The sequence below is a fragment of the Erpetoichthys calabaricus genome, chromosome 10 (assembly GCF_900747795.2).
Source record: "Erpetoichthys calabaricus chromosome 10, fErpCal1.3, whole genome shotgun sequence".
NCBI lineage: Eukaryota > Metazoa > Chordata > Cladistia > Polypteriformes > Polypteridae > Erpetoichthys > Erpetoichthys calabaricus.
The window spans coordinates 44,512,508-44,584,596 of NC_041403.2; positions in this window are offsets into that span (position 1 = coordinate 44,512,508).

Sequence of the window (72,089 nt, forward strand, 5' to 3'; positions counted from 1 at the left end):
TCGGTCCTGGAGAGCCGCAGTATGTGCAGGTTTTTGTTCCAACCCAGTTCCTTAACGAGAACTCAATTATTGCTGATGAAGCACATATTGCTTAAGTGATATTTTGATGCTTCATTTTAGTGGTCTCGCTTGTTAAGGTTCTCCACCCTTAATTGCTTACTTCAATCTTAAACTGCTGCATTCAGTGTTTTAATTGCTCCTTATTAGCAATAAGATGTAAAAGATAAAGCAGCCAGCAGTTCTCCAGCTAGCTTTTTTCCAATTACATCTGTGTGTGTTCATCATGCACTGTTTGATTTAATAAAACACTTAATAGAAAAATGTGACAGACTGAAAATGATCTGTTTTAGGCTTCAAATCATTTGGATGATATCCTTGGAAAGGAAAAAAATCTACGATATAAGAGCCTTACATTGCACCGACTAACAAGCCATAAAATTAAGTAAGGTCTGAGATTGGCAATGATTGGTTTCTAATTAAGCAATTGGGTTGGAATGAAAACCTGTAGCCACTGCGGCTCACCAGGACCGACATTGCCTACCCCTGACCTAGTCTTTCACATGCCCGTGTGTTCGCAAACCACCAGTTCATAAAAGGATCATCCCCTTTTATGAAGTTTAAGCGATCATCTAAGTGGGGTAGTCCCCCTCGGTGAATCAAGCGTGATGATCAAAATGTATTCCCACTCAATCACCAGATTATTAGATGAATCAAACAAAATTGTCAGTGTTTTCCTCCTTGGTGAAACAAGCATGATTGTCAGAGCGAGGATTAAGGAGTCGTCCAGGATTGGCTACGATTCACCTGGGATGCTACCATTGTGAATCAATCATCAGAGCAGTGTTTCTTCGTCCAGCCATAGCCCATCTACAATGCTGAAACGGCACAGTTTGGGAAATGCTGCCTTAGTCAATTGTATAAAATTAAAAATATAATCTGGTACACCAGAAATGGCATTTGTGTGATCGAATTTTATTTAGATCGAAGTGGTACAGATTTAATACATTTAATTTGATCTCTGTTGTCATTTTGAGTAAGAATAATCAATAGTGAACTCAAATTTCTCTAAATAGTCAGGCCAGAAACTCAAGTGAACACACTAAAGTGGGAAGATGAACAAGTCGGACTTCTGAATAGTCCAATATAACATGATTACAATATAATACTAGTTATGTGATGTGTTTGTTGTTGTTTGTACTTCTTGTCCTACCTACTTTCTTAAAAAACAAACAATATAGTTTCATTTACCCTAAATAGGGCCTTTGGAATGTCATTTACTAACCAAGGAATTGTGATCCATCACCAGGACCTTTTTGCCTCACTCTGTCCAGTCCTAACTCAGCCCTGTATCACTTTTTCTCTATGTCCAATACCAACATGCTGAGAACATACAAATACCGCATAGACAGTGAACAACCTGGAAACTGAATCCAGCATTAATGCCCACATAATACACAGAAAACACATAAACAACAAAACAGAGAAAAGACCATCCAAGGAGCCTGAGGCGGCAGCTAGGGGTAAGAGAAATCTGATCATACAACCTGCCAACATAACCCTCATCAGGAAAAAAGAACTGAAGATGTCACTGTTTAACTGTTATATAGGATACAACATACTATATTTAACAATAGAAAGCCAATATTCATTCTGTGATGGGCTGGCGCTCTGTCCAGGGATTGTCCCTGCCTTGTGCCCAAAGCTTGCTGGGATGGGTTCCAGCTTTCTCAAGACCCTGGTCCAGATAAGCAGGTTCAAAAAATGAATGTATGCAAACAGTTTTAATTGTTAATAGGTTTAGAAAATCATGAGACAAAAAATCTTATTATGATTCAAGGATCAATAATTTGGTTGACCTTTGCATCCCATATTTACAAATAGATCTGACTTGCTGCCATTTATTCATTAATGTCTTCAGGACAAAATATTACATAATTGATTCATTAACAAAGCAAGCTTAAACTTCACAAGGATACTGAGCAATGTCATCGCATTACTGATTGAAAAGCATGCATTATTATAACACTGTGATTCAGCTATAATTCAGGTGATTAATCGTATTAAAGGCAAATGACAAATGGATGTTCAATACATTTAAGAGTGAAGGTCTAACAACACTGCCCGAGTCTCCATCACATTTTGGTGAATGTTTAGTGTGTGCCTTTGCATTTTTATAACATGATGATCAGGGTCCTTCAGTATTTGTAAACTACTTGATTATAAATTGTCCTAATGGTAGGAAATTTTCTAATGCTGACAAGGTTTTGTTTTGCTTTTATCTTCTGTCAGCTAAATATGATAATGAAAATTCCATTAAATTTTACTCTTAACATATTATCAGTCTGATTTTCTTGATTGCATATCAAGTATAAAAACCTCTTTTATCCTTCTGGTTTTCTTTAAATTACTTCCAGATATGAAAAAACAATTGCTGTAAAATGTATATTTTTTAGATTTATTTACAATTACCAGTTCAAATAAAAGTAAGATAATAATGCTTGTTTCTTTCTGTTTTATTCTATTCTATATGTATTTTGTGTTACTTTGAATGTGAGTGATATCGGCAACTAGCATAACTGATAAAAATGTGCTGCGCTCAAGCTTTGTCAGACTTCGCAATGAGTGTCGTAGAAAGTTGCTACTTAGGGACATGAAAACATCAGAAAAGGTCTCTTGACTTCTTACAGATTAACTCTTGCGAAAATATCGTCAGGTTGAAATTTCAAGGGGCCAAAACACCATTACGAGTTTGTTATACCTGGTAACATAATTTGTGTATTTACTGTTCTTTATGTGAATAAATACCCCTTAATATTAGTGAGAAATTTAACCTTAACCAGCTTTCGTTTCCACCTCTAACTCAAGGACTCATTTTACAGTGCGTCACAGCCCTTATCCTTCTTGCTAATGCTCTTCATGATCTAAAACACGTCTGTCATGTTACCTTGTACTCTTAGCATAAACTGAATCAGTTTTACTTCTTTGATATTTCCTTATAGCTTATGCACTGTAGTCTTAAAGTCTGTCTAATAGCTCCTCTCTGTCTTTTTTGTAAAATAAGAACCAAAAGTACCTACGATATGTCAGGTGAAGCCTGTATAGCGGAAGAACTACCTCCACCTGACTTATGCACAGTGTGCTATGGAACCCAATTAGCCTTCACCATTACTTCTGTACACCATTAGTATGAGGACAGTGACAAATTGTAGCAAATACACAAAGCTTCACGTGTAATTTTTATATTTTTGGTTTTAATATGAAAAATATGATTCTGAGGTTTGTTTTACATTTCATTTTCTCTATTTGCGCATTTGCTTAGCATTAATCACGTGACCACTATTGCTGTGCCAGTGACATCACAATAAGTTTTCCTAAAAATGTCATGGTAATGATTGAAGAATTCTGATTTTTCCATAAATTAGTACTGGATAAAGTATATATTAAATAACTCAGATGTTGCTCTTTACTGGCCTTTTGATTATAAGCTGCTTAGCCAGCTTGGTTTAAGATGTTTTCAGATTTATAAAAAATACACAGAAGGAATACAAATTCCACGCTGATTTTTAAATTAATCCAGCACAGGCTATTTAAGTCAACCATAGTTTTGAAATCTTGTTATACTGTATGATACAGTTATATACAAAATTAATTAACAGTCAGTTTAAATCCTTCAAGCTCCATTATCTTCCAGAAAGGAATGATTTCATAAAAGCCACATTAAACAAATTCCATTAAGATTAAGAGTTAATACAGCCCCATGAAACTAGTAAAGGTACACCTGCACTGACACTAATATTCTACACTAGTATGACTCATTTAGCTGTAGAAAATCAGAGGCTTTAACTTATCTCTTTTTATAACAAGATGCCTTTCTAAAAAAGAGGTAAAACATTCAAGGTAGCAAGCATTTCAGAATTACTGCATGGTGTCTTAGTGTTTTTAAACAATACCATTCTGGTTGAGGAAAACGTCCACAGACTTGTAAAGTTTCTCATCTTTATAGCAGTGTCACTAGCAAGAAATAACTTAGGATGATGATTCCACTCTCTTTTTTTCTTTTAAGCTGTCCTCCCCAAGACAGCAGAGATTAGATGGGAAAACGGGCTGTTGTAATCAAAACTGCATCCTGGTACGTGATGAGGACGGGCATCTGGATTTCTCCATTCTCTTTTTAGTGGTCTCCCCTGTGTGAGAAGAGGATAGACTTCATTGTGACTGGTGTGTGTACACACGCGCACACACATATATATATATATATATATATTGTGACGTGTCTTGCCACTGCATGGGCTGAAGGGAGTGGAAGCAGTGTTGGGGTGGAGTCTTGGAGGAACACTTTTTGTAAGGGCTTGGGGCACCTCCCTAGAGAGAGAGCTGAGTGACAGGGATGAGGGTTAATTAATAGTGTGTGGAGAAAAAGGGGAAGGGGAACAGTTAAAGAGCAGGCAAGAGGTAGATAGGACGAAAGCAGGTTATTTTTGTTATTTTGGAGGTAGGACATATCATGGCATATCCAATAAAAAGCCAGTCGGCACTTGTAAGACTTTCCTGGACAAGCGTGTGTTTTATTCGTCAGGATGTCACAATATATATATATATATATATATATATATATATATACAGTGCATCCGGAAAGTATTCACAGTGCATCACTTTTTCCACATTTTCTTATGTTACGGCCTTATTCCAAAATGGATTCAATTCATTTTTTCCTCAGAATTTTACACACAACACCCCATAATGACAATGTGAAAAAAGTTTACTTGAGGTTTTTGCAAATTTATTAAAAATAAAAAAACTGACAAATCACATGTACATAAGTATTCACGGCCTTTACTCAATACTTTGTCGATGCACATTTGGCAGCAATTACAGCCTCAAGTCTTTTTGAATATGATGCCACAAGCTTGGCACACCTATCCTTGGCCAGTTTCGCCCATTCCTCTTTGCAGCACCTCTCAAGCTCCTTCAGGTTGGATGGGAAGCGTCGGTGCACAGCCATTTTAAGATCTCTCCAGAGATGTTAAATCGGATTCAAGTGTGGGCTCTGGCTGGGCCCCTCAAGGACATTCACAGAGTTGTCCTGAAGCCACTCCTTTGATATCTTGGCTGTGTGCTTAAGGTCGTTGTCCTGCTGAAAGATGAACCATCGCTCCAGTCTGAGGTCAAGAGTGCTCTGGAGCAGGTTTTCATCCAGGATGTCTCTGTACATTGCTGCAGTCATCTTTCCCTTTATCCTGACTAGTCTCCCAGTCCCTGCCGCTGAAAAAAATCCCCACAGCATAATGCTGCCACCACCATGCTTCACTGTAGGGATGGTATTGGCCTGGTGATGAGCTGTGCCTGGTTTCCTCCAAACGTGACGCCTGGCATTCACACCAAAGAGTTTAAACTTTGTCTCATCAGACCAGAGAATTTTCTTTCTCATGGTCTGAGAGTCCTTCAGGTGCCTTTTGGCAAACTCCAGGCAGGCTGCCATGTGCCTTTTACTAAGGAGTGGCTTCCGTCTGGCCACTCTACCATACAGGCCTGATTGGTGGATTGCTGCAGAGATGATTGTCCTTCTGGAAGGTTCTCCTCTCTCCACAGAGGACCTCTGGAGCTCTGACAGAGTGACCATCGGTTTCTTGGTCACCTCCCTGACTAAGGCCGTTCTCCTCCGATCGCTCAGTTTAGATGGCCGGCCAGCTCTAGGAAGAGTCCTGGTGGTTTTCGAACTTCTTCCACTTACGAATGATGGAGGCCACTGTGCTCATTGGGACCTTCAAAGCAGCAGAATTTTTTCTGTAACCTTCCCCAGATTTGTGCCTCGAGACAATCCTGTCTTGGAGGTCTACAGACAATTCCTTTGACTTCATGCTTGGTTTGTGCTCTGACATGAACTGTCAACTGTGGGACCTTATATAGACAGGTGTGTGCCTTTCCAAATCATGTCCAATCAACTGAATTTACCACAGGTGGACTCCAATTAAGCTGCAGAAACATCTCAAGCATGATCAGGGAAAACAGGATGCACCTGAGCTCAATTTTGAGCTTCATGGCAAAGGCTGTGAATACTTATGTATATGTGCTTTCTCAATTTTTTTGTTTTTAATAAATTTGCAAAAATCTCAAGTAAACGTTTTTCACGTTGTCATTATGGGGTGTTGTGTGTAGAATTCTGAGGAAAAAAATGAAGTTAATCCATTTTGGAATAAGGCTGTAACATAACAAAATGTGGAAAAAGTGATGCGCTGTGAATACTTTCCAGATGCACTGTATATATATATATATATATATATATATATATATATATATATATATATATATATATATATATATATATATAATTATAATATATTATATATGTATAGTCACACGTGCACATTGGAGGCAGTTAAAGGACTTGAAAGAAGGTAATTCCATGCCAGGCCGGAGGGTGGCAGAATGCATTAATCCTCTCTCTGTTATCTTTGCCGACCCAGCATGGGAAATCCCGCCTGGGTCTGATGATGTCACTTCCAGTTCTTGCCTCAATGACGTCCCTTCCCCTGACCGACCTTAAAACCCTGCCAACTACTGTCAGTTAATCAGTTCTGTTTTGGACTGAATCTGTACACAACTGTGCATCTTATTTTGCCAAACTATTTTTGTATGTCAAGGATGATTACTTCACAATATATATATATTTTTATATATAGATATATAGATATTTATAGATATAGATATATTTAAATACACACACATTGGGGTGTGCTTTCAATTTGACCCTAAATTCCTAATTAATGTCAACCGAGGCAAAAATTATTAAAAAAGGTTAATTGACAATACAATGGAGTGATAAACTAACACTAAAATGAAATTATAAAAGAAACAAAAGGGAAACAATAGACATCTTCTCCTTCTGATTTAATCTCCACAAGATACTGATACTTTGACTAACATTTGGGGTGCCTATTTCTCTTGCTCCCTGTATCTTTTTCAAAACATCTGTCCTCTCTTCCTTCTACCACTTGAGTACTCATTTGTCATCCATTCTCCTCATTCCTTCAAAATGAAACTGCATGGCGTTTAAGCGTGAGCTATATAGCACTTGTGGATATCTTCCAGTATGCACAGTATACTGTATGACTGGTGTCTAATGGGAAATGAACCTGCCTCAGAAGGAAGTTTGTGCAGCACAATGCTGTTTTAGGATTTTTCATTGTAGTCTTCTCCAAACAGTGTTTCAACATCTGGATGCTCTCAGAAAACAGTTCTTCCAGTGTTTCCACTGACATGTGAGCTCTGTGGGGTGAAGCATTATCATTATGAAACAGAACTCCAAGGGACAACTTTTTCGGCAGGTGAAACAATTGTCGTGTTGAAAGTTTGAGGGAATTACAACAAGGTCTGGTCTACTTAAATCAAAAAAATAAAAAAAATTCACATACGTGATGTTACTCCTTCACAGATAGGCTCACTTCCCATCAGACACCCCTCGTATATATACCATGTATATGAAGAAGCTCTTGGGTTCCTACAACTAGAACTGCCCCTGGTAGGTAGGTAGGTAGGAGCTTTGGATCCCCATTGCACTATTGAAATAATCATTAAGAATTGCCAATTAATGGTCCAGGAACCAAGTCACCTGCCCTTTCAAAGGTGCAGCAGAAAACACAATGTTCATGCTGCTGCCACCAGGGTGAACATGCCAACCTCTAGGTGCTGTTGTACACAATTATGGAGCATAATGTCCACTTCCAACAGTTATGTATTTTCATTATTCTAATTTAAGGAAGCTCCAGTCCCAATTACTTCCCCCTAAATAAAAATAAGATAATGTAATTTTAATAAGAGAGTACATATTGTAAACTTTCACAGCATCTGAAAAAATTAGTTGCAACAAAATCTTCGAAAGGGTGGGGAGCTAAAGGACACCCTGTTTAATGACATAATGTTTCATTTTTGTTGTTTTAATTGAGCTTTTAAGCTCAGAATTAAACCTCAGAAACTCTGGAAGTGTTGTGTCTTTTCCTTTGCTTGTCTCGATTGACCTGGATAGTTGTAGTTGGCATTCCAATACAGTGATGTGACCAGAAGAGGTTTGGCTTGGATGATGGCAGTGTGGGTTTGCCTGGTGCATTAAGGTCTTGGCGATAGGTGGAAACAAAGAGGAGTTGAGTTGCTGTTATGAGTTGAAATCCTTCCTTGACTTATTCTTTAACACAGACCCAGAACAAACAGAATGTTCCCTTCTGTATTAAAAAATAAACTGTATGTGTACATTTTTTAATATATGAATGTGGCATTATGTTCCTTTTAGTTTTTTTTCAGTCCAGTTTAGGTATCCCTTAACTGGTTAAAAAACTCAAATTCCTGATTCTTAGTGTTAGCCGCTTTTCAAGTAGGCCCTAATGGTAGGATCCCTTTCTGGTTGTAACTTTCTTTCTTCACTGACTATGAGTCCATGTCTTGCCCTTCGACTCAGTTGGTCTGGTTTAGTTTGACTTCTCAGTTTTATCTGTTGTTACCTGTTCAAGATTACCCTCTGCTTAGTGCTTATCTCTCCTGGTCATCTTATCTCACGATTAATCCTCCAATATCTCAAAGTGTCCTTAACGGAGAGGTTCTCCCATCGCTCAATTCTTACGTAGCATTGTTAAAATACAGTATCTAAGTATCAATAACAAAATTGCTATCAATTATTGTAAGGCTGTAATATCAAGAACTTAATCCACTGGCACACTATTTTAGTCTTTAGTCTTTTTTGAGGTGTCCCATAGTTTGCTAGTATCCATAAATGATGCCTCCTATGTGTGGTTATATTTCCATTGGCTTTTCCATTATAGAATCTTGATTTTTATGCAGTCTGGTTCTCCCAGCGGCCAATTATGGTTGTTTTTTTCTTAGTTTACAATAATGCATGTTCAGTTAACACATCAAATTCCATTATCCTGTGTGTAATACCCTTTGATTTCTGAAAAGAACTTTGCAGTATGCAAATGGGGCACACACATCTGTGAGTAGAGGTGTATATTACAGAGCGAGAACATGGAGATGTTTGAGAGAGAAAGATGAGAGAAAAGGAACAGGGAAAGGAAGGCAATCAGTGAGGAGAGAAAAATGATAATTGGGAACTGCAGTGTAGAAAGGCAGGCACATCAAAAATGTCCTTTTTAATCCGGGACAGCAAACAAAGGGAGGGATATCTGTAAACTCCAATGGCTTCTTCTGCACATGTAAGTTAAGTTGCAGGGTTTCTTTCATTAACCGCTACAATGCTGCCAGATCACTAAACTTTTTCTTAACGTGTTTGTGTTTAGTTAAATGAAACCATCTCTGCAAGTTGAAACTGGCCATTAATAAAGAGATCAGAGGATAATGTGTTTAGAATAAAAGTTCTCGTTGTCTGAACAGTGGCATTTTGATCGTGTACTGTATGTTTTTAAATAGTGATTTGTTTTATTTACTTCTTAGGTCAAAGATGCTCTATAAAGTGCTGAGGCCCCTAAATATACTTATATGAACCCTAACATTCCCTTGAAAGGTCAAGAATTTGGGATTATTCCTGGACTCTATACCATTTGCTAACAGAGCTTGGGCTTCATTGTTTTGTTTTCTTTTGCTGGGCTCATCTAACGGTCTGGGGGCTGTAGCACTGAGTTCAGCCTTCAGTTTTAAATGGCTTAGAACTCTTCTGTTCCACAATGCTGCTATGCAACGTTTAGCATTGATGTGTTTATAAAACAAAGCAAGATACAGATTGAATTTTTAGTGCTGGCGCCATAATGTAGCAAATTTGACCAAAATTACACAAAAGCAAGTTTGTTTAAGAAGTCCGATGTACAAGCTGGTGATTATTACAGTGATATAGCTCAACGTAGTATTGAAGTATGGGAGATTATTCATGGCATTATAAAATATAATCCTTTGCGTTAACTACATTGCACTGCACAGCATATGCATATTGTGCATTTAATTTTGTTCTACCATGTCCTACAGCTACAGCTAATTTTCATGTCTGTTTAAAATGCAATAGGAAAGCATGCTGCATTTTAATTCATGTCCATAGCTACAAACAAAGCATTTCATTTAGCCGCTGCTCGGAGTATATTGCATTTTGATTCAAAACCACATCATAATCAGCCTAAAATTGAAGGTATTCCAATGTTCAGTCAGAGTGAAAAGATGAGGCAAGGGGTGTCAACAGTTGGGGTCAATTATAACAAAAAACTGGGCCAAAATGAAATGCGCCATGTGCTTATGCATTCATTGCAATGCACTTAACAGGTTAGGTTGCATTATATTTTGTAAATAATCTTCCATATTCAAGTGTTATCGTGTAGTAATTTTTTTAGTAAAGTAAATTTGTAAGATGTTCTTTTCTGAAAAAAAAATGAAACTAACAGAATTTTACACAGAAGTAACACATTTTTAAAGGAAACTGAAAATTAGAATGAAGGGTACCTTGGTTGGTTTTTAGGTCCTGCCATTGGAAACTCCCTCTGTAATTGTGAATTTCCCCTTGGGATTAATAAAGTATCTATCTATCTATCTATCTATCTATCTATCTATCTATCTATCTATCTATCTATCTATCTATCTATCTATCTATCTATCTATCTATCTATCTATCTATCTATCTATCTATCTATCTATCTATCTATCTAATTGTTTACAGGATGCCAGGGCTGCCACAATAAATAATGTTGTGGCTTTCTTTAGTTCTTTATATGAAATCCATCTGCTTTTGTGAATTCTTGGATGAATTTGTTTTTTTTTTTAATTCCCTAGTACAGGAGTCCTTAACCTGAGGTCCATGGACCCCTAGGGGATCCATGGATGGGTTTCATGGGGTCTGTGAGGGTCAGATAAAAATTAACATTTATATTCACTATATAGCCCGATACTGTTGATTTAGAGTAGATGTAGTAGTAGTAGTAGTAGTAGTAGTAGTAGTAGTAGTAGTAGTAATGGTAGTAGAAAGCGTAGTAGTGGTAGATCTGCTTTAATTTGCACAAGAGGATTGTATTTCATAATTATAATGAGTGGCCATTACTTTTTGCATAAAAAAGGATTGTTTTTTTAAGATTGTTTACTTTAAAGCTTAATAATACTTTGTGTATGTCATATATATATGAGACAATTAAATCTCAATAAATAAAGGACATTATATTCATTGCATGCAAAGTTGTGTTTATGTGAATATTTCTGAGTAAGGGGGTCCATAGCTTTCATCAGGTTCTTAAAGGGGTCCGTGACTCAAAAAAGGTTAAGAATCCCTGCCCTAGAAGGTGATTTTACTGTTCATTTGGGTATTAGTACCTTAGTTTCAATTCCGTTAATTTATCTGAGCCAGTTTTGTTGTTTTACGATCATCACCATTTGTGCTCCCATCATTAGGAAGCTTCATGCGTTCTTCGAGGAGTGGCCTCAGAGGTCATAACTTTTGACAATGATGAGTTTAAAAGGTCATTGAAAGGTTTATTTCATCTCTGAGCCGACGGATTTCAGATGCGTTTATGTCAATTGTTCTTTTGTTCAAATCAGATCCTTTTTCTGAAAGTTTAATCTGATCCCAACTCATGCTAGTATTTTTGATTTTGGTTTTGGTAACGGTGCATTCTCTGATGTCCCGATTTTTTGACTAGTTTTGGCTCTTGACTATGTCATTTCTCCTGGTTACTTTTCAAAAAAACTCTTGCTAGTTTTCAAATGGAACAGCCTTACATGTCACATTTTTGCAAACCCTTACTAGGCATGAGTCAGCACACTTAATCCACATACAATTAATATTGAGATACGTGGTTCATAGTAAAATACTATGAACAGCAGGCAAATTAATATTATTTTTGGAAAGAAAATGTGAAAAAATCCAAAGGATTACCTTAATCTCAATAAAATACACAAAATAGGAATTAACAATAAAAATGTATACATTATTCATTGGTTCTGTTTGACAAAAATACTAGTATACTGTATATATTTGTATTGAATTTTGTGGTTGAGAAATTGAATGCAAAAAGAAACTTGGCTGTCTCTCTCATCTCACACACTTCTCTAAACACCTTGACAATTTCAAACTTTCCTCCCCTTTCTTATTAAATACATGCGCTGCACACTTAAAGGACATTAAAACCATTACACCTTAATATCTTTACAGAAATCAACCAAATTTTACAAAATGACAGTCAGTATAAACACGATATGATATGAGAAAATCAGGAAAATGAAAGCCAGTATCACGTATTGCCATGTAACTTCCAAATGTGAAAGCGTGTTTTGATGCTTGGAAGCTCACAGCTGCAGCAAAGTGGTATGAATAGCAATTCTGAGAGAGTCGAAACTTAGGGGAAATAATTCTTTCAGTTTTAAAGGGTAGTATATAAATTAGGCACTTGTTATGTACAGTATGTAACTGTTACAGTTCATGATTTACTTTTATTTTTGTGCTACTTTGTAAGAAAAAAAAATACTCTCAAATGAAAATGCCACCACGAGTACACTATTCAAATTGAGGCTTGAAATGTTTTTCAAAGATTTCTCAGTTTCATATTTCATTTTTCTGTCAGCTATATGTCAAGCCTCTACGGTTCTCTACTGTCTGTCTTGTTTCTACTCATAGCTTAATGTTTTGTTCAGGAGTTTTAGTCAGATTCTGTATTGCAGTCTTGTTTTCTTTGTGTAGCACCTTGTGTTGGAATATGCTTATCATGGACAGACATATATTCTTGTCATGGTTTGTAAGAACACAGCTTTAGATAGAAAGAAACGCAATACTACAGAGACAGATAGGAATGGTGATATATAGCAAACACTGTTCACAGAGTGTAAAAATGGTGGAATATTAGATAGATAGATAGATAGATAGATAGATAGATAGATAGATAGATAGATAGATAGATAGATAGATAGATAGATAGATAGATACCTCTTGGTAGGTGAAAACATGCAAGGGCCAGGAAACAGCTGAATTTGTGAGACCCATTTTACTTCACTTTCCACAAAACATAACTCTGAGGACTGTTTATTGCCAAGACACAAGAAGCTGTCAAAATAAAAGGAAGAAGAAGAATGCTTGTCATTCTGGTGTACACATAAGCTGGCTTTGAATGACACCTTGATGTCTGTTCTTTGGGTATTTAAGACTGGGGGATTGGAATGGGGTTGAGACAGAAGCAGGTTGGAGGCTGACTTACTGGTCAAAATCTTCCTGGCTGCAAAAAGCAAAAGGAGAAAGTAGGTATAAAGTCTCGGTATAACTTACAAATCCTTCCATTGTGTCCCCTGTAAATCCATAAGATCACTTCTGCACATTGCAAGGCTTAATTTTAAAAGAAAACCAGTGTACTAATCAAAACTGTATCCCTTTTAAATAACCACGGCTTTGTATGAAAAAAAAAGTGTCAGTATCCTGTAGAGGTAACAATAGAGAATTATAATATACTAGCTGTGCTAACTGATTAAGGCAGGTTAAAATCTCAGTAATCAATGTAGACCCCAGTGTTAAAGTTTGCAGTGCACCATGCAATGCATATGTTTAAGTTATATGCCATTTAGTATGGGATTGGTAAAAGCAATGTTAATGTTGTAATGTTCTATCTATTGTAATGACAATGCTTTTTATTACTAAAAATGTTTGTGATATGCCATCTTTGGGAGACATAGTAAATAGTTGGACACACTGACAGACACACAGATTGCTTATCCTTTAATTATGATAGATAGATAGATAGATAGATAGATAGATAGATAGATAGATAGATAGATAGATAGATAGATAGATAGATAGATAGATAGATAGATAGATAGATAGATAGATAGATAGATAGATAGATAGATGACAAGGCTGGTCCAAACTGTTTTAAAGCTCATCTGCTGCAGTTCTTCTGAGTAAAGGTTTACTTGCTGCTGTATGTTACTTACTGCCCAATAAAAAGTAGAGCAGAATTTTTGTAAACAAGCTGAGATTTAAAAAGAAAAAGGTCATTTTAGAATATCCTTATTGGGGAACTGGAAAGTTAAATGCTTTGTTAGTCTGGAACATAAAATAGTTGACTTACATGTGGGGAATGTAAACATTTTATCTATTATGATAGATAATGAAATGCTCAAAATTCAATTGGATTTGATAAAAGTTCAGAGATCCGATGATTTTAGACAAATGAAAAAATAATGCAGAAAGGAATGAGATTCCATTATCAGACTTTAGAAAGCTGGTTCTTGGTAGGTAGCCCTTGGGAGAGTAATTGGTGGCCCGAAGCACTGCTACAATATTGAATTAATACTATTGTAATTACATTTCTTTACACTGCCATTTTTGCACATGTGACATGGGGGTTGGGTGGGGAGCGAAAGAGCTAGAGGGGGCTTGATGAAAAGCAGTGCAAAAATAAGTAAGCCTATAAAAGCCTTTCACACTATTATAATTGCTAGACTTGAATCATGGTTTATTTTAACAAGATACCCTTCAAAATACCATCATTTTAATTGTAAAGTAATTACATTACAATAAACAAGTGGTAAGTGTGAGGAAATCATACGCAGTGCTGAATGAACCTTCATAATGTCATTACTTGGCCAACAGCTGTTTCAATGGAGGTGCTCTGCAGTTTCAAGTGAACCCTTTTATCTTTTCATTTAATAGTCGATCAATACTGTTTGCTTGTTGCACAAGCGAAAATGGACCACAGAAAATATTATTAGCAAAATCAGTTTTCCTCATAAACAGCTACAGTACTTGTATTGTTTAGGCTTGCTAGTCATCTGTAAATTAAAAATCATGTACAGCAGTAATCATTTTAAAATTATACTTTCCCACAATATAAGATACACTCAAAAATAATCCACATGTTGTTGGTCAGTCTTGAGTAGGGATATGTATGACTTTGGAACTTGAAATAAAAAGTGATATCAGAGATTTATAAATAAATAGAATGCCAAAAATATTTATAAAGTTCAGCTTGTCCAAGTTGTTCAGTCTGAATGTTGTATGGCAACAAAAGCATGGCTTCAGTGACAATCCATCCATCCATCCATTTTCCAACCCGCTGAATCCGAACACAGGGTCACGGGGGTCTGCTGGAGCCAATCCCAGCCAACACAGGGCACAAGGCAGGAAGCAATCCTGGGCAGGGTGCCAACCCACCGCAGTCAGTGACAATCATTTGTACTAATTCCGTTTTTATTACTTACTGAGAATTGATTTCTAATTTTAAAAAAAAATTATACATGATTTTTCCACTGTTTATTCATTTTATAATAATGAGGGTTACGCCACAAAGGCACCATCTTATGTGAGTTTCTGCCTCAGCAGCTGCAATTTTATATGGAGTGTTCTGATGGTCTTGTTGCTTATTGCAATGCCACCTGTTGCCTTTCATGTGACCATAAACTCATGTGACCTATGACATCATTGTGATCCACCTATTTAAGATGGTGGCACAAAGCAATCTGTTGTGTGATGCGTCATGATTCAATTTTTTTTATAAACCTTCCCTTACATGTTTTATAGGTTTTGTGTGCTCATCCAAAGTTTTGAATAAATTAAAATCTAAATAGAGTATTTGTTTATATTTTCAGTTTGTATTTAAGATTGTTAACATTATTTTTCTGATACCATTTTGGGTTGTTACAAGTGCCACCATTTTGTTTTTTTGAACTGTTGCCTGGGAAATGGACCAGATATTCACAGTGGGTAACTTTTGCAGCGTGATAAAAGGTTTCCACTAACGTCCCGTCTCTGCTTATCACACACACTTCTGCTAACTTGTCTGTTGGCTAAAAAGGCTCATTGATAATGTGTCAGAAAGAAGATGTGCAGCATTGTTTATACGGGTGCCTACAAAAAGTATTCATCCCTTAAATATTTTCACGTTTTAATGTTACACAGTGAGTGTTCTTTTTATCTTCATTGTGTAGGTTAGGCCACCATACTGACTCACCACATGTTGGACCTTCCAGACAAAGTGACTTTATACTACAATCAATGGAAAACCCCTTGACTACAGACATTGTATGAGTTCTGAAGCCCGTTGGCTGTACCAGCGATGATTTAGGCGTATCAAATTAAATGGTCAATACTTAAGAGTCAGTCATTTAATGTTTTAGATATGTAATTTATTTTAGACCTCCTTTCAGAGATCTATTCTCATTTTGGTTGATCAATGTCAAAAAGCCAAATTAAACCCATTGTGATTGAGTGTTGTATGCAATAAAATGTGAAAAATTTCAAGGAAACTAATATTTCAATTTCGTCTTAATTCTCGTCTCTGTTACTACCTACATAGGTTTGAGCATGCATACCATAACTGAGCCTGTCTTTCCCATTGTCTTTTTGATTCGGTGGGCCTCTATTAAAATGACATTTCTGGCCCAGCGCACCACAGCATAGGCCTGGAGAACGAACACATGAACGTGGGAATCACGTGCCCCCTTCCACACAGACCTGTGCCATTCACTACCTAAAGAGAACTCCTCACAGAGAGCTGTAATTGTTGCAGTCCCAAAGCAGATGATTGCATTTTTATGTACGCATTTTTGTTCACAAATACTGACTTGTGAATGACTACTGATGAGTGTGTATTTTATATGCATTTATTTTCACTTTTTTCTGTGAATGTGCTTTTGTAGCTGTAGAGACACCTGTCAGAAACCAGGCAGCATTATTCCCTGAATACTGACAATGCTTTGCCAGCACTAACACTGAAAATCCCATTCTGAGTTTTCCGTAAGATAAATAAAGCTGTAATTGTGAGGTTTGGAAAGCTGAATGTTCAAAGATTTGGCTAATTAAAATTTGTCTTTATTGATTTAATTGGCAGAATTATATAAAGCCTTGCCTTTTATCTCTAAGATAGTTATATGCACATGTGAGATGAGATCAACAAATATAATGAAATCATGGCCGATGATCTAATCTTTGCTCAAGGATATTAAAGCAAAATGAGAAACCCAGGTCTGTGGTACATCACAGGCGCGCCTTTTCCTGTATGTATTTGCCAGTCTTTGTTTTTTTTTTTTTCTTTATATGACACATTAATACTGATCATGTAGAATCTGTATCTGAAAGCAAGCTTAATTGATCACATTTCATACAAAAATAATACATCTTTGCTTTTTATTCAAAGCCTTATTACTGAAAAGTATAATGAGAATCTGAAATACTGCAACAGACATGCCAGGGCTCAGTTCCAAGATTTTGCCATATTAATTACTTTTTCATAAGCAAAAGTAATTAGAACAGAATAAATGCAAACTAGCAGCAGCAATCTGCATTTTTGAATTCTCGAATGAAGCAATATCTCTACATGCAGATGTAATGAAAATGTTTTCACACTTTTTAAAGAGCAATGAGTTTCTGAAGGTTTTGCACTCCTCTCCTGTTTTCTTCTGTCAGCCAAAAGGCTTGTTGTTACTCAGTATTTCTGTATGGAAATTTTAATATTTTTTTATTATTATTATTATTAATAATTTGGATATTATTGCAGCTGAACAGATTTCTGCACACCTACTACGTACACCTCCTTGACCCCAAAATCACATCATGTTCAAATAATTAAGCCATTGATTCATCAATCACTAGTTAAGGTTTCCTGGATAAGCAAATATTCTCAGCATGAGCACAGACCAAATGTCTGAAGCTTTAGTTGCCCATTGTTAGTTTTACTAATTCACATGTATAAAATGAAAAGCACTGTGTTGATAATATCATGAGATTTTTATATATTTTTGGGTGCCAAGTTCAAGAATTAAAACCTTTATTCTCCATTAACAACATTAATTTAATTCTTGTATAGCCCAGAATCACACAAAAAATGCATCAATGGGCTTTAACAGGCCTTGTTTTTTGACAACCCCCCAGTTCTGACTCCCTAAATAGACAAGAAACTCCCATTAAAAAACCCTTGTCAGAAAAAAAAAATTGGGAGAAATCCTGGGAAAAGCAATTCAGAGAGAGACCCTTTTCCAAGTAGGTGTAATGGGTATCAAAATATGGGGTAAACACGACACACAAAACAGTAAAAAAGTAATCCTCTAAACAGAGCTAGATGGCCAGTCTGTTGTGGCCACCTCAGAAATACAATACAACTGTACAAACTATTTTGTTCTTGCATGGCGCTCCTCACCAAGGGTTAACATATAATGCTGAGACAGCTATGAAGGCTAAATGCAAGAATAGATGATACCACTCACTAAAGACAGAACTGTCACATATAAGGATACAGATTTGTCCAAATACATCAAAAACAAAGTAGAAAGTAATCAACATAAATTAAAAACAATATCTGTTCAATTGTGGAAACGTAAGAAACATATGAAATTTGACAAATGAGAGGAGACCATTCAGTCCATCAAGCCCGTTTGTGTAACTAATAGCTAAGCTGTCTCAATATCTCATCCAGGTTTTTCTTAAAGGTTGTCAAGGTTTCTGCTTAAACTACATGATTCACTAATTTGTTCCAGACTCTTTGCATAAAGAAGTGCTTTATGGCTTTCGTTTTAAATTCACTTCCCCTAATTGCTTTAAGAAATATGGCCAGATTGTAGAGAAGGAGTCAGACAGGCCAGACACAGTCAAAGTCCTGGAGATCTTGCCCAACAAGCCCCCCCTAATTGGCCATTCTACAGCTGAGTCAGGGCTGGGCCACCAGGCTGATGAAAGGACCCTTCTACCTGATGATTCCAGTGCTCCTTTATCTGAGATGACTTTTCACATCTTATTTTGCCTGTTTTCCTACTTTGCTTTTCTAGTATTTGACATTGCCTTGTCTATTTTTGACTTTGATTTTTGTCTCTTGATTTGCCTTTGTTATTATATGCTCTGCTTGACCCCTGCATTTGTTTTCGACTAACATCTATCTCCCAATCTGTCTCATTATTCATTTGTTATCTTGTATAGCACAAAAGAAATGTGATAATCCAGACAGTTGTCCTGATCCTGAGCAAGACACCATTATTTTGATTTTTTTTGTTTTATCTCACTGTTTTAGTAAATTATTTCTGTGTGTAAGGAGCAAGCCATATAGGTAGGCACTCACCTCAAACTCGTATTCGTTACAGGATAAAGCAAGCCCATTGTCATCTTGCTTTTGAAATTTTTTATTCTGAATTTTTAGGCATTTTGCATCCTTGTACCTTAATTTTGTAATTTGTATGTTTTATTTCTATTCTGCAAATGTCGTATTATGCCATTATGATTTTACATGGCTGCTTCCATATGTTTCCTATTCTAAGTCTGCTGTTTGTCATGTGATGTGTTGTATGATCTTAATCTATTTGCAAAAGCTCTTGGCATCCAAGTATTGGATATGTTTCTCATATCTCTTAACTTTTGCTTATTAGTACAAGTGGAATTTAATAGGCACTTCTGAGAAGACATTAGGTTAATTTTGTTTTAATTATTATATTTATTTTGTGTTTTGGGGCTTCACAAACAATTCTCTGAATTTTTTTTTGCCATTCTGTCCACTGCCTGTTTATCGGCCATGTCCCTGCCTGCTCCTTTTGTCTTTTCATTTACAGGTCACTACCTCTAAAAATCGGATTGGCTCCACAATGGGCTGTGATAATATTTTTGAACATACAGATTTTTATTTATATTTGGTATTATTTTTATTATTATTCAGTTTTATTATTACTGAGTTGACCTCATTGTATTGCAACTTTATTGTTTATTTCTTTTTCTTGCAGGTGGACACAACTACAGCCCTGATGCTGTTGGATGTTTGCTAATGGTGTAATGTGATGCCATAATGCTGCTATTGCTTAAGATGGTTACAGTAATCTCTCAAACTTTATATTTTCATTTATACAAACAATTCTCACTTTAGTATGGTTGGGTAAAAGATCGGTATTAGGATTGTATTGGCTTGAACTTCTGACAATCACTTCTTTTATTTTTCAGGATATTCTGATCCCAGCCTGCTATAGCAACTCCTCTCTCTCTCTCTTGATTGTCCCTAAAATAAGTCTTATTTCCTAGTGTATCCTTCATTTAAAGGAATACTCACCCCAAAAATCATATTTTTATGTTATGTACCATAAGTAGTTTGTAGTGATGGCTGGGAAAAAATTTAATGTTATGTTTTCATGGCGAAAGGGCATAATCTTCTTCGCCTTTCGGTTGCTCCCGTTAGGGGTCGTCACAGCGGATCCTCTTTTTCCATATCTTCCAATCCTTTGCATCTTCCTCTGTTACACCCATCACCAGCATGTCCTCTCTCACCACATCCATAAATCTCCTCTTAGACCTTCCTCTTTTCCTCTTGCCTGCTCCCTCTTCTTCAAGTCTCTTCCACGCTTTCTGTTACTCTGTACTATTGATCCCAAGTATTTAAATTCATGCACTTTTGAGTCCCTGTAGACTTTGATGTTTGAGGATGATATTATGATCTGTAGTGAGAGTAGGGAGCAGGTTGAGGAGACCCTGGACAGGGGGAAATATGTCCTAGAGAGGAGAGGAATGAAGGTCAGTAGGAACAAGACAGAATACATGTGTGTGAATGAGAGGGAAGTCAGAGAAAGGACAAAGTGAGGATTCAGATTGGACTGGGCATAGTAATGACCAATGGTAAACAATGTGAAAAACTTCCATGGAAAAAGAAAAATAAATTCTCACGTAACATGTCCTTTAACCATTCTTATGCTCAGAAATCACATTTTTTGCTAAAATATTATTAATACTTACTTCCAGAAAACAGGAAAGGCACATTCTTATAATACTGTGTGTTTGAAGTGAAGACGGGATATCTGAGTGGTGGCTCTGTGGCTAAGGATCTGCACTGATATTTGGAAGGTTGCTGGTTCAAATCCTGTTACTGCCAGAAGAGATCCTACTCTGTTGGGCCCTTGAGCAAGGTCCTTAACCTGAAATTGCACCAGGGGATCCGTCCAATGGCTGATCCTGTGCACTGACTTCTAAAGGTCATGAGAAAAGACAATTTTCGGCTTGGGATTAACAAAGTATATCATATCAATGAATGGGGGGTGGGGGAGGCAGATCTTCAATTCAAGTGAACTGTATTACAGGACTGCGGTGGGTTGGCACCCTGCCCAGGGATTGGTTCCTGCCTTGTGCCCTGTGTTGGCTGGTATTGGATCCAGCAGACCCCCGTGACCCTGTGTTCGGATTCAGCAGGTTGGAAAATGGATGGATGGATGTATTACAGGAATGTGCAATTCCCGTTTATTTTTCTTGCTGAGTTTTATGGAAATAAGTATAAATAATTAACAGACACGTGGATTATGTGACACGAGTTACATGAGAATTTTTCTTCTTTTTTCCATGAACGTTTTTCACCTTGCTGTTTTCCAGAGTTGGTCATTGTTCAATCTGTATCTTCATTATGACCTTTCTTAACAAAAACATGAGATTAAATTTTTTTTTCTCAGATAATACTACAAACTACATGAGGTAAGTAATATATACAGTAAAAAATAACATTTTTGGGAGGATCATTTCTTTAATTCAGTCTTTTGGCTTGTGTCTTAAAAATCATGAAAAAACAAAGGCTTCCATTTTAATTCCTATATTTTTCAAGTGTTAGAAATATGCCTTGTAGTTTATATCATGCATTTTTTGTTAAATGTTGTCAACTGAGCAGTTTATTTTGTGCCTTTGCTATGTTTTTTTATTTTCTTTACACCTGCTGTATCATGTCACAGATGTGTGGACTAAGTGGTTGGTTCAAATGTCCACCGTTATGGACTGATTCTCCTTCAGGCTTCAGGTCATACTGCATACTAATAAAATAACAAAGAAGATGCAATATGTTTAAGAACAGACATGCAGTACTGTTGTTGGGGAAAAAAAAAGCCGAGCCAATTTTGTTTCAAAGTTTTTCTACTCCACTTAAGTATTTTCACTGATGTACCTCCAGGTGCACCGGACGATATTTCTGCCACATCTTACTGAACAACACTAGCCTGCCACTTAGAATCATCATTTTGATGACTTAACTTGATCTCTGACAAGAAACACTTAAAAGGTCCTTTGTTGTAACAATTCAATTAATGTAAGATACCTGTTTACAGGTGGCTTGGGGACTACAAGTCACAGGGCAGGAAGTGCAGATCTTTTTTTTCTTTTGCGCTTTCCTGGTGCCTCAAAACACAGGAGGGTTGATGTCCATGCATGTCTAATGACTAGTGAACCCCATTTTAATCATCCTGTTCTTTGATACTCTGTTCTCACTAGAGAGTCCAGTGAAAATTGAATGTCTAATTGCTTCATTCCCCAAAGTAACAGAGGGTTCAGAGCTCTGATTTCTCTAATTACTTGAAAGGCTCTGTCAGAGTCAGAGAAGCGCACAGCGTGGAACTGCAATGTGTCTGATCACCTGATTTCACCACGGCAGCCAGATGCGGAGATGGAGAAGTGAAAACCTCAAGTCATTAGCAATGAAAGCAAAATGACATACACGCCCTTCCAAAATATTTTCTTGTCATTCAAAATAATATTTTCTTATTGGTCATTCTACTAAAAAATATACATTTATCTTCTTTAAAAAAAAATAAAGAATGGTTTTAAACTGCGTCTAGAAGTGAGAGTATTAATTGGGTGCATTCATTTAGCTCACAGGGCTGCTTTCTTTTTTTTCTCCACACATATATATTTAATCTTTCAGTATCTTTTAATTTTCCACTAATCAAAAGCTTTCTTTTGTACACAATTTCAGTGGTGAACATAACAAATGGTTGATTAGCGGCTGTCCGATATCAATTAACATTTATTTTTGAGAATCTCCATGGAATTTTTCTGCAGCTTAAGGAGTGAACGCTGACACCTTTGAGCAACAAATTAAGCGAGCGGCGCCATTAGCCAACCTCAGCTGAGCCTGTCCTTATTAAATCATAGCATCAACCCTTTTGAAAGCTTACTTATTTTTGACCCTACTACAGAGCAAGACAATTAAAAAAAATGATTGAGAATATGACATGCAGTAAGAGTGACTGAATTTGGAAAATTCAATGAGCTATTTCATTTGGAGAATTAGAAAATTATTTATTTATGTACTTGTTGAATTTTGCTTTCTGAGATGACAAAAAATATGAACATTTACTGTATATTGTGAAAGTCATGTAAGGTCAATGAACTCCAACATAAAGAGAAAGAGTATCTGTGAGTAAACAAAGAAAAAAGAAAATGTCATAAATGAATTGTGTTTTACTCTTTATTAAGATGACTTGCTGTGTTATCCATCTAAGAAAGGCTGAAATTGAAACAATCAACATAGACCTCAGCATTAAGGTTTGCAGCGCACCATGCAATGCATTTGTTTCTGTCCTATGTCATTTGGTATGGGATTTGTAAAAGCAGTGTTAATGTTTGTGATGCACCATCTGTCAGAATGTCAAATGCAATGCAGTTTTTTTTAATAAAAATGTTTGTGATGCATCATCTTTTGAAATGACACAGACATGGTAACACAGAAAGACATTGGACATATGGGATGCTCAGTTGCTTACCTTCAACTGCTGGTTAAAGACCTGTGCCCGTACTTATCAAGCATCTCAGAGCAGGAAAATGTTCTTAACTGGCTCAAAAATCTCAGAGTGATGCAAATTTGGTCTGCTTTCAGAAGTGGAAGTAACAGAACTTGATCAATTTTCCTAATTTAGCAACTTCGTGAGCTCTTCTAACTTGCTAGGAGTTGCCAAAGGATGGCATTCTGCAGAGATAACAAACTTCTCAGGAAAGACAATGTTTTGGAAATGCTGGACAACAATGAACTCATAAAAACATATCAGTTTGATAGAGATCGAAGAATATATGTTACATGATCTACGTGGAGGATTGTTGGTAAAATGTTTTTCGGCCACAGTGAACATACTGTATATCGTTGCAATAGCAACGATTTGGTTACCAACCAACCATTTCTCAAATTTTGAAGAAAACTCCCTTGCAATGCCTGAAGTAAATACACAGAGTTATATATTTATGCTTCACATGAGGTAACATTAAAGCAAGCTGCATTCATGTAAATCAGCCTGCTCATAAAGTGTGGGTAAGCACGCATATGTGATTTGCAAGTGATATCACAGTATGAACTCTCAGATGCTCATGGATGCAAACTGTGCTGTAGTAGCTGGTATATTACCTTGACGTTAGGCAGTGCTGAACAGGTGATTGACAGCAAAATGTCACACAAATGTGTTGAGCTTTGCATTCCATGAACCCCTGGAACATCCGTTTTACACTTTATAAACTCAGGAAGGTTCAAGAAAGCAGGTTGAGGCTCCTAGGAAAAAGGCAAAATAAGATGTGAAAAGTCATCGAAGCTAAAGGAACACTGGAATCATCAGGTCATATAACAAAAGTGTAAATCACAAATACACTGTGATCTCTCAAGAGGCCCCTCTGCAGACTTCTTGAGCCAAAATGCATGAAATGAACTCAAACAGGAACAAGGCTATAATTCAAGGAATGGCAACTCTGATGACAGAAGAACTCACCTATGAAGACACACTGATTTTGAAACTAGAAGTGATTTTAATCTAATCAGGAGAAGTTGTACATAACCTTGAGACTAGTTACACTTCTCCCTTCTGGAGATATTCTCTGAACACTCTCACTGAACTCACTGGGGACTACCTCAGGGCAGTCTGGCTCAGGGGAAAACTGTGTTCTCACAAATGTCCTTCTTAAACTAAAAGCTGATGATCCATTCTCTGTTTGGGGAGGAGAGAACTAAAAACCTCTTTCTCTTTGTGAAAATGAAACAGCCAAGCTGTGAGTCACTGGGCTGAAAATGCTGAGAAGCAGCCATCACCTCAAGTAGGGATCTTCACCAGCTCTTGTGCCAGAAAGAACAATGCTTTTTCCTATGAATCTGGAAATGACACAGAAAAGGGTCCAGCAGCAGAAAGCAAGCTGAGGCCAGCAGCGTCACAGAATACCACAAACAAAAGATCATGCAGCAAAATGAAAGAGTGCACTCCAATGCAAGAAGAACCCAAAGCAACAACAAAGCAACAACTCCACACAACATCGGGCATCACCTTTAAAGACTCAGCATTGTAAAACAATTTATCTGTGCCAAGGTAAATTTAGAACTCTAAATAGCCAGTAAACAGCCAGCCTATCTTTATTTGTTTGTCTGTATTACATGTCAACATATATATTCAGTTATCATATTTCTTTAATCCCTGTGTTTATCAAAAACAAGGTGTTATTCTGTTCTTAAAATAAGTGTGCTTAAGTTACCTTGATTCTAAAGGTCAGAGACATGCCTCCTACAACAGGGAAAGGAGGAGGAGGAGGAGGAAGAGGTCGGTAGCATGTGCCGATTATGCACCCACCACGCAACAAACCATGCCGGATTGGGACCCGAGTGCAGCCGTGCAACGAGTGACGCCTCAGCATCACACTGGGAAAGGTAAGGTAAATAAATTATTTGATTAATTACCAGTATTTCCAAAAGCAAAACTGATAATTAATTAACCAAGTTAAAAATTCAACTTTCCATTCCTATATTTATTGGCATCCCTCTGGGTGGGCATGATAAATCACACTCTTTCCTACAACATGGAGAGTGTAATTAGCCAGTATTACCACTTTATGAAATCGTTTCAGGTCATTATTTTGACTTGCTCCTTCCCCTGCTGCCCACTGTGCCGCCCTATTATTTAAGCAGGAGATTTTAATAAAGTGCTTTGAAATAATAAAATATAAGGTTTCACTGTTAATAAAATACTATAAAAATTGTAAGATAGGATTGGTAGTCCCAATGACACAGAACTGATTAAGCAGGTTTGAAAATGGGTAGATGAAGTGATTAAGGAATGTATACAAGAAGGCCTCAACCGAGAAAAGCAAGTACCACACCATGTACATACAGCTCTTATCAAGTCAATCAACCAGTTAGTGGCAGGTAAGGTGTCAGGAATAGCAAGCATTGCCATGAGGCACTTTACAGAGAAAACAAGATTACAGCTTCTTCGGCGATTAAAGGAAACTGGCAATGCTGAGTGCATTTTGTTTAGTAGGGTACGGTCAAAAAATTAAAGTAAAATAGCCGATATTTACGTCATTTGTGCATCTTCTGGAGTTTGTTCACTGCATCTTTAATTCTTTAATAGTAGGATTAACCTGCCTTTGTATAATATAATGTGAAGCTGTACATTTGAAGTGTGCAGAAATGTTGGTTTGTAAAAATTATTCAGTGTGAAATGTTCATTTCTGACTGTGCATGAAGGGAAACCCCTTTAAGTCTTTCCTACCATGTAAAACTGAAAATCACCAAATGTGCCAAGGAACTAAATATCTTATTTACGCATTTAAGTGGGAATGCATCAATGTAGCCTCCAAACTTGACATTCAGGTCCTGTAATGCCTGGTAAAATAGACAAGACACAAGAGCGAAATATGAAAGAGATCGGGAAATAAAGGCCTTTCTTTATAGACATTCCAGAGGACATGTTCTAGAATTAGGCAGCAGTCAGCACCCAAAAAAACAAAACCATCAGAGAACCAAATTACAAAAGTTTTATGCATAGAACTGAAACTCCAAATCAAAAATAAACAAGCAAGATTGGCGATCCTGGTCTAATATCTCTCCCCTAACTAACTACTACACAGGAGTGTTTTTTATTTAAAAGAATATGCCACCTAAAAATGACATTTTAAATATGTTGCTTACCACATGTACTTTGTATTGATGGCTAAGAAAAAAAAGTAAACTCATGTTTTCAAGCAGAATGGAGAGAAAAAGGTTTATGATATAACAGAAGGCAGTAGTGACTAATGCTCTACAACAGCAAATGATATGAGAAAACATCAATGGAAAAAGGAAAAAAATATATATTATGTTACTCATGTTACATAAACCACATGTCAATTATCCAGATGTATACTCAAAATGTGTAAAACTCCTGTTTTTTAACTAAAATATTGAAAAACAGATACTTCCAGGAAAATCAGTGCCCATCATAAACAGGAAAATAAAGATCATGGGGTTGACTTTTTGAATTGAAGACAGGACTCTTGACCAATGGGTGAGAGGCAGATTTTTGTTTTGCATGTTTTTATTACACCACTGGATAACCTTTTTCTCTCCATTGTACACAAAAGCATCACTATAAACTACATGGGGTAAGTAACATATAAATAAATTTTACTTTTGGCTCAAGTATTCCTTTAAAATATAAAAGATTTGGACACATCAAACGACATGCCACCATCATAAATTGGATCGCCAAGATGACGCCATGCGTTGTGACATCGGGTAATCACACTATCAGTAACAGGCACCATTATCAACAACAACAACATGGCTGCATCCATATCAAAACACTAGAATACATTATCATTCATTAGAAAAGTGGGACAACAAAATGCAGTGCATAACATTATTAAGATATAATTAATTATAACAATAAAATGGCAAATGCAAACAGTGACTCTTATTGAGAGGAATGTGTTCTTAACTAGACAGCGTTGTGAATGAGAATCCAGTTTTCATTATGGATTTGGATAAGAATGAAGGTACTAGCAGGACTAATATGGAGAAGGAATTGAATGTGACACCTCTGACTTTGGTTCCTTCTGTTCCCTTAGAATGGAAGAAAAGAAGCCAAAGGAAGACTCATGAGGTCACTTCCCACATTGCAGAAGCTACACTCCTTCTGGCCTCCACTGTATTAGAACAATGCTGTGCGCCTCTTAATTTCTTTTTTGATGCTGAGTGTTACTCCAGCTATCCATGAGATGTATTTTGGCAAATCCTCTGGGACCAAGCCTGAGAAGAATAAGGAATGAGTTAAGGACATCTATGTTAGATTGAAAGCCTAGTTGGTCTTGGGTCTCCTGCAGCTTAACTGGAGTTTTTTTTTATGCTTCTTCTGTCCTCCTGTCCATCTGACTTTATCACCATACTCATCTTTAGAGACCTAGAATATGATAATATATATTAGAGTCTACTTTTCTATGAATTGTAGTATATATCTTGTCATAACACAACAAAAGAGCCACAGAAAGGTTTGGGGCAGCCACCCATATATTGTTCCTGGCTGCAAAATCGAGATTAATAAGGTACAGATGTGTACAGACTGGTGTTCACAACAGAACTGATTTTCTAGGACAAATATGGCAGCTTTAAGGGAGAGCGGAGGAAGTGATGTCATCTGTAGGGCCAGAACCAGAAGTGGTATTGTTAAGGTCAGGGCCGGAAGTGACATCATTAGTGGGCCCAGAGCTGGAAGTGACATCATCAGTGCGAGCAGAACCAGACGTGACATCACTGAGGACGGAAAGTGATGTTATCGGGTCCAGGTGGAATTTCCCATAACTGGTATGCAGAGAAGTGAAAGAGTCAGTGCACTCTGCCACCCCCTGGTCTGGCATGGAATAAATCTCAGTCAGGCCCTTTAGCTGCCCCTTGCTCACATGTGCAACAATCTACATTATGTAAGCCTATATTGATTATTGTTTGTTACTTATTCATTAGTAGTGTTGCAAAATTTAACTTGTTTTTCTTTTCTTTTAACCATTTCTTTGACATCTTGTAAAGCACATTGAGCTACATTCTGTGTATGAAAATGTGCTATAGAAATTAATGTTGTTGTGGCATAGCACTAGTCCTTGTTTAAGCATTTTGATGCTGTTTTTTTCCTCGTCCTATAGACACAAAATTTAATGGGTCTTCCTCAAGGACCTCAACCCTCAGTCTTGTTTCTATTTTGTTATTTCACAGTATTTATCACACATCTGCATTTTCTCAATTACTGTTGTGTTTTAGGTTGGCCTGCTCTTAAGGTAGGCCCGTGTAGTGCTGAATGCTATCTTGTACTTATTACTCTCATTTCTCTAGAACTGGATTAGATAGTTATGAAAAAGAATGGATGAATGGTGTCTGTGTGCAAAACTGCTAAATATCATTTGAATGCTTATAGGGTAATATTCAGTGTTTTATTTTCTATAATATAAGAGAAATGTCCCAAATTGTTTTTACGTTCCATCTTTGCTGTCCCAAATTACCATGCCAGTCTTATTAGAGGGGGACACATCAATGACAGTAAACAACTGACTGCACAAGATCTAGAAGGGAGTGTAATTAAAAAATGAAATTCAAAATAAAACTCTTTGGCATTGTGAACACCAGAGAAGAAGGCTGCACACTGTTTGTTTTGAACATTTGATTCAATAAAATCCTTAATCTCTTCTTTTACAAATAAAATTGTGCACACTTGGAATATGGTCCAAGGTTTAAAAAAAATAAAAAAGCAAGATTAGCTAGATTGTGCTTAAACGTGGTGTACTGCTAATACAATTGTATACATTGGCACAATCGAAATCTGTCCTCTGCATGTGCATCACTGCTGATGACAGTTAAAGGGAATATTAAATGTCTTGCTGTAAACCACATTCTTTAGGCAGTGTCATTAAAGATCAATGAAAACACAATTACTGTATCTTTTTATTGATCTAGTCTCTGCTGCAGGGCTGCTATCAGCAGCAGCTTTAAAGTGTATGAGTTACTTCATTTCGTTTTGACAATGTTAACAATAAGCAGTAAAAAGAATTAACACAGGAGAGGGATGAGTACGTACGAAAGTGCCTTTTTATCAAAGATTGTACATACAGCAATATGAATTTTTTCAGTGATTGCTACATGCATAATCACAGTATAGACAGAAATGCACTGAAAATATTCTACAGTGCTTGTGCTAACATTTCATTGTAAAAATATAAGTACACACCTCCCCTCAAACTGCTACAATTAAGGAAAAACCTTTAGGCCATTACAATTGGAATTATAGCCACAGCAGGACAACTGGTATGGAAAGAAGACGTAATGGCAGCTATAATGGAGAAAGTCAAGCGAACAAGCTCTGTAGCAAAACAAGAAGATATGCCATACTAGATCAAGCATGGCTGGGCACTGTGAGCAGAAATGACGTGTTTAGGATCCTTCAAAAGAAATGAACAGATGTGAAGAGATCACTCACTCCATCTCCCTCATTTGGTTACATCTTTGTAATTTTTACTAATACTCAGATTGTTAATTAAATTCTTTACTAATACTCTAAAATTCTTTTCTGGAACAGGGTGGCAAAGGGTAGGCAGAAGACGTGAATCAGCTCTTGGCACAACACACTGACAACATGCCAATTTACAGTCACAAATCAATACAGCATCGTGTCTTAAGACTGCTTAGAGAATGACACAGTCCCAGGAGGAACGTCAAGCAAATATGGAAAGAACAGGAAAACTTGGTATTGAATGCACACCAGCTGCTAATTACTGCGAGGTACCAATGCTAGCCATTCTACAGCTGTATCATCGTTTTCAGGAAATCACACATCCAGCAGTGTTTTGAGCTGAGCAAACACATTTCAAAGTCATTGAGGGCTCAGAACCTTTCCCAAGAACACTGTGCTAAACGAGAACCAACCCTGATGTGGAACCAGTCCACTGCAGGGTCTACATACCTTCAAATCCATAATGCCAGTTTAGGGTCATCGATTAGCCTACATGCACGTCTGTAGGATGTGAGGAGGAAAAACCAGTTGTGTGAGCTATGAAGGTCTACTAATAAAACACAGTGGGTTGTGTTCAATAATGAAAATTTTAATTTGAAAATAAACTTTGTACAGTTGTTTGGATGAAGTACTGAAAAGGGGTTCCAAGGCTAGGCTTAGGTTCTCCTATCATCTAAAGGAGTTATAACATTGCCTGAGTAAATGTTGTTTGATTGGGTTACAGTAGCTTGGACTGAGGATAAAGATAACAATAATATAAGAAAACCTAAAGCTTGATTTCAGAAATGTTTACAACATCCTCTTACATGTATGTCACGACTCACAAAAGGCAAAAAATCATCTGTCATATTTATGAAGAGGACGGCGAAAATGACACACTTTAACGATAAGGATGTAGTAAAGCCACAACTGTAGAGAACAAAATGAATCTGCAGGTATCAAGTTTTGAGAATGGGGGAGCTAAATTGTAGTTTACCACTGACAGACCCAAACATAACCTTTATTTATAGGTGCCTGACGAAGTAAACACTCTTAATATAACTTTGATCCGCCACTAGGCACAATAACAGCTTCAGTGCAACACAGCAAAGATTGTACAAGTGTGTGGAACTGAGGGATGTGACAACAAGAGTAGCAATTTCTTTCTTGTATAGCCTAAAATCACGTAAGGAATGCCTCAATGGGCTTTAACATGACCTGTTTTTTGACAGTTCCTCAGCCTTGATGACCTAAGATGACAAGAAACAACTTCAAAGAGAGACCTCCTTCCAGGTAGGTTGGGTGTGCAACAGGTGTCAAAAAATAGAGTAAATACAACCCACAAGACAGGACACAAGTAATCCTCTGCACGGAGCTAGACTGCCAGTCTGTCATGGCCACCTCAGAAATACATCACTACAGTACAAACTACAAGGCAAAATGCAACAATAGATGATACCACTCCTGCGGTAGGTTGGCGCCCTGCCCAGGATTGGTTCCTGCCTTGCGCTCTGTTTTGGCTGGGATTGACCCTCGTGACCCTGTGTTAGGATATAGCGGATTGGAAAATGGATGGATGGATGAAACCACTCACTGAATACAGAGCAATCACATATGAGGATACAGATTTGTTCAAATACATCAAAAACAAACTAGAAGCTAATTAACATAAATGAAAAATATCTGTCCATCAGCAAATTGTAGAAAAGGAGTCAGACAAGCCAGACAACATTCTTCCATGAGATATCAGATCATTTAGGGGTTTGAGGACTGCAATGAAATGTGTCTCAGGTGCTGCTCCATTACATGTTCGAGTTTGTTTAGATTTGATTTCTATAATGGCCATGTTAAATTGTTTACATCATTGTCGCACTATTTGCCTTAAATGCTCCTCCAAATGTGGGTGCAGCCAAAGCCATCCCGATTCCACTACTATCAGAATAGTAATGCTTCTCCACAGAAACAGTGTTATTAATCAGTATTGCTTTGTGTTTATTTGGATTTGTCATGCCCACTAAAGTAAAGAGTTGGCCTAAACCAGGTTCAGAAAATGAACACCACTGTCAGACATGACTAATTGGAGTTATTTTTTGTGTGCTTCATCTAACCAAATGGCCTTTTCCACTCCTCTTAGCAACAATGTTCGCGCAAATGTGAAGATATAAGAAGGTTTTGTGCATTACACTCTGACTCTTTGAAGTTTTTAATGGAAGTTCTGCTCTCACCTTACGTTGACACTTGCAATCCAACATTCAGGAGCTTAGTATTTTTCTTCTTGTATCAAAGCTGACAGCAAGGAGTTTGTGATGCTGTCCACAGTTTCCACCACTTGATGATGACGTTTTCTCCAACAATACCTCAAACATGAAGAGACTTTTATGTACGTTTGTTTTATTGTATTTTTACAAGCTACTAAGAGTATGTGTAGTATTTCATATTACACCAAATAATGTTGAATAGTTTGACCAAAGAATTCAGTAGATATTTACTTGTTCAGAATAAAGCAGCTATTTGAATTGTAGACTTCATTTCATTTGCTTTCCGACTCCTGCTGCTGGCTCAGTTCTCCTGAGGACTGTATATTTGCTGTTACTAATTGCGCACATTTTACTGTACAGACGGGTAGAGCTCATTTTGTGTTTGCTATAGAGAACAGTTGGTGATCTTTTTTTCTTTTTTGTACATAATCTAACTCAGTGTGACAGTTACCTAATACATTTCTAATGAATGCTAATTAAAAGAAAGGTCTTAAGGTTAAACATTCTTATACATGAAAATAATGCTGCGACAGAGCTACTATCACATCACTTACATTAACCCCACGTGTTTTGTTTTTACCTTAGGTCTGTTCCATCATCAGTGATACACCTAGATACACCGTGTTTCTTTAAAAATGCATCCCATGGGCACCATGTTCTCATTATGTTTTTTTGTTCCTCAGAAGACTGACTTAAACCTAACAAGTCATGTATTGTGAATAGAAGGTGGCTGAGCCAAAGTAGCGGTAACAATGTCACCCAAGACACAGAAATGTCCCAAAGCATATTTCTCCAATGGATGCCTTATTCAGTTCAACTATTGCTTAGCGTCTTTGGGGACATTTATTATTTGGGTCATAGCTGACCCTTTTGAACTATCCCAAACCGAAAAAAGAAACCAAAGAGGCCACAAATACTCAAAGATAAGAGATTTCAGCAAAAATGTGGGTGTATGTTGTTGTGACAAAAAGTAATAATGTGATATAACCCAAACAAGAACCAACTCGAGCTCCTCAGGCATTAAGTATACAGGTTTGAGGTCTCTTTCTGTCTGTGTGGGTGCCTATCTATTTACCAGCTAAGCACCTTAAGTATCCCTGGTATCCTCTCCGACATTCAGTCAGTCCTTCTTGGTCTGCCCACTCTTCCTCCTAACAGGCGAGCCTTAGTTCATGCTACCCCATTTTATTATTGAAAGGCGCCTTTAACCTCCTTGGAGTTAACCCCAAGCTTCCCTTAAGCTCGGAATTCTATGTAAAAATGGTTAACCCCGAGTGTCTCTCGGGATATAGCTGTTATGATCAAGTGAAAGTGATATAACATTATGCTACACACAATTCATAAATATTTCTATGCATTTTGCATCTCAGTTTTAACTCATTAATCCTTCAACCAAAATCCAATGGTGAGTAAATGAGTATGATGTATGATACAGCACAGTATGACCAAACTGTTGTGATATGCCTGGTGAATACAGTCACGTGAAACGATGGTGCGACAGTAGCTGCATGACAAAAAGGCAAAATGAGTGTGATCAAGTGCAAGGAGAAGAAAGATGTCAGCCACTTAAGCACTGTTCACAAGGCAGCAACTGTCAATGTTTATGTCAGGGGAAACATGGAAGTCACTAAGCTTTGTGCAGTGGAAGTCTACAATAACATAAGGGGTGCATCAATTGAGCAAATTATGCATATTCTACCCTCATGTGCAAGCAGCAGAAAAAAATATTAGAAGTATGCAAAGAAACACACTTCTACTGTCCTGATTGTGGCACTGGGCTGTGCATTGGCGACCATTTCAAAGTGCATCACACAAAGGACATGTACTTAATCTGCACCAGTTCAGCAGTGGACACTAGACGTCCACTGTTTCCTATTATATTTATGTTGACATTTTGGTATTTACATATTTCTATTACATGTATTTTTTGTTGTTGAAAAAGAAATTCCACATTTTTGGTAAACATAACGTTAAGGAGGTTAAGGTAGAGACATGAACTACTTTCAGAATAACCATGTGAATCGATGCCGGTGTCCTGGAAAATGTAATGAAGCTTACACATAGAGCTCCTCCTTGTGGTAAAAGGTGTGCCTGCATTGCTATTAGAAGATACTGGTGAGGTCCAGACAGGTTGTAGTCCATAGTTTTGTTGAGGAATCACAGAATACTTTACTGGAGCTGCTTTACATTGTGCCTTTTTGCATCTTGGAGACTTGTGCATAAATTATTAGGCAGTTCTAGGGTTACTGCTCAGCTTCCTGTATAATTTTAATGTACAGTAGAATCAAATATGCTGTATAACATGATCAGAAGAATGTAAGACAAACCTATAACACAAGTAAAATCACAGGCATTAGGAGAAGACTAAAAATATATTGTATGTGGTGCAATAGTAACACCTTGTTTTTGATGTATTTCATGTTTTTTTCTCTAGAGGTTTCAGGTTATGTGGTCTATTTTCTAATTTATTTGACAATGTTTATTTTTTATATACACAACACCATTTGGAGACATCTCATGACCACGATCGTCAAGCTGACTGTGGTCAAGTAAACAAGCACAATGTTCCATGGGAATGGTTCAAGAAACTAGCTGATGTAATGTTCTTTCATACACTTGCAAGTTGGCATGTATACAGTTTCCATAACAGAATAAGAGCTGAATTCAAGTGATATTGAAGAATAATATATATAAAAAAAATGCTTTTTAAAAACCACGCTTATATTAAGTTAAAAAGTGTACTAAAAATGTCCTGCGGTGGGCTGGCGCCCTGCCCAGGGTTTGTTTCCTGCCTTGCGCCCTGTGTTGGTTGGGTTTGGCTCCAGTAGACCCCCGTGACCCTGTGGTTGGGATATAGTGGGTTGGATGATAGATGGATGGATGGAAGTGTACTAAAAAGTAAAAAATAAGTCTCTCATACATCACTCGTAAAATAAAAGGTGGGCGCTTTTGCTAAGATTTTAAGAAGTGTTTTTTGAATGTTGATTGATGAAAAGCGCCCACGCTTTTATTTTACAAGTGATGTATGAGAGACTTATTTTTTACTTTTTAGTACACTTTTTAACTTAATATAAGCGTGGTTTTTAAAAAGTATTTTTTTATATATATATTTTAGCCTTCGGTTTGTTTTAGTATAATTTTGTAATCAATATTTTAACACAGAGTTTGCATGTTCTCCCCATGTCTGCGTAGGTTTCCTCCGGGTGCTCCGGTTTCCTCCCACAGTCCAAAGACATGCAGCTTTGGTGCATTGGTGAACCTAAATTGTGCCTAGTGTGTGCTTGGTGTGTGGGTGTGTGTGGGTGTGTGTGTGTGTGCCCTGCAGTGGGCTGGTGCCCTGTCTGGGGTTTGTTCCTGCCTTGCGCTCTGTGCTGGCTGGGATTGGCTCCAGCAGACCCCCGTGACCCTGTAGTTAGGATATAGCGGGTTGGAAATTGACTGACTGACTGATATTTTAACACTTCCTTTAATATTTCTATCTGTTACTATCGCCATCTATTGGTGAAATCTTGAACTATTCTTCATATGAAAATTTAATTTCTTAATTAACATGGATTAATCAATCAATTAGTGAAACTGATTATTGATTCATGTATTGTCATCGGAAGTGAGTAAGTGTGCAAAATTTCAAGTCATTTGGACAGTAGGTAATGGGTTAAATATCGATTACAAGATTTGTACCAAACAACAAACAGGTGAAGTTAAATTAAGCGTGGTAATAAAAACAATATAATAGAGAAAGACATTTGTTTTAGGCTGGTTGTGCTCTATGTTAAAGCACTGCTTGTCTTATAACAAACTAGGGGGCTTCGCCCCCTGCTCGCTCCGCTTGCCAACCCCCGTGTTTGGTTAATTGGATATACAATTTTACATGTTTTTTTTGGAATTGTTTCAATTTCATTATTTTCACTTTTACTTTAAAACTTCATTAAAAACAATATTTTTTGGAGACACATTGTGACAACACAACGTATAAGTGCCCGTGAGTGAATATTGTTTCTGTCTCTATAATAAATAATCCTGTTTGTCCCTGTGATTTATTGATTGTCATAGCAAAAGTTATTCTCAGGGTAAACTGTAAACATTTTACTACGAATGGCATATCACGATCTCCTTTGGTGTGTAATGTTACTCGCGGAATGTATACATCACCTTTCTTTTTTGCCTGTTAAAATTTGCATCGCTTCTCCGAGATCATCAATATACACCCGACCGAATTGTGTACTCTTTGAAATTTAACTTGTCGTTCCTTTAACTGTTGTGGGACCACAGATTCTCATAGCATATGGTCCATTATTGTGTAAATCCACGTTTTGTCCATTGAATGATGCGAATGCGAAAAGACTTTGTTGTCTACTCTTTTTTTCAGACCTCAGTTTGGCCTGGTATTTTTTCAATTACACCTGGTTCTGATGATTAATCACCTTTTGTTTGCGGTAATGCAATCGTTTCTCTCTTTTCTTTGATACTGTAGTGACTGACATGATGAAGTGTCACAAAAGTTTTACCTGAACAATCGCTGACTTCCTAACCCCAAACACAACTTTCTAGCACCCTCTCCAACGCTCCCCCTTACCGCATGAAATCAATACCTCGCTATCAGTCCTCCGTGCTGTACTCCACCTTCCCTCAATCGGACCTAACAGTCACTTAAAACCAAAAAGCCCTCAACCTGGGTGGGACGCTAAAATCCTTTTGAATTTTACTGCTTCCATATTCTGTACCTTTGTCTGCATGTGTATCGCGCCATCGTTTGTTTGAGCCTTTCGAATTCCACTGCTTTCATAATCTCTTATCTGCCTTTTTTTCTCTCCAATGCCTTTGGGTCTCTATTCTCCGTATTGTCCTTATACGCTTTCTATGCGCTGAGAGCACATGATTTGTGTGTACTATGTGCTTTTACACAATTGATTTTTACATGTTTTTTTTTGGAATTGTTTCAATTTCATTATTTTCACTTTTACTTTAAAGCTTCATTAAAAACAATATTTTTTGGAGACACATTGTGACAACGCAATGCGCGTTGTAGGCGCCTGCGTTCATTGATCTTATCCAGGTGGGCTCGTGTGTGTATCGTTGAGCTGTATTGTGTTTGAATTTGGTGTAAAGCATCCAGTGGTTTGTACAATCCCAAGCAGCACATTATTCCTAACTTCACTCCGCAGTAGTGCCACTCACAATATGGTGGTTGTTTTATTTGCTATTTCCGTTAGTTGAGCTGTACGTGCCTGCGCAGTACGTCTCATGGTCCCATTGCCGTGTACCTGAGTCCATGCCATCCGGTTTACCATTCTCGGTTAGTAATATGGATCAGAGTATGATATGTAAGCATTAACTCAGCACTGTTATGCAAACTCAATTGTCTATAAATATAAACCTCTACTTGTATTGTTTGGCCATTCTGTAACAGACTGCCCTGAAGTATGCTGCCTCTTCAGCATGGTGCTGCAAGATGACGCAGATGGACAAGCTTTCTCCTGACTGATTATTGACTCAAAAAGGTTTTATCAGACTTGTCCTAGTAAAGGATAAGCTTCTGTCTTTCATTAAGATGTTGAATTCTGCCTCATGCCATAGCTGGAAAGATTAATAAACACAATGGTCACTTTGTGCAGTAACTCTCAGTGGACAAAATTTCTGTCGACCTCTTCAGTATCATAGTTAGTTTCTTGATTCAAGTAGACTCTAGCGCTAGTTTTTTGTTTGGGTTTTGACTTTTATTTGCTCCTGATTCCAATTAATGTTTTGCCGCTATTGTTTTGTTTCCTGACCTTTTTTTTCTGATCTCTCACATGGTTCTGACTCCTTCCTTCATCTTACTACATTGCACACAGATGCAGCTAACATGAGCTCCAGATTTGAATACATTGGCAGAAAAATCTGAGGACCTCAGCTAACAGCTTTACATGGTGTAAGTAATATAAATGCACCTGTTCTAGAAGGTGAGGGAAAACACAGCTTTATTAAACAGCAGAAGACTTTTCAATATCAGGTAGGAGGCCAGTGCAAATAATCGGAGGGATAATATTGTTATGCTGGGCAGCTGGCAAGGGCGTGGGTTGCAAGCATTATCCCATGGCCTTTTGTGTGACATTAGCAGAGTATTTATTAGGAATGCTTTGAACAAAGAGGCTATATTGAATTGGGAGCGACTTCTGTAAGAATAGCGTTATATGAGATGCCCCTTAGGTCTCAGCTTTTAAATCCAGGCTGAAAATCCACTAGTCTAGTCTAGCATACCTGGAACAGAGTTGCTGATTAGCTGTGGATATTCCATCTCCTTTGGTTGTTATTTGTATGAAAATTTAAGCATTACAATAATTATAAACGGGCGGCACGATGGCGCAGTGGTAGCACTGCTGCCACACACTTAGGAGACCCGGGTTCTCTTCCTGGGTCCTCCCTGCGTGGAGCTTGCATGTTCTCCTCGTGTCTGCGTGGGTTTCCTCCCACAGTCTAAAGACATGCAGGTTAGGTGGATTGGCGATTCTAAATTGGCCCTAGTGTGTGCTTGGTGTGTGGGTGTGTTTGTGTGTGTCCTGCGGTGGGTTGGCACCCAGCCCGGGATTGGTTCCTGCCTTGTGCCCTGTGTTGGCTGGGATTGGCTCCAGCAGACCCCCGTGACCCTGTGTTCGGATTCAGCGGGTTTGAAAATGGATGGATGGATAATTATGAACCATTATTAACCATCCTCTATTCTCTGCTTCTATTCTCGGTCTTCTAGTGCGCCACTTGGTGCCACTGCTGTATATCTAAGCTATTTTCTAATCCATGGTAAAGATAGCTGAGATACTGTGAGCAAAGAATGGAAAGATTCGGCCCTTACATTAGACAGCTCAGCACACACTTTACTGTAGAATGCCCCGGTGGAGGTGGGTAGCCATTTGGCAGAAGTTCCCAGGACGGCAAGCATATCTGATCGCCCCCAGAGGTTTATTTTCTTCAGGGAATCTCGTGATTGGAGATTTTCTTTTCCTCTCCTCCATTGTCAGCTGCTCATCATTCAATGATAATGTTAATAAACAGATATTATTAGGTTCCATTTTATCGTAATCTGTTTGAAATTGCTTTGATTTACTGCTTGTTTAAAGCAAATCTCTACATTTATATGTATGCATTACATAATTAATCATTTCTAAATTGGTAATTGCATTTTACCTGTGAATTTACTACGGCACACTGAGCCTGTGCTCTATAAAGAGCACTATACAAAAATAAACTGAAATATCTTTGCATGTGAGAGAAGCACCGTTGACATTTTTAAAAGCAAGACATTACTGGAGAGAAGGAGACAGGAGAGCACAGGGCAAGAAGTGGAAGTAGATTGAAAGGAATATGTAGGCATCATATTATTTTATTAAATTTTGTGCAATACCTGAGGTGGAACATCAGGGTGGCAACAACAGAGATAAAACTGCAACATGCTACAAGGGCTACAAAAACAGTACCTGCACTTCAGCTGTGAAGCAGCCTCCATTCTGGTGAGGTGCTACACGATAATGACAGCATTTTGGTTTGAGTAAAGCCTCTGGCAGTAACATTTTAAACCTGTTGTGACCTGTTCATGCAGGAAGACCATTAAAAAGAAAATTACAGGTGAAAAAAGCAAGTCTAAGTACTTTGATATCAGAGATACAAAGGAAGGGTCTAACTCTAATAATGTTTTCTAAACAACAAAATGGAATTTTTCACGGTAACTGAGATATGAGATTTTAAGTTCAGGCTACTATCAAATAAAACTTTCAGTGCTGGTCATCAAGAAAGATGGAATAATGAGGCATTGTCTAAAGTTAGTGAGGAACAAAGATTCATGAGTTAACTGGATGATTATAGGCCTAAAAAGGAGTTTGGCACTCCCGAATGTGGAAGAGCTTACTGTTATCTTAGCCAGAAAAGACCTACATAATCATACTGCAGATCACAGTAGGGCGAGGAGAACAAGGATTCTCTTATTTTCAAACAACTGAAATTCCACTTTTACACCCTTACACATACACACACACAACCTTGGTTGTAAGGTGACATTCTCTCTGAGAAGAATGGAGGAGTCTGACGTCTACCTAGAAAAATAAATAGGATCTCGACAGAACCTGAAAAATGTAAGTAGTTTCATATGTTATACTTCCACAGCACCACCCAAAGGGGACAGGAAGGTACACAAGCACAAAACACAACCATAATCTTTGTACAAAAGTGTTTAACAGGGGTTTCAGGTATAAGGTATTAGTGGTCCCTAGATGCTGTGGCAAGGGGCAGAAATGACAGGTTGCCAACTTGGTCGTCCCATTTAATATTCAAACAAAATTAACAAAAGGAACACTCCTTTGGTGTCTTTGCCCTTGTGTCTGGGCTACAAAAAGGTACTGAAATTAGATTCAGTTTCTAGCCATAGGTCAGGGTCAGTCTGCTTGGGAGCTCTGTCTGGCTGGGATGTGTCTGATTTGTAGACCAACAGAAATGCCTTCCTAATATTGGCATCAGTTTTTTTATGGAAACATCTGTCTCAAAATGGCGGCTTTTATGGATGGTGAACTGGAAAGGACAGAGACAGTTACCCTCATTGGTCATTTATTCTGTGCTGCGGGGAAGAGAAGGAGCTGACAATTTAGTGATAGCACCCCTCTTGTCCTGGCGGGTTATTACATACCTCAACAGAGTCCGTAAAGAGATTCTCAAACATGCATGCGTTAACAACACTTAGATTCACACTGTCTTAAAACAGTGATTTGTTTTGTTTATTTTGGGGACCCCAGGAACACACACAGTCTTGATCCGGCTGGCACACTCACACGCAGAGACACACAACAGTGGCATAAATTAATTGACAATTAACAGTATATTATATATAAGTATAAAACACTGCACATGCAAATCCCACCCAATATCTCCAAGGGTGATAATTAACTAATTAAACAAACCTGACAAACCTCTAAGTGCGAAAAGATCAATGATAAACATGACTGATGACAAAGTCCAAACACAGTTCCAGATGATAAGTGATAAGTCCCAAGAAACATCTTTCTGCATAGTACGTAAATTTCTTCCCTACTGTGATGGGGTATTGGCGAAGAACTACAGACAGAGCATTCCACAGATGAAGCCATTTACCAACTCAGACCAGACCACATGATCATCATGCACAGGATACAAGCACAAATCAAGAAAACAAATTCGCAGGCAACTGTATTTGCAATCCAATATACCATATATACTCGCGTTTAAGTTCTCCCGCGGATAAGTCGGGGCTTGATTTTATCGTATACTTTCTGGTATTTTATAATGTCGGTTGTATAAGTTGAATGCAGAAAACTCACGCTACTCGTCCAAGAGATTATGATATGCTAACGCACACATGAGAGAGTAACCAGGGAGCTCACTGCCTTTTTTTTCTATGTATTGTGCCTACGTGATCACACAGTAATACCCAAACTATTCCAAAGTGACGTTTGCACTGTTTTGTGTTTTTTGTATCTCACCTCCTCATACACCTTTATCGTAAGAGCATCCCTTATCTACGATGGAGTGTTTGATCAGAAGAAAATATGAAGCTTGTTTTAGATTAAAAGTCATTGAAGTGTCAAAAAAAAAATTGGTAACTATGCTGCTGCATCAAAATTCGATGTGTCTGAGAAACTGGTGCGAGATTGGAGGAAGCAAGAAGATGCAAAAAAAAATAAATAAATTTAAGTGTCGTATTTTTGAACAAGCATATAAGTTGGTGTCTGATTTTATGATTGATTTTTCAGGTTTCAAGACCCAACTTATATGTGAGTATATACGGTAGATGTGAAGCACTGAAATATAAAATACTGACAATTCAGCACCTGCCAGCTTATTCTGACTCACCATTAAAGTCTGGGCCAAACCTTATTTCCTCCAGCAACCTTTATGGTAACACGCAAAGCTGCCCAGTGGCAAAGTACCACCAGGGCTGCTGGGATTTGTAGTCCATTTATGTAGCGCTGGTACTTGATCAACCTTGCCGTTCATGATGGTAAGGTCTCATCAGTAGTCCAGCCTCATTCATCTCATCACGTTGACAATGGCAGAATGATGGAAATCATTCTTGTTTTCTTCAGTGCTGGGTGAAATGATTCTTTAAGTGACGTCATAGAATGATATGCCAAAAGAGATACACACTTCTGATATGGAAAATCCTCTGTTTTGCTGTTTCTCAACATGGTATGCAACTTATTTCTCATTAAACACAAAAATTACACTGGGCAACAAATGTTTTGCTTCTGAAAAAATTCAGAGATGATAGACATCTTCAAGCTGAACACAAATATAATTTCAGATTGACTGAATGACATAGGAATTTGGAGAAACTTCCATCCATCCATTATCCAACCCGCTATATCCTAACTACAGGGTCACGGGGGTCTGCTGGAGCCAATCCCAGCCAACACAGGGTGCAAGGCAGGACACAAACCCCGAGCAGGGCGAAAGCCCACCACAGGGCTGGAGAAACATGAAATTAACTTTTATTGAATGTAGTGTGTTTAATCACTTAATGATGCTGATACATTAGTTCAATTAAGCTAAAAATTACTTTGTTGTACTCAACATCCGATGCTTCTCATTTTAGTGTTTAGCAATAGTCTGCTAGCATTGACAGATTCCACTTTTTCATCATTGCAATGTCCTGGTAAAATCTTCCAACATTTTCATCACTAACTGCACCAGGATAAGATGGGAAGAAGTCCAAGTGTGAATGCAGAACATGAATCTTTAGCAACATGTTGAACTTCATTGTTTTGTATGCTTGAAACCTGTTGTCAGCTAGCTGGTTTGGTGGTCTGTAGTTTCAAGGGGCATTCTCAAGAACATCCTTCAATGCCATCTATGTGATTTCCTCCAGCCCTAATAGCCTATCTTCACACTGCTTGTCATTGATGATGTGTCTGCCTTATAGACCAACAGAAATGCCTTCCTAATATTGGCATCAGTTTATTTATGGAAACATCTGTCTCAAATATCAAAATCATTCACCTTAATTGTTCATTGCTTTCATGAGTTTTATATGAAGAGAAGGCAAAAATATCTTTATTGGGTCAACAAGCAGTTTAAGATTCACCTAAAAGTGTTTAGGAAGCAAATCTTTGTTGTTCAATGTTATTGGATTACTAGACTCTTGTATTCAAGAACAGGTTTTTCCTGACAACAGACTTAAGAAGCAGTAACCATGTAATGGATCATACCTGTATCAGAGTCCAAAGTTGCCTGAAGATTGTGATGGTCACCATAAGACGATTTCTGTAGAATTTTATCCTAAAATTCAAACATGAAGTTATAACAAAATTCATTGTGGAATGACTTGTCCAAGGTACCATATATAAACTGCACACTCAGAAAGAATGTCTTTTGGGGTGGCCTCCATATATAATTGGGACAAGCCTTATAGTAACATCAGTGGATTCCTGATAAAATTTAGAGCAGGTCTTTAATACTCTGAAACAAAGCAGTCACACTAATTTGGATACTGAAAGCTGGAAAATGCAACAGAAATATATCAGGCACTGTCATGGAAGTACATATGTTCACCAATGATTCATGACTCGGAGGGTTGATAAGGACACACTTGTTGACATGACTGTTCTTGAAAAAGAGTTTTATTAGAAAGAAAAAACATTCAGAGAACAGCTTGTTAATTTTACAGCTTGCCTTCCAGCACATAAAACATCTCCAGTGACTTTTCAAATGCAGCACACACACATCAACCAAACTCATTTCTAGGCATATGACCCAACATTCAATGAAAAGGGCTGACTTAAGTAAAACGTGTCTTTTAAAAAGTTTTGCCAATTATTACATTAGATTGATTACAGTATTGCTTTATTATTTTCCCTTCACCACTATAAAGAAACTGAGCAAGGAGTCTGAGTATCCGAGCTTGCAAGTGTCCTGGATAAAAACCAAGATCCAGGCCTTTAATGACCTCTTGGGAACAGCTGTCAGCAGTGTGTCTGTCTGTGGAGAGAGTGTCAACCTCGGCAGTGACATTCATGCCTCTGGTGATTCTTCCTATGAGGTCAGTAGACATATTGGGAGAGCATGGGGGGTCATAAGGTCGCTGGAAAGGGGTGTGTGGCACTCCCGATATCTATGCAAAAGGACGAAGGTCCAAGTCTTTAAGAGTCCTGGTGCTTCCTGTCTTGCTATATGGTTGTGAGACATGGACGCTGTTTAGTGACCTGAGATGAAGACTGGACTTCTTTGGTACTGTGTCTCTTTGTAGAATCCTTGGGTACTGCTGGTTTGACTTTGTGTTGAATGAGCGGTTGTTCATGGAGTTGCGAATGAGGCACAGTGAGGGAGTGTCAATTACGGCACTACAGCCATGTGGCGCGATTACCCGAGGGTGATCTGGCTTGCAGGATCCTCATTGTTGAGGACCCGAGAGGCTGGACCAGGCCAAGGGGATGCCCACTAACACCTGGGTGCGGCAGATAGAAGGTCATTTCCGGAGGGTGGGACTGAACCGCGTTTCTGCCTGGGGGTTACCAACTAGGATCCCGAACTGTTTCGTCATGTGGTGGGTGCGCCAGCATGCCGTACCAGTGCATGCTCCCCAACCTGACCTGACCTGACTGACCACAACTAAAAAGAAGAGTTAAACTAAGGAAGTTTCCCACGTCCAAAAAATGGAATTATGTCTACTACAAGAATCACAAAAAAGATGGAAGCATGATCTTGTTCCTACATAAATATTTACATTCTCTGTTGGTCAGCGTGATCCAATTTTTATGGAGATTTTGATTCTTACAAATAAGCCAACATTTCCATGGTGTGTTACCTTAATGACTATGGACCTGTTGCACTGATATCTTATTAATGCAGTAGTACCTCAATTTAATTAAATTCAGCTTTACATAGACTTGGGCTGGAACATAAGATAAAGAACAATTCAAAATGAAAATGAGCATAGCACATGTTGCAAAATGGAGAAAGAGGTTTTTCTTATATTCATGTTCTGTCTCAACAGAAAGTATATATTGTGACCATAAGGGGTCGCAAGAGAACCCCAAACCACAAACACATTAAAGCATCACACATTGATAGGATAAAATAAAGAATATTTATTCCTATACCAAGCACCTCTCCAACTCTCCTTCCAACAACAACCCTCAAACACAATTACAAATACAATAAACTAATGAATCTTCCTTCTTCCATCCTCCAGTTGAGTGTTGTCCACTTCCTCCCAACTCTGACTCAAGGTGATGTGGAAGCAGGCACCTTTTAATGCAAACCCAGGAGTATTTCCAGTGATGTTACATTTCTACTTGGAAGCACTTCTGATCTACAAGAAAGCCAGGAAGATCCTCCAACAGCAGCACCCTTCTATCGTCCCCCAGAGAAACCTACAGGACTGCCCTTCCAGACTCTAACTCCAATGCAGCCCTGCAGGTATCCAGACTGGGAACCTACATGAGGGACACTACCTCCTAGAATGATGAGTTGCTCCCCTGCTGGTTCTTGATGATTTTGGGCGTCCCAATCAGGACAGGAATCATAAGGCGTCTCAGCCGGGTATTTCACCCACTTATTCCATCCTTCCATTATGGCATCTCAGCTGGGTAAGGAATTTGCCTCCATCCTGGGCATGACACCCAGTCGTCCTCTGGAGCATCTACAATATAAAAAGCACCCATTGGATAGTATGTAAGTCTTACCTTATTCCTTCCGTGAGAACCTTAAATACAAAGAGGACTATTTCATTTTTGTTAGGTAGAATGCCCAGAGGGGACTGAGCAGTCTCGTGGCCTGGAACCCCTGCAGATTTTATTTTTTTCTCCAGCCGTCTAGAGTTTTTTTTTTTTTTGGTTTTTTTCTGTCCTCCCTGGCCACGGACCTTACTCTTATTCTATGTTTACTAATGTTGTCTTATTTTAATTTCTTATTTGTCTTTTATTTTTATTTTCTTCATTATGTAAAGCACTTTGAGCTACTTTTTTGTATGAAAATGCGCTATATAAATAAATGTTGTTGTTGTTGTTATGTCAGTATAAATAACTTTCCCTAAAGCTTATGGTGCATTGTCAGACTGGAGGAGGGTGAAAAGTCACTGTTCAAGATGAGTGAGGTGTTTAGTACTAATGTAAGTCTTTCTAAGGGAGCATCCTATCCTAGTTCTTTTCTCACAATAAACAAATTGCAGATTCAAAGTATGAACAGAAGACCTAAAGCTGGTTGCAGCCCTCACAGAACGACATTCACACTTAGAGCATGGGAAAGGCGCTAAGTAAATAAAATTTTTTTATTATTATTATTAAAATGCAAAGTGAAGATAGGTAGCAAACACAGACTTGCCATATTACTAGTGGTCAATTTACACTAGCACTACCCGTCATAGCACAAGTTTTCACCAGCCTTTTAACTGATCTAAAGAAGCAAAAAACTGCACAAATTAAAAGTGTTGTGCGGGAGGATAAAAAGGACAATTGCTTTTTATTCTTCTTTGTTTTCTATGCTCCTACAACAGATTCAAAAGATAAGGAAAGAAGGTTTGTTAGTCACTTTAGTTTGTTTTAACTACATTGTAAGGTCAAGTGCCATTGTTGTGGTCTTCGCCAAAATAGCCTGATGAAGGAGTGCTTTCCATGCAAACCCCAAACTTGCCTCCACATTGTCTAGAGGAGCAGGCCAGGATCCTTACTGGAGCACCCAGTACAGGCACACTTAATCTGACCAGGTCCCAGACTTCACCTATTGGCCTTAGAGGGAGCAAAATGGGAAACTGGCCATGAAACATTAAAGTCTAAGGGTGTACTCACATTGGCAATACTTTCTGTGCCCAAGCACTTTTGTCTGCATGTTACCCCACAAAGTCTAGTTCGTTTGACTAGTGTGATCGCTTGGTGCTGGGCCAACCGAACTGTGCTCTGGCCTGCTTGGAATAGGTCAGCCTGAGCATGGTTCAGCAGTAATCGGAAACAGTGTGATCACTAAACGTGCCCCAGCATGAAAAACAGACATGATGTCAATGATATGACCAGTTAAATAGTGTAATTCTCATTTCATTTAATATCTTTTGAGTTAAAAACAGGCTTTTATTCTCACCTTACACATGAACGTGAATTGTAGTTGGCAAGAAAAGCTGCAAATTCCTCCCTTAGCATATTTTGTCACTGTAAAAATCTTCTCGTATTAATAGCAAAACACTGTGCTGCACATTCAATAAATCCATAAGAGTGTGGAGCGTTATCATGCCTTATACAATTTCAAAACAACCACAAAATAAGTCAAATCATTTTGACATGTATGCTGTCACTCCATGTTCGGATCTTGTTTTGGCTTTACACAAAGTCACATGGTCATGACAAAAGCATGCCCGGACCCAGAACATTTAGCACAGTTTTTGTGCAGTCCAGCAGGGGAGTAGGAAGGGGGGCTGTCACACTTGGACATGGACCGGAACAAACGGGCCTAGTGTGAGTACACCCTAAAAATACTGTATCAAAAGCCCTAACAGGAGGAAAGATGACTGAAAACCTCAAGCTGTATAAAAGTATTTTTACAAATCTAAAATTTATTTTCAAGAATAAAAATAATAATAATAATAATAAAGCACAAGGAACATACCAGAACATTAATACACACATAGAAACATAATTACATAAAAATTAAATACAGTAATCCCTCGCTATATCGCGCTTCGACTTCCGCGGCTTCACTCTATCGCGGATTTTATATGTAAACATATTTAAATATATATCGCGGATTTTTTGCTGGTTCGCGGATTTCTGCGGACAATGGGTCTTTTAATTTCTGGTACATGCTTCCTCAGTTGGTTTGCCCAGTTGATTTCATACAAGGGACGCTATTGGCAGATGGCTGAGAAGCTACCCAACCAGAACGCATATTACATATTAAATAAAACTCCTCAAATATATTGTGAGCACGGGGGCTGTTCGCACTCCTAGAGGATACGGCCGCTCCTCAAAAAACGCTGAAAGATTACCTTCACATTGCTCTCTTCCTTGATGGGCTTACATGTGGCTGTTTTGTCAAGCGATATGCTTCCTGCACGGTGCTTCGCATACTTGAAAAATCAAACAGCACGTATTGATTTTTGATTGTTTGCTTTTCTCTCTCTCTCTTGCTCTGACATTCTCTGCTCCTGATGGAGGGGGTGTGAGCAGAGGGGCTGTTCGCACCCCTAGACGATCTAAAAATGCTGAAAGATTACCTTCACGTTGCTCCCTTCTGTGCAGCTGCTTTGTCAAGCGACATGCTTCCCGCACGGTGCTTCGCATACTCAAAAGCTCGAAGGGCACGTATTGATTTTTGATTGTTTGTTTTTCTCTGTCTCTCTCTCTGACATTCTCTGTTCCTGACGGAGGGGGTGTGGGCAGAGGGGCTTTTCGCACACTGGCCTAGAGGATACGGACGCTCCTCTAAAAAATGCTGAAAGACTACCTTCACATTGTACATCCTTGCAGCTGCTTTGTCCGGCGGTGCTTCGCATACTTAAAAGCCAAACAGCCCTATTGATTTGTTTGCTTTTCTCTCTCTCTCTCTGACATTCTCTGCTCCTGACGCGCACTCCTTTGAAGAGGAAGATATGTTTGCATTCTTTTAATTGTGAGATGGAACTGTCATCTCTGTCTTGTCATGGAGCACAGTTTAAACTTTTGAAAAGAGACAAATGTTTGTTTGCAGTGTTTGAATAAAGTTCCTGTCTCTCTACAACCTCCTGTGTTTCTGTGCAAATCTGTGACCCAAGCATGACAATATAAAAATAACCATATAAACATATGGTTTCTACGTCGTGGATTTTCACCTTTCACAGGGGGGTTCTGGAACGCTACCCCCGCGATAGAGGAGGGATTACTGTATTACACACTTTAAATAAATAAACATAACAAACAAAAAAATAAATAAATCAATCAAACAGTGTACAGAAACTGGTCAACACATAACACAAAAAATGTTAACAATGGAATGGAAACCATTACAAAAACCCAGAACAAACAACAATTCCAGATAATTAAAGAAAATGCAGCTAAGTGTTAAATAACATGTCAAAACAAATGCAAAAATGAACTTTGATTGAAAAGGGAACAGAAAACAATTACTTCAAACATACCGTTGACACCACCGTTCAACTGAAAGACAACACCCTTGTAACTTCTGTTTTTCACAAACCGACAGACAGACGGACCTATCTGAAAAGTGATAGCTTCCACCCCAAGCATATAAGGCGCTCCATTATTTTCAGCCAAGCAATACGGTACAATCGTATTTGCTGAGACCTGACAGACCGGGATAAACAACTGCAGGAGCTCAGAAAAGATTTCATCAGACAAGGATACAGCCCCAAAACAACCGACACTCAAATAAGAAGAGCTACTGCCATACCCAGAGACAACCTTCTTAAATATAAAAACAAAGGCAACAAGAACTGCATCCCCCTTGTTGTCACCTACAACCCACATCTTGAAACACTTTGAAAAATTATAAAAGAACTTCAGCCAATACTAAACAATGACCAAACACTGAAAAATGTATTTCCTGAACCTCCCCTCCTGGCATACAGACAACCACCAAATCTTCAGCAACTAATTGTCCGAAGCTCCCTAAGTGAACCAACAGAAAATGGCACACCTCCATGCCTACAGAAAAGATGCAAAACATGTGCTCACATTTATGATACAGACCGTATAGTTATACCACACTGCCGACTTGAACATCACATAAATGGATCATTTTCCTGCAGATCATCTAATGTAGTCTACCTAATTTTCTGCATGAAATATCCTGACACTGCACTCTATGAGGGAGAAACTGGACAAACACTCTGCCAGAGAATGAATTTACATAGGTTCCACATTAAACATGGCAACACAGATGTTCCTGTAGCGGCCCACTTCAACAGCCATGGACACTGTGAGAGGGACTTTAAAGTCACAGTGCTTATGGGCAACTTCAAAACACAGCAAGAGAGAAAAGAATGGGAAGTTAAACTCATGCTAAAATTTAATACATTACAACATGGCTTGAATAAAGACAAGAGTTTTATGGCCAGATATGAGGATTGTTTACATCTCTCAGAATGACAGACAACCTGTCTACAGACCCACATTGTTTTGAAAAACTCATTACAAACTTCAAAAGACTTTGTTGGACAGTTATCTTATCCAAAGATCTTGACCATACATTGTTCTTCTCTTTCTTGTTAAATTAACCCTAGCCTGAATGAATCTATTAATTTTTTACATTTAAAATTTCTCATTTAAAGATTTACCAATGTTGTTACTTGTCCTAGAATGTGTATATAAACACAGGGAACTCCAGTTTCTGTATTACATCTTACCTGAAGAAGGGGCCGGAGTTGCCTCGAAAGTTTGCATATTGTAATCTTTTTAGTTAGCCAAAAAAAGGTGTCATTTTGCTTGGCTTTTCTCTACATTCAAACATACATATATCAAAAATTTCAAACAAGAATCAAAGACTGAGTACATCCACATAATCTATATACAGTATATAAAAGTCAATGTATGTATGTATCCATGTATGTATGTATCCAGCATCACTTCGGCTGGAGCGATTTTCATGAAACTTGGTACACATGTTTCTCATTGGTCGACTAAAAATACCGCAGGGTGAAATCCACCCCCTTCTGGGTAGGGTGTTGGGTGATCTTACGGTCTTGCATGCATGTTAACATCCAGTTGACACTCGGAACGACCACCAGAGGGCAAACTGGAGGTGACTTCCAGCATTCTTTATGTTTGAGCAGCACTGCGCCCCTGCTGCTTTTGAAATTAAATAGAGTTGGCCAGTTCCAAGCATCAACTGGATGATAACATACATAAAACACCGCAAGGCAAGCACATTAGTGAGTTTTCATTGTTTGTTAATTTATTTCTATTTTTAAAGTTGTATTTTCTTTTAACTATATTTTTCTCAAACAATTAAAAAAATTTCTAGTAATATCCAAGACATAACGAAAGCAAAATCGAAAAACAAAAATTCAAGCCAACAATTTCAAAACCAGAAAAGAAAATGAGATGATAAAAAAAACCACCTAACGAAACCCCCCAAAAAATGGGGGGGGGGGGGGGGGGTTTAGGGTTATTTGGCAGTAAAGTGGGGCACTGAAAATACAGAAGGTGGACTGTACATTTGTCTAACTGCAAAGGCAGTTTATGTAGAGCTCAAGTGATGTAGTCAAGAATAATTACAGGACCTGAGGGCTGTTACTTAATGAGGGGTTTTCTCTACAGCTTGATTAACTTAATTGATAAAACACAGGGAATTATACTTAAGACTAACAAATGAACTGAAATAATTAAAACAATTAAAAGAAATTAACAGAAAGAAAACTAAAACTGGACATTTTAGGTTAAAAAAACACAAAACAAACTAAAAATGCAGAAAAGGTAAAACACAAAATTCCAGGGTGAGACCCAGAGCAGTTCATAACAGGTACATGAAGACAATAATAGCAATGCCATGTAACTGTGGAAGATCAAGCTAAAGTCATCCACATTTGATTAATTTGTGAATTACCCATAATTCTAGTGTTTGTATATGAAGGCAGTGTAATTGAGGGACAATGAACTTACCTTGAAGATGGCCATTTTCACTGCAGTATTTTACAAGGGAGTGAAACAGCAGGTCACAGTGAGATTCAGTCATAGATTAAGCTTAAGGAGTCACCATCCATTCAGAAATCTTGCTTTTGTCTTCTTTTATCTACTTCTTTATATTGTATATGCCAATAGTACTGACACATAAAGTAGTGTCAGAAGAAAGAAAGGCCTTCTATAATGGCATATAACATAAAGAATGGCAATTAAAATGTTTAGTATGCAGAGCTGCTAACTTGAACAATAGTGTTTCTACTGAGGTGAATAATATTTTTTTGCAATGAAGTGTAAAAGAATAATAACCTATGCATAAAAGCTGCACAAATAAGTTTTGCCTCAATCAACATTGTTCATATTGCATTTTTCTCAGTTATGGTGTGCTTTTTAAAAATAATAAGAGAAAAGAAAACATTAAATAAAGAAATTTCAATAGGCACTACCTTCAAAAGTCAAGGGAATGATGCTGTGGCAATCACTGAAATACACATTAAGAGAATTCAAGTCAAAGGAAAAAGAATGAAAGGGCAGGGACTTGAAAAATTGAGATTTTTTGTAACCTTGTGAAGATGACAAACTAGCTTCTATCACAATATTGGGTTAATTCATGTAAATTTTATTTGCATGTTGATATTTGATTCATTTTAAACTTCTAGTAAAGGATGCAGTGTGTCAGGACCTCTGCCAGTAGCATGGAGTACCACCAGGTGAGAAGCCTGTCCTTTGCAGGACACAAGCCCTCTTTCAGACTGGACCAATTTCGAGTTGTTCATTGAGATGATAAACATTTGTTTGGCTCCTCACAATCCTGACGGACAGTGCAGGTTTCAACAAGTAAAACAATGTATGCATGGCATAACATTCAGGAACGTTAAACGACTAAGTTAACTGGTATGAAAACTGGAGCATTTCACATGTTTTATTTACTTGATCCATGAGTCAGTTATCACATTTTTGTTTGTTAAATATTTTTATAACAATGAGTCACATAGTATTCAAACATAATATTAATAATAGAATGCAATTACATGTGTTAGTAGACTACATTTTACAAAATTAAAAATGTAGCTTAAATAGGTTTGTGGTGGCTCTAACTTTCATATACTGCAGACTGCAATTCAAGTGATGTGAAAATGGCATTGATTGATGTGTGTTAGCATTTCAGTGTCTGTGACTGTTGTTCAATTTTCTTAAGCATAATATTTTTTGAAAGTATACCCAATACAGAAGTTTCCAATAATTAGAAACTGAAAAATAACTAATAATACAAAATGACCAGAACTAGCATAAAATCACTCTCAATATTACCTTTTTAAAGGAGGTAAAAGCAACTGAAATAAGTTCCCCATCTAACTATTAATAATATTAATTAAAACACAGTACTTCATTAAAATTATATAAATAAGTAAGAACTTGGAAAGGAGCTGATTTATTGTATTACAGGAATAAGAAAGGTGACTGTAAACTTAACGACGCTGTAAAAATAAGCTTTTGAATAACTAGCCAACTTCAGCCTCATGTAATCACAAAAATTTTAATTCCAGTCTGAAGATACATGAAAGTAAAAGTGGCTTTCAGCTATGGATTAATCGTAACACACACTCAGACATATGTGTGCTATCCTGCTAAGTAATTAGCACCAAGCAAACTGTAATCCTACTCAGTTCTCACTATTAGAGGACAGCATGGTCCACTCCTCTGCCTGCAGATCAATGGCAGTTCCATTTCCAGGGGCGTCTCCAGGACCAGGGTCTTACCCACCTCTATTGTTGTCATACTGTGTTACACAGGAATAAAAATCTGTAGAGCTGTGTTTCCCGCAATTTGTACATGTAGGTAAAATCTGTCCCCTGTGGGGTTTCATACAAGTCACACATACTGTATATCTTAAATAAAATGTTTACCATTGATTGAAGGCTATTTTGTTTGCAATGTCCAAGACAGTCAGGGGCCTGCTGCGATTGTTTGTGTATATCTAGGACAAACGTCACTGTCATTGTTAAACCTGTCCTGTGTTTATGCCAGTTAGGGCAGCGGCACCTTTCCCATGAAATTAGTTCAAGCACTATTTGACTGCATGTTTATAATGTTATTTCTTTACAATAATAATCTGCAGATACTATTGGTCAATCACTGCAGTCCTATTTATGCTTACATAATTTTTCACCCTCCATCTATTTCCAGAGAACAACTCTTTTGTATTGTATTAGTTAATTTACCTAAAGCAGCAGGATAAGGCCCTGCTGTATCAGTTGTTTGTGTACACTTTTCCTGGGATTTGACTCGCTTGTGCTAGGCATTTGAGCTGCTAGCACGCGAGTAAATTAGGAAAATATAGAAAAGAAACACAAGTTCAAGGAACCGCTGTCAAGTTAAAGTTGAGACAATAAACTAATTTGTAATTGAAATCTCTCAGAACATTCCTCCGTGATTGATGAGTTTTTAAATTCACCAATGCTTTTCAATGGGAGATTTTCAAATTTCAAAACCTTGCACAGTGTGATCTGTTTGAGTTACCTCAACAAAAATTAAATAGTTTCAACAAATTTCTCTGAAGAATAAACATGCCATGTTTCAACAAATTTGGTCTCCAGGGGGCCAAGTTGTTTCACGCAGACAGACAGACAGACAGACAGGCATGAGTTATCACAATAGGTGCTTGTGCATTAAATGTGAACACACCTGAAAACACTTTTGGAATAAATAGTACATTTAGTGAGGCATTATGAAGATGTATTGCTGTAAGTATGAAGGAGCCACAGTAGCATTTTTTTTCTGACACACTTCTGCTGCAAGTACTCAATGCTAATGAGACAGATAGGGGTTGTGTAGTATTGTTCATAATGTCCATCAGTTCTCACTTCACTCTCTCTTCTACTATAACCTCCAGTGGATTGAGAACTCCATAATTCATCTATCTTCTCATTAGCTTCTTCATCTGGTGGGTGTCTCTTAAAGTGATTTTACCAGCTTGGCACACTACAGAGTAGAAAATCACACTGGCCATTACAGAGTTATAGAACACGTAAACACATTTGCAACGGATAATTAAACAAGTTAGAGTATACACCGTTTGCATTGTTTTTGTGATGGCTGCTATTTCCTTTCTTCTCTTGGTATTCTGACCTTCTGCCTGTCCCTAACTACATCTGCTCCTTTGGTTTATTTTCCATCTCCTGTTTTTCTTTCAATCTTCCCTTCAGGGACTTGTGTTCTCTAAGGAAATTATAATAAAGATTTAGAATACTAACTACATGGCCCTAAGAAAACTCTAGAAGGGTTGGAATTTGTACCTGAATTATCCTGTTTAAAATTGTTACTTTGTGGGACACAACTGTATATATTAATTAGTCCATATATACATTTGGTGGTCATCCATTTAAAAAGGTGTTAAGAATTATACTTGGAGTTGTGAATTTTGTAATAGAACAAACTCCTTCTCGTAGTCCTACATTGTTATTAAAGCTCATTTCCCACCTTACAAGGCATGATAAAAATCTTAATGGGATTTGTTTCCAAATTTTAATTTCATACCCAAAATTAATATATGATTTTAGTCATAGTTGACAGGTTCTCTAAAACAACTCTTTTCACTCTTCTAGGAAAAATACCCAGAGATCAACAGTGGACAACAATTTTTATTTAGCAATATTTTAAGATACACTGGCAAATAAAAATCATTATATCAGCTGAGATTTTAAATTTGTTTCCCATATCTAGGAAACACATTTGTGCAAAATTTAGGATTAAATAAAAAGTAAAATCTGGGACCACCTACAAAGTAAAAGATTAACTGATAGGGTCAATAAAACTTAAAATAATAAAAATGCATGAAGTACACTGTTAATGATGGTAAATTGAACTACAAAGAGATTGCTCCTTTGGACTTTACAGAATCATTTTATTCACAACATCCACCAGAATGCTCCTGTTGGGTTGGCAAAAATAATTTAAGTTTATGCTTCTGCTTCTAAATTCAAGTTGCCTCTTAGGATTTCAGAATAATAAAAATAAAGGTGCCATAATGATTCTTCAGAGTGATACTATATGGGAACCATTTTTGGTTTCCAAAAGACCCAGTCACATGACGGTTCACGAAAAAAAAAAGCTTATTTAGATAAACAGGTTCCACATAGTAAATAACCATGAATAAAAGGCAACAAATTTGTGAAATATCAATGTCATAATTTTTAAAGGACTCTTTCTACAGTACATACAGTAACACGGGCTCAATTCAGGTTTTCTTAATCTGTTAAGTCTCCTGCTAGTAAGCTTCCCATACAGTAAAGATTTCATTTTTTACTCATATTAGGAAGTTTTTCAAAGCACAAAGAACTACCTTCTTATGCAAAGAACCCTTCCCAGAATGAAATAGTGTTTTATCAAACAATAGTTCCACGAGGATCCATAAAGAACCATAAAGTGCCATTAAAGAACCATTATTTACAAGAGTGTAGTGACCTCTGCTAAAAGATTCTTGGATAAATTAGAAGGCAGAGGTTGTGTCTTGTTACATCCGTCTGAAAGTTCTGTCCTAGAAATTTGTGTCAAAACTAATAATTTCTTATACAATTGTAAGTTTCATGTATACCTGTTAAAACCTCTCCAATATCATCTCTATATCTGCCACCTCCACCAGTAAATATGGGCAAGAAGCAGGAATTATAAATTAAAATGATGTTATGATGTAACTGTGCATAATCTAGCTCATTGGAAAGGATGTCAACCTGAAGATCACTCTTGGGTTCCTGCTTTGGAATTTCATGCAGCCAATCCCCTGAAACTGTTTCATAAGCAGCATCAAGGAAAACCAGATGGGTACATTTGGAGCCTACATCTTCCAGAGTCATTCAAGAAGGCATCAAGAGAGGCGAAGAAAGATGCACTGAGCAGCTAGACAACAGAAGTCAAGACAGGAGGCAGAAACAACAAACTCAGGCTACAGTTTCATATGCAGTACCTGTGGAAGGGACTTCCATGCAAGGATCAGATTGCTGAGCCACTCCAGATGTTGTACTCAACAGCACTAAGACAGACTGACCACAACACAACCATCATCTACTGAGATGAATGGATGGATACCTATTTAGGAATGTTTTTGAAATAATATTATTATTTTATTTTAATTTTGTTAATCCTCACATTTCACGAATTTTGCCTTCGGAGTGACACAATTTTGCATTGTGCTGGCTTTGGCCCTGCTATATTGTTTGTATTTACGATGCCCATTGCCAACTCTGTATGCATGAATGGGCAAATGTAATTTAAGATGGTAGCACAAAGCAAACAGTGTCCATATTTTGGAAAAATAAGAGTTTTTCTTAGTGATAGTTGGGAATATTAAAACGTTTTTATTCCCAGCTCATTTAGAGCACTTGTTTTGAACACTGGAGAAATTTACCATGTAGTCCAGTTTGATTATATAAATATGATGATGCCAGAAATACTCTGGTGTAGACCAAACAAAACAGACCAATTCCAATTAGAAATGGTGGTATCTGCAGCAAACGAGGTATGAATATGATCTGACATGGGACTGATTTAACTACAGGAGATACTGTGCATTGTGGGTAGAATTTATACATGCTGTGCTAGCCATGCTATATCATTGCTGTTGATTATCAGGCAATCAGAGCATAAAAATAAATACACACATACATGCACTATAACACCATTCACATAACATACAGTAGCTTACAAAACTATCAGAGCAAGCCTAGCACCTGATTCAGGCTCCAAGCCTGTCTGTGTCTCTTGTGATTTGTTAGCAGCTGACAGTGTTGAAAAAAAAATAGTAAATTCAATGCAGTTGAAACACATACAGAGGTGGCAAGAAACAAACAGCAGTGACATGTGCAACTGACGATCAGTCTTGTAAGAGTGATACACGCAGGTGACAGACACTGGAGGCACATTAAGTTTGATACTCAGTGGTAATTATAAACTTTTTTGATATTCCTATTGTCTACATGAGCCTAAAACCCCTCACTGTATGCTAACAGAAGCACTTATCATCTTCTTTAGAGGAGCTTAGATGAATACTGTTCTTTTTGTAGCATGAAAAATAACACATAAGTTTCATGTACTCTTCTAGTTATCAGATAATAATAACCATTCTGCTCACAGAGCTGTGCTTGCTATACAAACTACATAATAATTGCAAATATGGGAGTGCACAAATGCACTTGTTGACTAGCCTTAATGATGATTTCTCCTGGGAAAAATGGCTTCAGACCTATGAAAGAAGTCCATGACGTCTGCTACTTATTGTTATGTTCTTGTTCATCCTGAAAATTTGCTGTGTGAAATTCAAAGGAACAAGTGAAGACTGAAACAAGGTAACATCATCTCCAAATTCAGTAGAAAGTAAATTAACTCAAATGTGAAAAAGCCTTTGAACAAATGAGCATTAAGTTTTTTGTTTTTTTTTTATTTCCATTCTTACTCTTGTGCTTCTGGTTTTTGATAATCAATATTTATTGTCTAAGTCCTATATTGTGACCGTTCGTCTGCCTCTGACATCTGTCTACTCCTTTGAATTTTTGTACTAATGTTGTTTTTCTTTCTTTCTTTTGTGTTGGCAAATCATAATACCTCAATGTTTTGTGGGCACTGGCTTTTAACTCTCACAAAAACACACACGCCTACCCATAGAAATAGTGACTTAATACAAAAAAAACAAACCTGTTAATACAATAAAACCAAACCTGTTTACTATAATTTGCACCTGGAAATGATACATAACCTGCGGTGGGCTGGCGCCCGGCCTGGAGTTTGTTTCCTGCCTTGCGCCCTGTGTTGGCTGGGATTGGCTCCAGAAGACCCCCGTGACCCTGTAGTTAGGATATAGCGGGTTGGATAATGGATGGATGGAATGATACATAACTGTGCTTGCGTGTGTACAATTCCTATACTTTTGGCACCTATCTTACTTGATTGATATTTCAAGTAAAATGTTTTATTGCAGCTTGCTATTTTTTGAGAAAAATTGATACTCTTTGACATATAAATAAGTGTGAAGCACAACTTTAGTATGTTGATGACGTCTTTCTGTGTTTCATTTTCTGAACCTAATTTTTACCTTCATCATCTCAACAAAAAAATTCCTGAAATGTCTAAGCTGAAATGTTTCGTGTTGATTTGAACCTCTCCAACCACATATGCAATACAACGGACCAGTAAATCAACTAAATGATCTTTATTAGGTACTGTAAATGAACACATAATTAACCAACTGATCTGCTGCATAGTTCTGGGGTCCATGCAGTTTGTATACTCCTCCTATATATGTCAAGGTTTCCTTCTGGTACTCCATATAGTAAGATTACCACAGTGGGCACAATGAAGCAATGACAGCAGAAATGGAGGTCTGTGGTTATACAGTGAGCTCCCACACACCTACACAAAGTCATACCAGGGCAGTTTAGTGTAATCAAGTACTCAAGCAATATTTTTAATCACAAAAGAGTACTCAAGTGGCCTGGAGAAACCTGAATTCCATGAGTGAAACCCTAAACATAGTGATCTGTACAACTTAGTATTAAAAAGGAGTCCAAGATGGGTAAGGAGGGAATGTAATTCACTACAAGACTGCTGCTCAATTATGCATTTTACAAAAACACAGCACAGTGATTTTATTGTTTATATACTCAAACCTTTAGACAACTTTAGTCTATGTATTCTTGGCATGATGACAGCTCCTTTTAAAATATGATAAAATAAAATTAATGTATTGTCTAGACACTGCATGAACTGAAAGTAATTAGTGAGAGCCCAGCCGTGTGTTGCTTCATTGCCCTTCTTGCCTTTAGAATGTATTGAGTCTCACACATTCAGTAATATTGAGAGAAATACAACTTGTTAAACATTTAAAGTCTGCTGTTGGCTTAGCTCTCTGTGACTAAAATAATAAAACACATATCAGTAGAATCACACAATGAGCACATTTTTGTTCCTTTTTATGTAAGAAAGTAAAAAGCAGAATAAAAGGGCAACTTGTGACAAGAACAGACCATGCAACCTATTATCGTCCATTAATTTTTATTCGCTTTTTGTCAAAGGTCAAAACAGAGTAACTTGTTGCTCCATGCTGCTCAAGGAACCTACAGTAGTTAAGGGACAGTATATCTACAACACAGTATGTTGTCCAACCATTGATAGTTTCCCAAAATGTTAAGTGTATAACGCACAATCAAGAAGATATTATTACAGCTCATGCAGACACATTCTTGTAGAGACATTGTGGCTTCTTAACAGGGAAGCACTCCTGACTTCTTTTGCTGTACTTCTAATAGTGGCAAAGATTCACAAATACTAAACAGAATTGCTTATTTAAACCAAAACACCCAAATGAGGAATGATCACATGGAGCAGACAAATTAAGTTCCCCCCTGAATCAGCACCAGTTTCTACAGAAATTGCACACAAGTGGGTCCAGAATCAAGTATCCAGCTTGGTAGATCCTCACAGGTGTCGCAGTGGTAGTGCTGCTGCTTTGCAGTAAGGAGACTGTGGAAGAGTGTGGGTTCGCTTCCCGGTTCCTCCCTGTGTGGATAGTGCTTTGAGTACTGAGAAAAGCGCTATATAAATGTAATGAATTATTATAATATTATTAGATGGAAAAGCCCAAGTTTGTCATTGGGGCCACACTTAAGTCCATACCTAACATCAACAGATGTATGAAGAAAGCACTGTCTATTGTCTCAGACCCCACACATATCACAAAAAACTGTTCACCTATCACCCAGTAAGCAATATTGTAGAATTTCATGTCATAGCACCAGAGTTACATGCAGTTTTATTTCCGGGCCATTAAACTGCTATCTCACATACAGCCATCTGCTTAATATGTGGCCGGGACTCCATCATATGAGCACATGCAGAGCAGATTTAATGTTACTGAGCATTCTGTAGCTCAGGTACTGTTCTTCTACTGTCTCGTTATTATTTATACTGCTTAGAACATTCTGCTTATTATTTTGATATTGCTATTACTATCCTGTACTAGTTTTATTGCTATTATTTGCTGTCATTAATATGTTTACTGACCAGTGTCTTCTGTACTATGTTATTGTGCCATGTGTTGTATTCTCGCTGCATCTGTGATGCTTCTGCACCTGTGGGAGTTGTAATAAATACATTTAATTGTACTGCAAGGTATAATGACGGTAAATTAAATTCAATTAAAATAACAAACCAAAACAAAACCGGCTCCTCACAGGGTCTTCCTACAGGGACTATTAACAGGACTGTCTTGTAAGGTGGAATTCCTACTTTCTGGCTCATCTTATCACTTTCTGCCTCAGGTTTTCTTTCTCTTTCTGTTGTCCACCAGACCCTGACCCATAAAATAGGTACACAAGTTCAAATCTTTTAGTAATGGTTAAAAAGATGGTTTCTTCAGGAATTTAAATGAGAACAGATTTTTGCATATATTTTTATAAATGAGAAAGGAAAGGTTATTTTTCCTCTAAACAATAATCCTGGATTCTTTTCATGTGCTTACAGGTTTATAATGAAAGAAAATCAGTTTAAAGCTGATTGGTTGAAGGTGAATGATTTTACCACCTCTGCACCTCAGATGGGCAAAGCCTTACAGTTTCCCCTTAGAGTTAAGTACATCATGAATCCAGTTTCAGCTGATTTGGAACAAATGCAATTGTTACATTAATGGACACAAGTTTCTTCGTTGCATAATTTTAGTGCATCATTATTATCTTCACTGAACCCTAAAGGCGTCTTTTTCAAAAGGAATCAGTTATACTTCATGGACTTTTCTTATATTTCTTAATAGTTCTATCCACCTGGTAATTAGATCATTCAGAGCTATTTAGTGTTTATCGTAGTATTTATACAACTAATTACTGATGCTGTCCTGCGGTGGGTTGGCACCCTGCCCGGGATTGGTTCCTGCCTTGTGCCCTGTGTTGGCTGGGATTGGCTCCAGCAGACCCCCGTGACCCTGTCTTCAGATTCAGCGGGTTGGAAAATGGATGGATGGATGGATGGATTACTGATGCATTTTAATAATTGAATCAATTTAACAATTTAATAAAACATTTTCTCAGTCAGTTTGTGAGTACTCAGTTCCAGTTTGTTAGTTGTTCACTCAAGTGTTTTTCACATATACAACAAATTCCTTACATTGAATCAAGTCTCCACTGTAAATTGTTCCCGGTACTTTACAAGGTGGTTGTCTATAAGCACATCCTTATTTGTGTTTAAAAGATGCAACCAGATTATGAGAATATTTCATGGGAGAGTAGTCAGACAAGGAAGATCAACAAGAGTTAAAGTTTTAAAATAAATAGAATCACAACTGAAATATCGCAGACAAAGAAGAAAACAATCATTTGAAACCACAATTAAATCATGTCAATTCCAGAAAAGTAGTTGAGCTATCTGCAGTGGGTTGGCACCCTGCCCAGGATTGGTTCCTGTCTTGTGCCCTGTGTTGGCTGGGATTGGCTCCAGCAGATCCCCGTGACCCTGTGTTCAGATTCAGCGGGTTGGAAAATGGATGGATGGATGGATAGTTGAGCTATCCCAAATCAAGGGGTAATCTAAAGGTGGCACTCATCTATGCTGAGATGGGCTATTCAAAAATTTGAAAATAATGTGAGTTTACTTCATATATCCTTACAGCAGCTGCATGAAGAAATGTACAGTTCCCTTGTTGCAATATTAATAAATTGCATCCATTTGATCATTTTTATTGTTGCGTACTTTACTTCTACATATTTTATCTAATTTTCTCATGTATTACATAAAACACTTATTTATGGCATGAACAAATGAGAGAAAACCAAAAAGGAGGTTTGGGGCTCCAGGGGGACATCCCTGTTTAATATCTGGGTTAACATTAAAATACAGAAAGCAATAGCAGTAGTAAATTTCATTGATGACATAGGGTTGGTTTACGTAGCCTCAAAGTATTTTGCAGAGGAGTTGGGATCCATTCTTGTTTGAAGTTAGGTTTCAAACAAAAGGCGACATCCTGACGGAGGCAGGATAAGTAGCCGAGGAAGTGGAAGAGGCAGAGCTAACAATGTTGAGCCTGGAGATTATGTCAGTAGTTTTCTGGGATATTCCCCTACACTCAAAAATAAGCAGAAACAGTGTGTGTGGTAGTGTGACATCAAAAACTCTCCTCATATTATTAGATGACCCAAAATCAGTGAGGCACTCCTGACGTTTGCGTGCATAACAATAGGTATATATACTGTCACACATGTGTGAGTAGGAGGAAGCTGTATGGATCGATTCAGGGTGATTCCATGCCAGGCCAGAGGGTGGAGGGGTGCGATAAACCTTCTTCTGTTGTCTCTGCACACCAAACACTGGAAAACCTGCCTGATTCAACGTTGAAGACGTCACTTTCGGTTCCGGCGCCCAAAAGCATGTCACTTCCGATTCCAAAAGGAGGCCATCATCCTGCTGACTACGCCATTGTAAAAATAACCAGCCTCAACACAAAAAAAGGTTTTGGGGCAGCCACCCATATATTGTCCCTGGCTGCAATAGGGTATTTGCATAATAGCACTCATGTGGTCTCGTCAAGTTCCAAGCTGAAACTCAGTTATTGTGGAGAATATGGTGTTTTTAAAGGCCAGGACTGCACCTGATATCCCAGAACTAGAAGTGACATTATTCTGGGTGCCGAACTGGAAGTGACATCTTCAAGGTTGAATCAGTCAGGTTTTCCTGTGTTTGGTCTACTGAGACAACAGAAGAAGGTTTAGCGCACCTCTCCACCCCCTGGCTTGACATGGAATTACCCTCACTTGGTCCACACAGCTTCCTCCTACTCACACGTATGTGACAATACATATAAGAGAAACCTATGCATAAAATATGTAAGTATAGTAAATAAAATCATATACAGTGATACCTTGAAATCCAAATTTAATCCGTTCCACAACCCTGTTCAAGTTCCAAATCATTCCAGTTCCAAGACAATTTTTCCCCTTTAAAATAATAGAAACTGGATGAATCTGTTCCTGGGTCCCATGAACTTGAATTTTCAAAATTATTTTAACAGTAAATACATTGGATTTTAAGGTAAATTATTAACAAATAATAATAATAATATTTGAATAAAAATGTAAATTAATAAAATTAAAAATATAAAGACCTGTATTTACCTTAAAAAGGAATAATGGTGGCGCATGTTGAAGCTGGAGGAGGAAAGAGATTATTGCTTGGAAGGTGAGTCACCTTCCATCACATGAGATGCTTTCACTACAGCTTCTGATAACAAACTGAACGACAAAATGCATGGGTGGCCTGAGCGCTGGGGAAACGTACGCACAAACATGTACTAACAACGTGCTGAGTGTTCAGATTCCAAAGCAGCGTTTGGATTCCGGAACAAAATTTGTTGAATTTTTGGTTCAGATTCCAAGTTGTTTGAGTTCTGGGGCATTCTGATTCTGAGAGCAATACTACATATGTCTTTAAAATCATTATGATAATCTGCAAAAACTAATACTGGGTCATTAGGAAACAGATCATATTTTGACTGTATTGGGTGCAAGGCTGGAAACAATCTCTTGCTCAAACTAGTCCATCACACATACACTCACTGTAGACTTGCTAATTAACCTAATAAATGTCTTTGGAATATGGAAGGATAATCAGAGTACCTGCCAATGTCTACACTGACATACCCCGGACTCAGGTTTTGGACTTTGGACGCTGGATCCATGAAGTAACACCACTAACAACTGCACCAAAAACACAACCACAGTCACAGATAAGCATTTTATTTTTGAGTCATTAATGACATTTATTATGACTCCTGATACATAATTGTGAGTGGAACATTGATTCATAAACTAGAAAATTAATAGGTTAATTTATTCTTTAGCATGAATCTAGGGATGATCTCAATATGTAAAAGCTGGTGTTCCTGACAACTGACACCTTAATTCTCATTTAGGCATGTGAAGTATAATTTCATTTCTAAAAACAGTGCTGTATACAAACTAACAATTTACCTGGAAAGATAGTCAGTCGTATACACTCCAACATTTGGGACTCTCTATTTACCTCGTGCATAAAAGCTAAGCAGTCTTGCTGATCTAAAAGAACACATTTTAAAATAATAAAAGAAATGTGTTTTGAAAGAGATTTCAATAATAGCAATTTATCTCCTACTGAGTCAGATATTACTTTTTCCTCTTTAAAGTAACCTTGTGTGTGAATGTCATGCATAATCAAGTAGATAATTAGTATAAATGTACAGTTGTTATAGGCTGTACTATAACCAAAATGATCACTTCAGCTATAAGCTTAATGGATTTAACCCACATTTCACTTTGCACTACAACCAGCATTAAATTATTGCTCCATGCGTGTGGGTGTCAGGAAAAAAGATAACCTTTGCTTTCCAACTTATTATTATTATTTTTTTTTCAAATTTCCTTTTCACTCCATACAAACAAAACTGGGTATTGAATAAAGCCATTAGTTCACCAGAAATCCTGAGTTATTTGCAGTGTTCAGTGTTACCTCAAGTACAAAATATAAACTTAAAAAATATGTACTTTATATAAGGAGTGATAGGAGATTAAAGTAGAAAATTAACAGGTTAATTGATTCCTCAGCATGAATCTAGGGGTGATCTCAATATGCAAAAGGTGGTGACCTCTTAATCCTCCTCTACGCCATGTGAAGTATAATTTCATTTCTATAAACAGTGCTGTACACAAACTAACAGCTTACCTGGAAAGATAGTCGGTTGTAGTTTCTAGTGCCACATCTCTTGTGTTTTTTCTTTTTACAAAACACAACGAACAGTACTTTAACTTGCAGTAACTTTTCTATATCTTGTGCGCTAGCTGGATTGAACTTGCATATTGTATTTAATTCATTTGTTATAGGAATATGTTTTCATTTTTACACATTGTTGAACCTGAGAAATTTTAAATAGAGCTGCAATAACTTTTCTGGGCAGGTGCAGAGCTCCTGAAAATAGTCATGCCCACTTTGCCATAATCTAAACAAATATCTGAAACTTGTTTTTATAACTATTAAAATACTACTAAAATAATTTTCTCATACATTTTTAAAACTATTTGAATAGCTTTCCAAAAGGCAATCCTTTGAGCAAGTGCATGCATGTGTGTGGCAATAAAGTCACGTTATGGCAACATTTACAAGTGGGATATCCTTACTAGTTAAGGTACAAGGCAGCAAGTGGTAAAATAAAAAAACAGAAAACATTGAAAATCTGTAAAGAAAAAAAAATAAAAACAACAGGGAATGTTGAAAAAAAAACAAAAAAAAAGTATGCTGAGCACTGTCAAAATCAAGTCAGGTTCTTATTTTGAATTTATTACCTTAATTTTAAAAGATTTTGGTTAGAGTATAAGGAAATAATATAAATGACAGATTTACCTTCTCCTTTGAAGCCATCATTCTCTGGGTATAAAACAAATGCTTGTAGATGCCACAGGGGCTGGATGGGCATCCCGGGCAGAAGAAGAGATGATTCCTTACCCGGATGGGAGACTCCTAACAGGCAGATAGGCATTCCAGCAGGAGAGGAGAAAGGGATCAGACCCAAAAGGAAGGAGCGGAAGAGATGGACGGACAGCCCAATGAAAAGGAAAGATGTCGCTGTCGGTTTTTTTTTTCTCCCCCAGCACACTAGATGGCAGCAGCACCAGATATCCGTGCCCAGTGGGAAGCCAGCAGGGCATGCTGGGACATCTAGTCCATTAGGGCAGCCCTGCTGGGGTCACTGGGTGCCGTGAAAGAGCGCTGCAGGGAGACAAGCTCCCTACAGTGATAATGGACTTCCATGTGACCCGGAAGTGCTTCCATCGGGCAATCACCCTGGCACCAAACATACTCACAGTTCTGTAATAAAAGTGACCACACTCCCTTATCTAGGTGAGTCGTAGCTGAGAGGTAGAGTGGGAACACTTGACTAGAGGAGGGCAGTAAGGTGGTGAGAAGAATTAGAGTAAGGAGAGAAAAAACTTGTGTTTTGTGCATTTTGTAACTTATAAAGGAGTGTGATGTAATAAACCAACCTTTATTTGAACCCAGAACTGTGCTTGTGTGTTTGTGTTGGGGGTTTGGGGCTCGCTGATGCCCCGGTATCCTTCACATGCTATACTGGCATTATTGACATTAGATACACTATGTTTGAATCCATTCGAGAACAAACTAGGGTCAAATCAAGAGCTGTCATTATTGCCTTCTCTTTTTGATATGAAGTTAATTATTTTTCTCTCATTCACAACAAGCAGTTAATTAAAGAGTAATATTACTAATTTTCAAGTTGTTATTTTTTCACAATTATATCATACATTAATTTGCCAAATGAGATTGTATTATAAATGAAGCAATTTTTAAAAATTAAAAAAAAAAAAAGATCACCTGCTTTTGCACTTTAAAATGGAGGCAAGGGTTACCAAGGTCCAAAGTGAAAACAACAGCATTAAAACTTGCAGAATATATCCGTTTTGATATATGTTGATATATAAGTGTTGATCTCGAGATCACAGAACAGCATGTCCATGTAGTTTTAGGAAAGAAAAAAAGTCAAAAGCTGGCTGAAAGCTTTATCTTACTACTTGTCTTCCTCTGCGGCAACCTTTTAGCTCCAGGCCTGTGGTTTTCTCCAGGGTATTCCTTGAAAAATCACGTTATTGACTTTATTGAATGTTGATATCCAGATGTGACTTGTGGTCTGTGTTCTGTAGACAACTGGAGAATGACCACTGAAAAAATGTCACATGATCACTCTCACGATTACGCTTTCTTACATAACAAGCTGCATACCCAGAATAAAGGGGATGGATGCCATTCACTTAACAACACATGAAGGACAAAACCTTTTTGGTAATTGACTAGTTATACTGGCGCATTTACGGCATTCATTATTAAAACAGATAATCTTACCTAGTTAACCACACTCATTGATACCAATCAATTCATAAATATGCTAGAGGAACATGCAAACTCCAAACAGACCCTGGTGCTGTGAGACAGGAATGACATCTCTGCACTGCCACATCTGCCTTTGTACTAAACTTACTAAACTATAACCTGATTAAAACTATGTGCATTCCTACAATTTCTATCAGTTCTTGCCACTTGACTGTATACTATGCATGTGCTCAGCGTCTCTTTCATTAGTTGTCATTAAACTACTGAAACGTACTGTACATGTGCAGCAGACAAAATGTCAGTGAATTAATATAATAATTATTGAGAAGCTGCAATTTTGTTTGAGTGGCAGGAATACATTTCTGTATGATTCAGTATATGTGCCAGCATGGTCAAAACTCCACTCACAACAGTGAGTAGACATGCAAACAGGAAACATATCCTTACCTCAAGAAAACAGAGCCAAGAATCTCTGATAAAATTTATTACCCGTTTAGTTATGCTGTCAGAAGCATGCCTAAGAAATACAGAAGGTACTGTACGCTTTCTTAAAATGAAATATTTTCTGCTTTGAAGTGGAGATACTTAAGTTTCAAGGCTATCATTTACATGTTGGACCCTCACCTCCATTTTAATGCACAAGAGAAGGCTAGGTATTTTTAGAAATTCATAAAAATTGCTTCACTTTGGAATAGAATTTCATGTGGCAAATTAATCCATACCATGATTGTGAAGAAATAAGTTCATTGCAAAAAATGCTAATGCAAAAACTAGAAAAAATAAACTTAAACCAGAAGTTGTTTGGCTTTTATTTAGCATAAAATTTTGACAATGGGGAAGAATAAATGGCTTGATATAAAAACTTTTCACTTGCTTAAGAGTTTATTAATGACAAATTATTACTATGCATAAATACAAATTTATAGTAGTACTGAACCTTGGGGTGCAGACAGAAATGAGGAGATACAATACATTAATCAGAAGTCTGCACATATTAAAAAACATTTGATACGTAGGAAGTAAAGTACATAACATCATCTGATAATTCAACTTCATTCTCAGGCCTGTGTAAACAAACAGTATGGCCAGTCGTATCAAACACTGTGCTTAATTCTAACATCATTATGTTTATTGCATTTCATGAATCTGAGGATATTGGAATGCTGCTTATCACATACAATAAAGCTGATTTTGTGCTGTGGACAGGATAAAAGGTAGGTTGAATTTTTTTGCTTTTAAGTTAAGGCCAGAGCTACGAGGCTGCACCTTTTTGTAAGATTTCTATAAAAGTGCTAAATTAGAAATCAGTTTATTACTTGTGATAAACGAGGAGCAGATCTGTTTTTTTGTAGTGGTCAATTTGAGGGAAAGTTTAATACAAATTTTGCATACATACAATGTCATGCATTACAAAATAAAAATACAGTAACTAGTAAGGAATTTCCCACCAGATTTTAAAAATAAAACTACATTAACTTTAATATACTTAGAAGCAGAATCTCTTTGCTCCTCTTTCATTGTAAGGTGATTTTCTAGCATGTTTGCTACAGATTTCATGTCTATCCCATGTACAGTAACACTACAAAAACATTGTTGCAGAACGTTCTTCCATCATTTTGTATCCATGTTTCAGTATTGCACAACTATTTAATGATAAATGCAGCCACTGAAAAGAATAAAAGCACAAGACTAGCAGGAGGCAGCACAGAGATACTGCGCAGGCAGATGTTGTGCCACAAGAACAGGTGGCCATAGCATAGCACAACTTTCATTTTTTTTTTTTCAGAAGCACATTGGATGAAATGTGCCTTATAATGAAGAAGAAAAAAAAAAACAGTCTAAACACTGAACTTTTGATATAAAAACCATGAGCTGCTAAAGGGAAAACTTTGGTTAAGAAAAGTTGGTTGAAGAATGTTTTAATTTTTTTTTAACAATTCCATATCACTTATGCTTTATTTTGCTTTTGACTTTTCACTTTTTGACCTGTTGCAAACACTTTTACCTTGATTGCTGCCTAGTCGTTTTTGCTTTGATAAATGATAGACTATAGATAGTGTTGAAGCAGGCAGACATGGCAGGGGCACCCTCAGCCCCAAAGAAAGCACTCAGAGTCTCAGGACAGGCAACAGAATCAGGCTTTATTGTATGGCGCACATACAGACTGAGCTCAGATGGAACAATGTGCGACCAGCCATAGGCACCTTTTACTTTTATTGCAATTCTTAGCATTTCAGCCATTATTCTTCCTCATCTGACTTCTAGGATTCCACTGCTCTAGTCCTGCCTCTAATTAATTCTAATTTATTCCACCAATAATTTTTAGTTCAGGGAGAGTCAAACCCCACTCTGTTCATCTTATTTGTTTGATAGGGACTATTCTCTCCCCCTACTATCTCAGTGCTTGCTACCATAATGTGGACGAAAAAGGCACACTGACAGCAGGCAGATAATATTTCTTTAGTTCTCTTTATTATTTTACTCGGAGTCACAGTGAGCAGGTTTCAGAAGAGCAGGCAATCAATATTACATGACAGAGTCAGGGCTCTCTGAACAATTGTTTATTGGGTGGGGGCAGGTTTTTATACCCCTAGAATGCGTGATTTAATATTCATTATGAAAATGCAACAGTCAACACTTTATTATACACAATCCTTGAGCCCCTTCAATGCTCCTTGTGCAACTTGATTCCTTGGCTCCATGTTATGGCGTTCAGATGTAAACAAAGGGAAAACGTGATAAGGCAGTCTCAGTGTGGAAGCTTAGACCTTGAGGCCTTCTGACAAATATTTTTTCTGTTTTCTCAGCAAATCATATTTTTAAAGCTTACTTCTGCTTAACTCCTTAGACAAGGATTAGTACAAGGGAACGAAGAGAACATTCATCTTCCACAATAATTTACAACCAAAGAGTTCACATTCCCTCTCTAAATTAGCATGTCTGACCTCTGGCTTATGAACTATTTTTTTTTTTGTTCTTTATTTCGCCTTATACAATTTCTTGTATTAGGAATTTGTTAGTTTTCGCATACCCCTTGGGGTCAGAGTGCAGGGTCAGCCATTGTACAGCACCACTGGAGCAATTACAGGTTAAGAGTCTTGCTCAAGGGCCCAGCAGAGTAGGATCTCTTTTGGTAGTGACAGGGATTCGAACCGGCAACCTTCTGGATACCAGCGCAGATCCTTAGCCTCAGAGCCACCACTCCGCCCTATTGGTGGTTTCAGGCTTATACAAAATAATAACAATATATGTAGCATAAGCTTTTATCATTCTAATTCTTACATCTTAATGCTTAGTGAAATATATCTACTTGTCTCATTTGTGTATAATACTTTTGTAATACGTGCATATCACCAATTTTAACAATACAATTTTCTATAATAGACTAGGGGGCTGTGCTACCTGCTCGCTTCGCTCTACCATCCCCCCGGGGGGGTACTCTACGCGTCAGCCAACTGCTGCTTGCGTTGTGAAGGGGTGGGGGCTGAATGCGCGCTAAGGAGATGCTGTCGTATCAGCTGCTGTCTTGCTGCTGCTGCTGCTGCTGCTGCTGAGCTGCGTGTTCTGCTTGTCGCACTGCGTGTCGCACTGTGTAGCAGCTGCCCTTTTGTCTCACTGCCTTGTCTTGCGGGACGTTTAAGTGTCTCTGAGAAATTCACGTATCATCTCCTTCCAAGCCTTTTATAATAGATAGATAGATTTACCTTTGGAGCAAATAGAGTTCTACCTTCCAGTTTTGATCATAGTTTCCTTTTTAACTGTATTTTTGCTTCTTCTTTCGTCTCCAAGCTAAAGATCGCTATTTACCATCTTAATCACCTTTGTCTTAACTGTAAGGTGATGTAGGTTGAACAACTTTGAACTTACATTGGAGTTAACACGACAGGTCAAGTGCGGGGAAATTAGAAATAGAACCACTTGGAGGAATTTGATTAAAAGGGTTGCCTCAATGACACAACAACTCTTGTGAAGAGATCAGTTTTTGTTCCATGCAAAAGAAAATATCAGGATTGAGATTAATTTGGTTGGAATTCCTACAGAACGTGCAATCCTTTGCCCCCATGTTTATTATTAAAGAAATCCGTAAATTCAATACTAAAAGTATTAAAAGGAGTTTGGTAGGCTGTTTTGACTTATTGAATTGTCAGATTACCTAATATTCTAAATGATTGCTTAATTTATATTGAAGGAAAAAATATAAAATGTCAACATCCACTGACCAAAAACTAACCCCACCACCATTTTGGTATGGAAGTTTGCACTTTAAATTCTACAACAACTTTTACTCTGCGAATTCTGCAGGACTATAATAAAAATCTGAAAAAGTCAGGCTTATCCCATAGAGAGCACATCTTTTTTTTTCTTCTCACAGAAGCAATTAAATTATAATGTCTGTTAGTGCAAAGAGGGT